The sequence below is a fragment of the Hordeum vulgare genome, chromosome 2H (genome assembly GCF_904849725.1).
Source record: "Hordeum vulgare subsp. vulgare chromosome 2H, MorexV3_pseudomolecules_assembly, whole genome shotgun sequence".
In the NCBI taxonomy this organism is placed as follows: Eukaryota; Viridiplantae; Streptophyta; class Magnoliopsida; order Poales; family Poaceae; genus Hordeum; species Hordeum vulgare.
This window is the reverse complement of record NC_058519.1, coordinates 481,052,954-481,125,042: the sequence shown is the minus strand read 5'-3', so window position 1 is coordinate 481,125,042 and position 72,089 is coordinate 481,052,954. Positions and strand designations below refer to the sequence as shown.

Below are 72,089 nucleotides of genomic sequence, written 5' to 3'. Positions count from 1 at the left end.
TCCCTAACGGCCCACTAGCCCCCTCTTTTGCTATATGAAGGGTTTCGTTCCAGAAAAAAGAATCAATCGGGAGCTTTTTCGTGGTTTCGCCGCCGCCACGAGGCGGAACTTGAGCAGATCCAATCTAGAGCTTCGACAGGATGATCCTGCCGGGGAAACTTCCCTCCCAGAGGGGGAAATCGTCGCCATCGTCATCACCAACACTCCTCTCGTAGGAGGGGAGGCATCTTCATCAACATCTTCATCAGTACCATCTCCTCTCCAATCCCTAGTTCATCTCTTGTAACCAAGCTCCGTCTCACGACTCCGATTGGTACTTGTAAGGTTGCTAGTAGTGTTGATTACTCTTTGTAGTTGATGCTAGTTGGACTACTTGGTGGAAGAGTTTATGTTCAGATCCTTGATGCTATTCATTACACCTCTGATCATGATTATGATTATGCTTTGTGAGTAGTTACTTTTGTTCCCGAGGACATGGGATAAGTCATGCTGATAATAGTCATGTGAATTTGATATTCGTTCGGTATTTTGATATGCTGTATGTTGTCTTTTCCTCTAGTGGTGTTATGTGAACGTCGACTACATAACACTTCACCATACTTGGGCCTAGAGGAAGGCATTGGGGAGTAGTAAGTAGATGATGCATGGGTTGCTGGAGTGATAGAAGCTTAAACCCCGGTCTATGCGTTGCTTCGTAAGGGGCTGATTTGGATCCACTAGTTTAATGCTATGGTTAGACGTTGTCTTAATTCTTCTTTCGTAGTTGCGGATGCTTGCGAGAGGGGTTAATCATAAGTGGGATGCTTGTCCAAGTAAGGGCAGTACCCAAGCGCCGGTCCACACACATATCAAACTATCAAAGTAACGAACGTGAATCACATGAACATGATGAAACTAGCATGACAGAAATTCCCGTGTGTCCTCGGGAGCGTTTTTCCTCCTATAAGACTTTGTTCAGGCTTGTCCCTTGCTACAAAAGGGATTGGGCCACTTGCTGCACCGTTTCTACTACTTGTTACTTGTTACTCTTTTCTTGCTACGTTTCACCTCGCTACACCATCACTTGTTACCGCTACTTTCAGTGCTTGCAGTTATTACCTTGCTGAAAACCGTTTATCAGAGCCTTCCGCTCCTCGTTGGGTTCGACACTCTTACTTATCAAAAGGACTACGATTGATCCCCTATACTTGTGGGTCATCAAGACTCTTTTCTGGCGCCGTTGCCGGGGAGTGAAGCGCCTCTGGTAAGTGGAAATTGGTAAGGAAACATTTTTATACTTTGCTGAAATTTATTGTCACTTGTCACTATGGAAATTGTTCCTTTGAGGAGTTTGTTCGGGGTATCTTCACCACGAACGGAAGCACGAGGAGTTGTTCCTCAACCTGAGGTACCTACTGAAAATATCTTTTATGAAATTCCTTCGGGTATGCTTGAGAAACTGCTGGCTAATCCTTTCACAGGAGATGGATCTTCACATCCAGACTTGCATCTGATCTATGTAGATGAAGTTTGTGGTTTATTTAAGCTTGCAGGTTTGCCCGAGGATGAGGTAAAGAAGAAAGTATCTTTGAAGGATAAGGCGTTGACATGGTATAGGCTATGTGATGATACTGGATCATGGGGCTACAATCGGTTGAAATTGGAATTTCATCAAAAGTTCTATCCTATGCATTTAGTACATCGTGATCGGAACTTTATTTATAAATTTTGGCCTCGTGACAGGGAAAGCATAGATCAAGCTTGGGGAGGCTTAAATCAATGCTATATTCATGCCCCAATCACAAGCTCTTGAGAGAAATCATCACTCCAAACTTTTATGCTCGGCTTTCTCATGAAGATCGTACCATGCTTGACACTTCTTGTCCCGGTTCTTGTATGAAGAAGGATATTGATCACAAGTGGGATTTATTGGAAAGAATCAAACGCAACTCTAAGGATTGGGAGCTGGAGGAAGGTAAGGAGTCAGGTATGAATTTCCAGTTTGATTGTGTTAAATCTTTTGTGAGACAAACACTTTTAGAGATTTTAGCGCTAAGTATGGACTTGACTCTGAGATAGTAGCTTCTCTATGTGAATCTTTTGCTGCTCATGTTGATCTTCCCAAAGAGAAGTGGTTTAAATATCATCCTCCTGTAGAAAGCAACATAGCCAAAACCAATCTAGTTGAGGATAAAGTCATTGCTTTTAGTGATCCTGTTGTTCCTTGTGCTTACATTGAGAAACCACCATACCGTGCTAGGATAAAGGATTATTCTAAAGCTCCAACTGTGATACGTAGGGGTTACATTATACCACTTGCACCCCCTGAGGATATTAGAGTTGAACCTAGTATTGCTATTGTCAAAGATCTCTTAGTCGAAGACGTAGACGGGCATGTTATCAAATTCTGTGAGGACTCCACTAGAATTGCTAAACCTCACGCGAAAGACAAATATGGACCTGTAGTTGGCCTGCCCATTGTTGAGATCATTGTTACCATGGTTTATGTGATATGGGAGCTAGTGTTAGTGCAATACCCCGTTCTCTATATTATGAAATCAAAGATGAGATTGCACCTGATGAGTTAGAACCCATTGATGTCACTATTACGTTAGCTAATAGAGACACTATCTGCCCTCTCGGAATTGTGAGAGACGTAGAAGTCCTGTGTGGTAAGACGAAGTATCCTACTGATTTCCTCGTCCTTGGTACTGCACAAGATAGCTTTTGTCCCATCATATTTGGTAGACCCTTTCTCAACACTGTCAATTCTCACATTGATTGCATTAAGCAGACTGTCACATTTAGTTTCGAGGGTGTGTCTCATGAATTTAACTTCTCCAAGTTTGGAAGACAACCCCATGAAAAAGAGTCGTCTGGTAGGGATGAAATTATTTCTCTTGCCTCTATTGTCGTACCTCCTACGGATCCTTTAGAGCAATATCTGCTTGAGCATGAAAATGATATGCATATGAAGGAAAGAGATGAGATAGATAAAATTGTCTTAGAACAATATCCTATTCTCAAGAATAATATGCGTGTTGAACTTCTTGGGGATCCTCCCCCACCAAAGGGTGATCCTGTGTTCGAGCTTAAACAGTTGCCTGATACTCTTAAGTATGCCTATCTTGATGAGAATGAGATACATCATGTTATTACTAGTGCTCTCCTCTCAGAGCTCGAAGAGAAGAAGTTACTAAGAACTCTGAGGAAGCACCGTGCTGCTATTGGATATACTCTTGATGATCTTAAGGGTATTAGTCCTACTCTATGTCAGCACAAGATTAAAACCGATCCTGACTTTAAACCAGTTGTTGATCATCAAAGGAGATTAAATCCTAAGATGAAAGAGGTCGTTAGAAAAGAAATATTAAAGCTTCTGGAAGCAGGAATCATTTATCCTGTTGCTCATAGTGATTGGGTAAGTCCAGTACATTGCGTACCTAAGAAGGGAGGTATCACCGTCGTTCCTAATGATAAGGATGAACTAATCCCACAAAGGATTATTACCGGCTATAGAATGGTGATAGACTTCCGGAAACTGAACAAGGCAACCAGGAAAGATCATTATCCTTTGCCGTTTATCGACCAAATGCTAGAAAGGCTATCAAAACACACACAATTCTGCTTTCTAGACGGTTATTCAGGTTTCTCGCAAATACCTGTTGCACAATATGATCAGGAGAAAACCACTTTCACCTGCCCCTTCGGTACCTTTGCTTATAGACATATGCCTTTTGGCTTATGCAATGCACCTACCACCTTTCAAAGATGTATGATGGCTATATTCTCTCACTTTTGTGAAAAGATTGTCGAGGTTTTCATGGATGACTTCTCCGTTTACGGGTCTTCCTTTGATGATTGCCTCAACAACCTTGATCGAGTCTTATAGAGATGCGAAGATACCAACCTCGTCTTGAATTGGGAGAAGTGCCACTTTATGGTTAATGAAGGCATCGTCTTAGGACACAAAATCTCTGAAAGAGGCATTGAAGTTGATAAGGCTAAGGTTGATGCAATTGAGAAAATGCCTTGCCCCACAGATATCAGAGGTATACGAAGTTTCCTAGGTCATGCTGGTTTCTATAGAAGGTTCATTAAAGACTTCTCTAAGATTTCTAGGCCTCTTACCAACCTCTTGCAGAAGGATGTTCCTTTTGTTTTTGATGAGGATTGTGAGGAAGCTTTCGAAATACTTAAGAAGGCTTTGATAACCGCACCTATTGTTCAACCACCTGACTGGAACTTGCCCTTTGAAATCATGTGCGATGCTAGTGATTATGCTGTTTGTGTTGTTCTAGGACAAAGAGTTGACAAGAAGTTGAATATTATTCACTACGCTAGTAAAACTCTAGACAGTGCCCAAAGAAACTATGCCACTACGGAGAAGGAATTTTTAGCAGTCGTACCATATTTATGCTTGGGGGAGTTGATACGTCCATTTTGCATCATGCTTTCATGTTGATATTTATTGCTTTATGGGCTGTTATATTACTTTGTGGTACCATATTTATGCCTTTTCTCTCTTATTTTGCAAGGTTTAATTGAAGAGGGAGAATTCAGGCAGCTGCAATTCTGGACTGGAAAAGGAGCAAATCTTAGTCCACTACTCTGCACATCTCCAAATGCCCTGAAAAGTTACGTGGAATTTTTTGGGATTATATAAAAAATACTGGGCGAAAGAAGTATCACACGGGGGCTGCCAGGGCGCCACAAGCCCTACCACCGCCACCCCCTAGTGGCGGAGGGCAAGCTTGTGGGCTCCCTGACGGCCCACTAGCCCCCCTCTTTTGCTATATGAAGGGTTTCGTTCCAGGAAAAATCAATCGGGAGCTTTTTCGTGGTTTCGCCGCCGCCACGAGGCGGAACTTGAGCAGATCCAATCTAGAGCTCCGGCAAGACTATCCTGCCGGGGAAACTTCCCTTCCGGAGGGGGAAATCTTCGCCATCATCATCACCAACACTCCTCTCGTCGGAGGGGTGGCATCTTCATCAACATCTTCATCAACACCATATCCTCTCCAATCCCTAGTTCATCTCTTGTAACCTATCTCCGTCTCACGACTCCGATTGGTACTTGTAAGGTTGCTAGTAGTGTTGATTACTCTTTGTAGTTGATGCTAGTTGGATTACTTGGTGGAAGAGTTTATGTTCAGATCCTTGATGCTATTCATTACACCTCTGATCATGATTATGATTATGCTTTGTGAGTAGTTACTTTTGTTCCTGAGGACATGGGATAAGTCATGCTGATAATAGTCATGTGAATTTGATATTCGTTCGGTATTTTGATATGATGTATGTTGTCTTTTCCTCTAGTGGTATTATGTGAGTGTAGACTACATAACACTTCACCATACTTGGGCCTAGAGGAAGGCATTAGGGAGTAGTAAGTAGATGATGGGTTGCTGGAGTGACAGAAGCTTAAACCCCAGTCTATGAGTTGCTTCGTAAGGGGCTGATTTGGATCCACTAGTTTAATGCTATGGTTAGACGTTGTCTTAATTCTTCTTTCGTAGTTGCGGATGCTTGCGAGAGGGGTTAATCATAAGTGGGATGCTTGTCCAAGTAAGGTCAGTACCCAAGCACCGGTCCACCCACATATCAAACTATCAAAGTAACGAACGCGAATCACAAGAACATGATGAAACTAGCATGACAGAAATTCCCGTGTGTCCTCGGGAGCGTTTTTCCTCCTATAAGACTTTGTTCAGGCTTGTCCCTTTCTACAAAAGGGATTGGGCCACTTGCTGCACCGTTTCTACTACTTGTTACTTGTTACTCTTTGCTTTATACATTTCACCTCGCTACACCATCACTTGTTACCGCTACTTTCAGTGCTTGCAGTTATTACCTTGCTGAAAACCGTTTATCAGAGCCTTCTGCTCCTCGTTGGGTTCGACACTCTTACTTATCGAAAGGACTACGATTGATCCCCTATACTTGTGGGTCATCAACGATCAACATCAACAACTTCGCTGTCGTCACCACCAACTTTCTCCCCCTCTATGCAGCATTGTAAATCCTCTTCCTCCCTGCTATAATCTCTACTTAAATATGGTGCTTAATGCTATATGTTATTACCTATGATGTTTGAGTAGATCTATTTTGTCCTATGGGTTAATTATGGTATGGTGTTATTGATATGAGTTGTATGTTGATATGGTGCCGTCCTAAGGTGCCTTTTGTGAGGCGCACAAGTGAAGGATTCATGCTGGAGGGTTTGCAATATATTCATGACTCGCTTATAGTGGGTGGCTAGGGTGACAAAAGCTTACACCCGAGTAAGGGAGTAAAAAGGACTTGATGTTTAATGCTATTGTTGGATTTACCTTAATGATTTCTAGTAGTTGCTGATACTTTCTAGAGGTCCAATCATAAGTTCATATGATCCAAGTACAAAAAGTGTGTTGGAGTATGCCTCTCCCTCATTGCATATGATAAGTATCTATCATGTTATATTCAATTGCCTATGGACAATCTTTCTCTTGCATTACACAAAAATATTTCTACTTAACAACTAACTGAATTAATATTTATTAAAATAGTACCTAAATTTTATTTCCACGTTCTTTATTACCTTGCAAACCTATCTAATACACCTACTAAGTACTTATAGTTTCCTTCTCGCAAAATAGTTCCATACTTGTTCTAGGCAAAGTAAGCGTCAGCGTGCGTAGAATTGTATAGGTGGTCGATAGAACTCGAGAGAATATTAATTCTACTTTTAGCTCCTCGTTGGGTTCGACACGCTTACTTGTCCAAAAAGGCTACAAACGACCCCCTACACATGTGGGTTATCAAGACCTTTTTGTGGTGTCGTTGCTGGGGATCAATAGCGTAGCGGTTGATATTCTCGTGTGTGCTTGTTTTCTTTATCACTAAGTAATTTTATTTTCTGTTCTAAGTTAATTTATATCTTTACTTATGGATATGGAACACGAAATACCCAAAAAAATAGTTGTATTTGCTACTCATGGAGATGGGGAACCTCCTCAAACCCTCGATGTTGGTTATGTGGAAAACATTAAATACTACTTTGATAATCTTGAGAAATCTCCATTGAACTTGATAATGGGACACACGTAGGATCAATGTGAGTACTTTAGGGATTATCGCTTGACTCAAAAAGGGAAACACTTATGGGATCAAATTAAAATATTGCGTTGGTATGCTTGGAATTTATGCTTGAGATGTGATTGTACTTTTGGCTCTAAGATGGAGACTTCACACCTTCCCTTTCAATGTGAATTTAATGGTAATGAAACCTCGACCTCTTATGCTAATGTTATATATGATTGCTATGATCTGGAACAAATAGAAGAATTTTTTGCTTTTAATGGTGCTTATGAAATTGCTTCTTTGATTGAAAAGCATGATGCTATTTATTATAAATCTGAAAAAATTTCCATACTTAAATATTGCTATGAGAACTATGAATACGATGCCTATATTAATGAATTAGTTCGAAGAATGTGTGGTGCCTTGGAAGAGATTAATATTTTGCAGGAATCTATGGAAGAAGAAATTGATGAATCTATGAACTCATTAGATGAAAAAGACGAGGAGGAGAGCGAAGAACAAAATGAGGAAGATCGGATTAGCTACCCGTGACCACCTTATAATGAGAGTAACTCTTCAACTCATACATTGTTTAATTTCCCTTCGTGCTTACCGAAGGATGAATGCTATGATCCCTTGGATTCGTTTGAAATATCCCTTTTTGATGAATTATATGCTTGCTATGCTTGTGGCAATGATTCCAATATGAAATATACTTATGGAGATGAACTTTCTATAGTTCCTTATGTTAAGCATAAAATTGTTGCTATTGCACCCACACATGATAGTCCTATTATATTTTTGAATTCTCCCAACTACACCATATCAAAGAAGTTTGCACTTATTAAGGATTATATTGATGGGTTGCGTTTTACCACTACACATGATGATTTTGATGGATATAATATGCATGTGCTTGCTACTACAAATTGCAATTATTACGAAAGAGGAACCAAATCTTCATATCTTTATGTTTCGAATACGATAAAATTGCAAGAAACTACTTATGCTATGAATTGTTATTTTATGACATGCCAATGCATAGGAGGAGATTTAGTTCATTGTTACATGATATATATATATCACTTTGTGCTCACTACTTAACTAAAAACCATTATTAATTAAAATTGGATTTGATATACCTTGGGATCCGGGTGGATCAATTACTTGAGCACTATATGCCTAGCTTAATGGCTTTAAAGAAAGTGCTGCGAGGGAGTCAACTCGGAAGTTTTAGAGAGTCATTTATTTATGTTTTGTGCTTTTTAAATAATTAAAAACAAAAAATATAAAGCGGGGAACCTAAAACTTTTTTCAAAAACAAAAGTGAAAATGAGAAGGACGAGCACCGTTGAAGTGGGGGCTAGCCTTGAACTTTGTTCATGCCCATAAAAACTTTTTAAAGATTGATTATAGAAACTTTTCAACAAAAATAATTATCCCATTGTATAAATCCATTGTATTATAAAAATAATGTGCCAATATTTACCTTTAGGATGTTTAAATTGCTTGTTCGATATGTGCTATGCAAAAACAGAAACTTTGGCTCTAGTGTTTGATTTTTCCAAAACATTTGGCATGTAAAAAAACTATGGAATTTTTACATAGTACTTGCATGCGAATTGTTTATCACGTCCTAATTTTTCAGAATTTTCTGAGTTACAGAAGTATACGTTACATGTGCATCTTTCCAGTCTGTCCTGTTTTTCACAAATTGGTGTTATAGTTGCTTTGTGTGCTTATGTTTGAATTCTTGTTGAGCCCCACTGATTTTGGAGCTATATAATTGTGATAGCATACAATAGGTAATTTTGGATTATAATTATACAATAATGTTAAGGCAGTACATGTTGAGATTTGATGTTATATGAACTAACCTCTCTAATGAAAGTTCTGTTAAGTTTTGTGTGGATGAAGTGTTTGAAGATCGAGGAGGTATTGATATGAGAAGAATAAGGAGAGGCGAGAGCTCAAGCTTGGGGATGACCAAGGCACCCCAAGTAAATATTCCAGTAGACTCAAGTGTCTAAGCTTGGGGATGCCTCGGAAGGCATCCCATCTTTCTTCTTCAACAACTATTGGTATGTCTTGGTTTTTGTTTTGTTCACATGATATGCGTAAATTCTTGGAGTGTCATGTGTCTTTTATTTTACTTTTATCTATGCACCATGCTGATATGGGAAATTCCATGATTGATTTGAAGAATGCTCTTTGTGTTGGAAATGTTCCCTAGAGGCGACAATAAACTAGTTATTATCATATTTCCTTGTTCATGATAATCGTTTGTTATCCATGCTACAATTGTATTGATTGGAAACTCACATATATGTGTGGATAAATAGTCAACACCGTGTCCCTAGTGATCCACTACTAGACTAGCTCGTTGATCAAAGATGGTTAAGGTTTACTAACCATAGACATGAGTTGTGATTTGATAACCTGATCACATCATTAGCAGAATGATGTGATGGACAAGACCCAACTCTAAGCATAGCATATGATCGTATCACAAAGTTTATTGCTATTGCTTTCTGCATATGAAGTATATGTTCCTTAGACCATGAGATCATGGAACTCTATTACACCAGAGGAATGCCTTGTTTGTATCATACGTGACAACGTAACTCAGTGATCATAAAGGTGCTCTATAGGTATCTTCGAGGGTATCTGTTGGGTTGGCATGGATAGAGACTGGGATTTATCACTCTGTATGAGAGAGAGGTATCTCTAGGCCCACTTGGTAATAAAACATCACAAGAAGCTTGCAAGCAATGTGACTAAGGAGTTGGTCACGATATCTTGTATTACGGATCGAGTAAAGAGACTTGCCGGTAACGAGATTGAACCAGGTATGGAGATACCAACGATCGAATCTCGGGCAAGTAACATACCGCTGAACAAAGGAACTGCACACATGATTGATTGAATCCTTGGCATCGTAGTTTGACTGATAATGATCTTCGTGGAATATGTAGGAACTAATATGGGCATCCAAGCCTCGCTATTGGTTATTGACTGTAGAGGTGCCTCTGTCATGTCTCCGTAGTTCTCGAACCCGCAGGGTCTACACTCTTAACGTTCGATGACGATATAGTATTGTTGACTTATATGTGTTGGTGACCGAAGGTTGCTTGGAGTCCCGAATGAGATCCCGCACATTACGAGGAGTTCCGGAATGGTTTAGAGGTAAATATTTATATATACGAAAGTGGTATTCGGGTTTCAGGAAAGTTTTGTGTTTTTCCAGTATAGTACCGGGAGTGCCGAAAGGATTACAGGGGTCCATCGAGGGGTACACCCACCCCGGGGCCCACATGGCTGAAGAGTGAGGCCCAACAACCCGTGTTGGGCTGGGTGCCCCACCCAAAGAGGCCCATGCGCCCAAGTGGTGGTGGGGAGGTGCTTTGAGGAGGAGGGAATCCTGCCCTAGGGCGCCCACCTTCCTTGTGGGAGGGGGACTCCTCCCCACTTGGCCGGACAGACCTCCCTTGGAGGAGGGTCCAAGGCTGATCCCCACCTACCCCTTCCTCCTATAAATAGAGAGGGGGAGGGAGGCAGCCAACACACCAAGCCTTGGCGGCGCCCTCCCTCTCTCTCTAGATAGTTTTCTCCTCCATCGCATCGCGGTAGCGCTTGGCAAAGCCCTGCTGTGGTTGCACCACCACCCCCGTCAGCACGCCGTCATGCTGCCGGAGAACTCATCTAGTACTCCTCCTACACTCCCAGGATCAAGGAGGCAGATGCGTCATCGAGCCGTACGTGTGCTGAACACGGAGGTGCCGCCTGTTCGGCGCTAGATCGGAACGGATCGTGATTGGATCGCGAAAAAGTACGACTACATCAACCATGTTTCTTAACACTTCCGGTTATCAATCTACAAGGGTATGTAGATGCACTCCCCCTCTCGTAGCTATACAACTTCATAGATAGATCTTGGGTGCACGTAGGAAATTTTTGTTTCCCATGCAACGTTCCCCAACATCGGCATCATGAACTAGGTCTATGCGTAGATGATATGCATGGGTATAACACAAAGTGTTTGTGGGTGTTGATGTTCGGATTGCTTACTTCCTTAGTCTTATTTTGATTTGGTGGTATTGTGGGATGAAGCGGCCCGGACCTGTTGGAAATATGCCCTAGAGGCAATAATAAATTAGTTATTATTATATTTCTTTGTTCATGATGATCGTTTATTATTCATGCTATAATTGTATTCATTGGAAACACAATAGTTGTGTGGATACATAGACAAAACGCTGTCCCTAGTAAGCCTCTAGTTGACTAGCTCGTTGATCAAATATGGTCAAGGTTTCCTCACCATAGGAAAGTGTTGTTACTTGATAACGGGATCACATCATTAGGAGAATCATGTGATGGACTAGACCCAAACTAATGAACGTAGCATGTTGATCGTGTCATTTTGTTGCTACTGTTTTTCTGCGTGTCAAGTATTTATTCCTATGAACACGAGATCATACAACTTACTGGCACCGGAGGAATACCTTGTGTATATCAAACGTCACAATGTAACTGGGTGACTATAAAGATGCTCTACAGGTATCTCCGAAGGTGTCCGTTGAGTTAGTATGGATCAAGACTCGGATTTGTCACTCCGTGTGACGGAGAGGTATCTCGGGGCCCACTCGGTAATACAACATCACACACAAGCCTTGCAAGCAATGTGACTTAGTGTATGTCACGGGATCTTGTATTACGGAACGAGTAAAGAGATTTGCCGGTAAACGAGATTGAAATAGGTATGCGGATACTGACGATCGAATCTTGGGCAAGTAACATACCGAAGGACAAAGGGAATGACATACGGGATTATATGAATCCTTGGCACTGAGGTTCAACTGATAAGATCTTGGGAGAATATTCAGGATCCAATATGGGCATCCAGGTCCCGCTATTGGATATTGCCCGAGGAGTCTCTCGGGTCATGTCTACATAGTTCTCAAACCCGCAGGGTCTGGACACTTAAGGTTCGACGATGTTGTATGCGTATTTGAGTTATATGGTTGGTTACCGAATGTTGTTCGAAGTCCTGGATGATATCACATACTTCACGAGGGTTTCCGGAATAGTCCGGAGACGAAGATTGATATATAGATTTGTCTCATTTGATTATCGGAAAGTTTTCGGGCATTACCGGGAATGTACCAGGAGTGACGAATGGGTTACGTATGTTCACCGAGGGGGCCAGCCCACCCGGGGGAAGCCCATAGGCCTTATGGGTGCCGCACCATCCCTTAGTGGGCTGGTGGGCAAGTCCAAGAGGGCCCTTGCGCATGATATAAAGAAATCAAAGAGAAAAAGAAAAAAAGGGGAAGTGGGAAAGTGGAGAAGGACTCCACCTTACAATCCTAGTTGGACTAGGATTGCAAGGGGAGGACTTCCCCCCTTGCTTCGGCCGACCCCTTGGGGCTCTCTTGAGCCTCAAGGCAAGGTCCCTCCCCTCCTTCCTATATATACTGAGGTATTAGGCCTGATTTGAGACAACTTTGCCACGGCAGCCCGACCACATACCTCCACGGTTTTTCCTCTAGATCGCGTTTCTACGGAGCTCGGGCGGAGCCTTGCTGAGATAAGATCACCACCAACCTCCGGAGCGCCGTCACACTGCCGGAGAACTCATCTACCTCTCCGTTTCTCTTGCTGGATCAAGAAGGCCAAGATCATCGTCTAGCTGTACGTGTGCTGAACGCGGAGGTGTCGTCCGTTCGGCACTAGATCAGAGCGGATCGTGGGACGGATCACGGGACAGTTCGCGGGGCGGATCGAGGGACGTGAGGACGTTCCACTACATCAACCGCGTTTCTTAACGCTTCCTGCTGTGCGATCTACAGGGGTACGTAGATCGGAAATCCCCTGTCGTAGATGGACATCACCATGATAGGTCTTCGTGCGCGTAGGAATTTTTTTGTTTCCCATGCGACGTTCCCCAACAGTGGCATCATGAGCTAGGTTCATGCGTATATGTTATGTCGAGTAGAACACAATAGTTTTTGTGGGCGGTGATGTGCGATTTTCTGCCCTCCTTAGTCTTTTCTTGATTCCGCGGTATTGTTGGATCGAAGCGGCTCGGACCGACATTACTCATACGCTTACGAGAGACTGGTTTCATCGCTACGAGCAACCTCGTTGCTCAAAGATGACTGACGAGTGTCGGTTTCTCCAACTTTAGTTGAATCGGATTTGACCGAGGAGGTCCTTGGAGAGAGGTTAAATAGAAATTCATACATCCCCGTTGTGGTGTTTGCGTAAGTAAGATGCGATCCTACTAGATACCCATGGCAACCACGTAAAACATGCAACAACAATTAGAGGACGTCTAACTTGTTTTTGCAGGGTATGCTTGTGATGTGATATGGCCAACGACGTGATGTGATATATTGGATGTATGAGATGATCATGTTGTAATAGTTAATATCGACTTGCACGTCGATGGTACGGCAACCGACAGGAGCCATAGGGTTGTCTTTAAACTAACGTTTGTGTTTGCAGATGCGTTTACTATATTGCTAGGAAGTAGCTTTAGTAGTAATAGCATAAGTAGCACAACAACCCCGATGGCGACACGTTGATGGAGATCATGATGATGGAGATCATGGTGTGGCCCCGGTGACAAGAAGATCGTGCCGGTGCTTTGGTGATGGAGATCAAGAAGCACATGACGATGGCCATATCATGTCACTTATGAATTGCATGTGATGTTAATCCTTTTATGCACCTTATTTTGCTTAGAACGAGGGTAGAATTATGAGGTGATCTCTCACTAAAATTTCAAGATGAAATTGTGTTCTCCCCAACTGTGCACCGTTGCGACAGTTCGTCGTTTCGAGACACCACGTGATGATCGGGTGTGATAGACTCAATGTTCACATACAACGGGTGCAAAACAGTTGCACACGCGGAACACTCGGGTCAAACTTGATGAGCCTAGCATGTGCATACATGGCCTCGGAACACAAGAGACTGAAAGGTCGAGCATGAATCGTATAGTTGATATGATTAGGATAGAGACGCTTACCACTCAAACTATTCTCGACTCACGTGATGATCGGACTTGAGATAGTGGATTTGGATCATGTACCACTCAAATGACTAGATAGATGTACTTTTTGAGTGGGAGTTCTTAAGTAATATGATTAATTTAACTAATTATCATGAACATAGTCTAATGATCTTTGCGAATTACGATGTAGCTTGCGCTATAGCTCTACTGTTTTTATATGTTCCTAGAGAAAATTTAGTTGAAAGTTGATAGTAGCAAACTTTGCGGACTGAGTTTGTAAAACTGAGGATTGTCCTCGTTGCTGCGCAGAAGGCTTATGTCCTTAATGCACCACTTGGTGTGCTGCACCTCGAACGTCGTCTGTGGATGTTGTGAACATCCGACATACACGTTTCTGATGACTACGCGATAGTTCAGTACAAAATACTTAATGGCTTAGAAGCAAGGCGCCGAAGACGTTTTGAAACGTCAAGGAACATAAGAGATGTTCTAAAGATATGAAAATGTGATTTCATACTTGTGCCTTTGTTAAGAGGTATGAGACCTCCGACAAGATTCTTTGTCCACGAAGTAAAGGAGAAAAGCTCAATATTTGAGCGTGTGCTCAGATTGTCTGAGTACGACAATCGCTTGAATCAAGTGGGAGTTAATCTTCCAGATGAGATAGTGATGGTTCTCCAAAGTCACTGCCACCAAGCTGTGAGAGCTTCTTGATGAATTATAACTTATCAAGGATAGAAACAATGATCCTTGAGCGATTCGCGATGTTTGACACTACGAAAGTAGAAATCAAGAAGGAGCATCAATAGTTGATGGTTAGTAAAACCACTAAGTTTCATGAAAGGCAAGGGTTAGAAGGGATACTTCGTGAAACGACAAAACAGTTGCTGCACTAATGAAGAGACCCAAGATTAAACCCAAACCCGAGACTAAGTGCTTCTGTTATGAGGGGAACGGCCACTGAGGCGGAGCTACCCTAGATGCTTGGTAGATAAGAAGGCTGGCAAAGTCGAAAGAAGTATATTTGATATACATGATGTTGATGTGTACTTTACTAGTACTCCTAGTAGCGCGAGGGTATTGGATACCGGTTCTGTTGCTAAGTGATTAGTAACACGAAATGAAAGCTACGGAATAAACGGAGACTAGCTAAAGGCGAGGTGACGATACGTGTTGGAAGTGTTTCCAAGGTTGATATGATCAAACATTGCACGCTCCCTCTACCATCTCGATTGGTGTTAAACCTAAATAATTGTTGTTTGGTGCTTGCGTTAAGCATGAACATGATTGCATCATGTTTATTGCAATACAATTATTCATTTAAAGATAATAATGGTTACTCTATTTGCTTGAATAATCACCTTCAATGGTTTATTGAATCTCGATCGTAGTGTTACACATGTTCATGATATTGGTGCCAAAAGATACAAGGTAATGATGATAGTACCACTCACTTATGGCACTGCCGCTTGAGTCATGTTGGTATAAATTGCATGAAGAGGCTCCATGCTGATGCATCTTTGTACTCACTTGATTTTGAATCACTTGTGACATGCAAATCATACAACATGAGCAAGGCCTTGTTTTCATTGAGATGAAACAAGATAGTAACTTGTTGGAGGTAATACATTTTTTATGTATGCAGTCCAATGGGTGCTGAGGCACACAGTGGATATCATTATGTTCTTACTTCAATGACGATTTGAGTAGATACAGGAGTATTTACTTCATGAATCACAAGTCTGAAATATTGAAAAAGTTCAATTCTGTTTCAGAGTGAAGTTCGTCGTAACAGGAGGATAAACTGTCTACGATATGATCATAGAGATGAATATCTGAGTTGCGAGTTTTGGTACACAGTTAAGACAATGTGGAAGTTCTTTCGCAATTCATGCCACCAAGAACACCATGGTGTGATGGTGTCATAGCCGCAACCTATTTGATATGGTGCATACTATGATGTCTCTTATCGAATTACCACTATCATTTATGGGTTATGCATTAGAGATAACCGCATTCACTTTAAATAGGGCACCGCGTAATTCCGTTGAGATGACACAGTATAGACTGAGGTTTAGAGAAATCTAAGCTGTCGTTTCTTGAAAGTTTGGGGCTGCGACATTTATGTGAAAAAGTTTCAGTCTCATAAGCTCGAACCCAAAGCGGATAACTGCATCTTCATAGGATATCCAAAATAGTTGGGTGCATCTCCTATCTCAGATCCAGAAGCAAAGTGTTTGTTTCTAGAAAATGGATCATTTCTCGAGGAAAGGTTTCTCTCGAAAGAATTTAGTGGGAGGGTCATAGAACTTGATGAGGTTATTGAACCATCACTTCAACTAGTGTGTAGCAGGGCGCATGAAGTTGTTCCTGTGGCGCCTACACCAATTGAAGTGGAAGCTCATGATAGTGATCATTGAGCATCAGATCAAGTTACTACAAACCACGTAGGTCGACAAGGTCGCGTACTACTATAGAGTGGTACGGTAACCCTGTCTTGGAGGTCATGTTGTTGAACAACAATGAACCTACGAGTTATGGAGAAGAAATGGTGGGCCCGGATTCCGACAAATGGCTGGAGGCCATGAAATCCGAGAGAGGATCCATGTATGAAAACAAAGTGTAGACTTTGGAAGAACTACTTGATGGTCATAGGACTATTGAGTAAATATGCATCTTTAAAAGGAAGACAGACGATGATGGTGATAAGTCACTATTAAGAAAAGCTCGACTTAACGCAAAGATGTTTCCGACAAGATCAAACAGTTGACTATGATGAGACTTTCTCACTCGTAGCGATGCTAAAAGTCTGTTAGAATTATGTTAGTAGTTGCTGCATTATTTATGAAATATTGCACATAGGATGTAAAAACATTGTTTCCTCGATGGTTTCCTTGAGAAAAGGTTGTATGTAATACAACCAGAAGGTTTTGTCGATCCTAAGGATGCTAACAAGTATGCAAGCTCCAGCAATCCTTCTAAAGGACTGGTGCAAGCATCTCGGAGTTGGAATATATGCTTTGATGAGTTGATCAAAGCTTTTGGGTTTATACAAGGTTTATGAGAAACTTGTATTTCCAAAGAAGTGAGTGGGAGCACTATAGAATTTTTGATAAGTATATGTGGTTGACATATTGTGGATTAGAAGTAATGTAGAATTTCTGTAAAGCATAAAAGGTTGTTTGAAAGGAGTTTTTCAAAGGAATACCTGGATTGCGCTACTTGAACGTTGAGCATCAAGATCTATGGAGATAGATCGAAACACTTAATAGAAGTTTCAACAAGATGCATGCCTTGATAAGTTTTTGAAGGAGTTCAAAATAGATCAGCAAAGAAGGAGTTCTTGGTTGTGTTGTAAGGTGTAAATTTGAGTAAGACTCAAAACTCGACCCCGGCAGAATAAAGAGAATAGGCGAAGGTCGTCTTCTATACCTTAGCCGTAGACTCTAAAGTATGCCATGCTGTGTACCGCACCTGATGTGTGCCTTGCTACAAGTCTGTTAAATAGGTACACAAAGTGATCCAGGATTGAATCACTGATCAGCGGTCAAAGTTATCCTTAGTAACTAATGGACTAAGGAATTTTTCTCGATTATGGAGGTAGTTAAAGAGTTCGTCGTAAAGGGTTACGTCGATACAAGGTTTGACACTAATCCAAATAACTATGAGTAGTGAAATGGATTCGTATGGTAGAGTAGATATTTGGAATATTTCCGAATAGCACATAGTAGCAGCATCTATAAGATGACATAAAGATTCGTAAAGCTCACTCGGATCTGAAAGGGTTCAGAACCGTCGACTAAAACCTCTCTCACAAGAAAGACGTGATCAAACCCTAGAACTGTAAGGGTGTTGGATTCATTAGAATCACATAGTGATGTGGACTAGATTATTGACTCTAGTGCAAGTTGGATACTGTTAGAAATATGCCCTAGAGGCAATAATAAATTAGTTATTATTATATTTCTTTGTTCATGATAATCGTTTATTATCCATTCTATAATTTTATTGATTGGAAACACAATACTTGTGTGGACACATAGACAAAACATTGTCCCTAGTAAGCCTCTAGTTGACTAGCTCGTTGATCAAAGATGGTCAAGGTTTCCTGACCATAGGAAAGTGTTGTTACTTGATAACGGGATCACATCATTAGGAGAATCATGACATGGACTAGACCCAAACTAATGAACGTAGCATGTTGATCGTGTCATTTTGTTGCTACTGTTTTTCTGTGTGTCAAGTATTTATTCCTATGACCATGAGATCATATAACTCACTGGCACCGGAGGAATACCTTGTGTGTATCAAACGTCACAACGTAACTCGGTGACTATACAGATGCTCTACAGGTATCTCCGAAGGTGTCCGTTGAGTTAGTATGGATCAATACTGGGATTTGTCACTCCGTGTGACGGAGAGGTATCTCGGGGCCCACTCGATAATACAACATCACACACAAGCCTTGCAAGCAATGTGACTTAGTGTATGTCATGGGATCTTGTATTACGGAACGAGTAAAGAGACTTGCCGGTAAATGAGATTGAAATAGGTATACGGATACTGACGATCGAATCTCGGGCAAGTAACATACTGAAGGACAAAGGGAATGACATACGGGATTATATGAATCCTTGGCACTGAGGTTCAACCGATAAGATCTTCGGAGAATATGTAGGATCCCATATGGGCATCTAGGTCCCGCTATTGGATATTACCCGAGGAGTCTCTCGGGTCATGTCTACATAGTTCTCGAACTCGCAGGGTCTGCACACTTAAGGTTCAATGATGTTTTATGCGTATTTGAGTTATATGGTTGGTTACTGAATGTTGTTCGGAGTCCCGGATGATATCACGGACGTCACGAGGGTTTCCAGAATGGTCCGGAGACGAAGATTGATATATAGGTTTGTCTCATTTGATTACCGGAAAGTTTTCGGGCATTACCGGGAATGTACCGGGAGTGACGAATGGGTTCCAGATGTTCATCGGGGGGGGGGGGGCAGCCCAGCCCGGGGAAGCCCATAGGCCTTAGGGGTGCCGCACCAGCCCTTAGTAGGCTGGTGGGTAAGCCCAAGAGGGCCCTTGCGCAGGAGATAAAAAATCAAAGAGAAAAAAGGGGAAGTGGGAAAGTGGAGAAGGACTCCACCTTCCAATCCTAGTTGGACTAGGATTGGAAGGGGAGGACTTCCCCCCTTGCTTCTACCGACCCCTTGTGGCTCTATTGAGCCTCAAGGCAAGGTCCATCCCCTCCCTCCTATATATACTGAGGTATTAGGCCTGATTTGAGACAACTTTGCCACGGCAGCCCGACCACATACCTCCACAGTTTTTCTTCTAGATCGCGTTTCTGCGGAGCTCGGGCGGAGCCGTGCTGAGATAAGATCACAACCATCCTCCGGAGCGTCGTCACGCTGCCGAAGAACTCATCTACCTCTCCATGTCTCTTGCTGGATCAAGAAGGCCGAGATCATCGTCGAGCTGTACGTGTGCTAAACGCGGAGGTGCCGTCTGTTCGACACTAGATCGGAGCGGATCGTGGGATGGATCGCGGGACGGTTCGCGTGGCGGATCGAGGGACGTGAGGACATTCCACTATATCAACCGCGTTTCTTAACGCTTCCTGCTGTGCGATCTACAAGGGTACGTAGATCGGAAATCCCCTCTCGTAGATGGACATCACCATGATAGGTCTTCGTGTGCATAGGAATTTTTTTGTTTCCCATGCGACGTTCCCCAATAGGACCACCCTTACTTGTACACGTACAAGAGACCAGTTCCTCCGAGTGACATGCAACGTGGTTGCATAAAGGTGGTTGGCGGGTGTCTCTCTCTCCCACTTCAGTTGAAGCAGATTTGACAAAGGCGGTCCTTGTAGAAGGTTAAATATAAACTTGAATATCACTGTTGTGGCTTTGCGTTGGTAAGAACGGTTCTTGCTAGTTGCCCATAGAAGCCACGTAAAACTTGCAACAACAAAGTAGAGGACGTCTAGCTTGTTTTTGCAGGGCATGTTGTGATGTGATATGGCCAAAGACGTGATTTGATATATGTGATGTATGATATGATCATGTTTTGTATAGATTATCATGACTTGCATGTCGATGAGTACGACAACCGACTAGAGCCATATGGTTGTCTTTAATTTATTTTTGACATTTGCTTTACTTTATCGCTATGAGTTAGCAATAGTTGTAGAAGCAATATTTGGCATGACAACCACATGCCGACACGATGATGGAGAACATGGTGTCATGCCGGTGATGATGGAGATCATGTCGGTGCTTTGGAGATGGAGATCAAAAGCACAAGATGATGATGGCCATATCACGTCACTTATATAATTTGCATGTGATGATTATCTTCTATGCATCTTATTTTTCTTAGGACGACGGTAGCATTATGTAATGTCCCGGACACACCCCTCGGTGGTCGCTACTCCTCGCGGGATCTAGTGTGTCCCCACAGATCAATACTAGTCTTTTCTGCACACTTCTCCTCACTCATGCGCACCCGGGGATAACTTCCAGGTCGGTCACCCATCCTAGAACTACTCCAAGCCAAGCACGCTTAACCTCGGAGTTCTTTTCAAATGGTCTCCCAAAAAAGAAGGAATTTCTTATTGATATGAGTAGTCTATCATCTCTAATATGCCAAACTATCACATACACCCCCACTCATAGGAATCGACGTCCTCGCCTGGTAGTAGGAACGTTCTCTCTTGGCATAAACATCTGTACATCGTGTCCAATACATGTGCCATGCCGTGTGCCACGACGGGTCACAAACGTCATGAACAACATGACCGCGCATGTGTCCGCAAACATCCGTGTAACCGCGAGGCTCGGCTCGGTACCAACTTGTAACACCCCGGACACATCCGCCAATGGTCGTTACTCCTAGCGGGATCTAGACTGGCCCCACAAATCAATACTAGTCTTTTCAGTGCACTTTGTCCTCAGTCATGCGCACCCGGGAACAACTTCTCGATCGGTCACCCATCCTAGAACTACTTAAAGACTGGCCCCACAGATCAATACTAGTCTTTTATACGCACTTTGTCCTTACTCATGCGCACCGGGGACCAACTTTTCGGTCGGTTACCCATCCGAGAACTACTCCAAGCCAAGCACACTTAACCTGGGAGTTCTGTTCAATGGGCTCCCAGAAAAGAAGGAATCCCTTATTGATATGAGTAGTCTATCATCCCTAATATGCGAGGCTATCACACATTATAAGATGACCCCTCACTAAAATTTTAAGATAAAATTGTGTTCTCCCTAAGTGTGCATTGTTGCGAAGGTTCGTCGTTTTGAAGCACCTCGTGATGATCTAGTGTGATAGACTCTATGTTCGCATAGGTGCAAGCCAGTTTTGCACATACAAAACACTTGGGTTAAACTTGACGAGCCTAGAATGTACAAACATGGCCTCAGAACACACAAGACCGAAAGGTCAAACATGAGTCAAGTAGTAGATATGATCAACATGGAGATGTTCACCATTGGAACCACCTCATCTCACGTGATGATCGGACTTGGGTTGGTGGATTTGGATCATGTCACACTCGGGAAACCTGAGGGATGTTGATTTGAGTGGGAGTTCTTTAGTAATATGATTAACTAAACTCATTATCATGAACGCAGTCAAAATGTCCTTGCAAATTATGTTGTAGATCAATAGCTCACGCTATAGCTCCCCTGTATTTTGATACGTTCCTAGAGAAACTAAGTTGAAAGATGATAGTAGCAATTATGCGGACTCGGTCCATAAACTGAGGTTTGTCCTCATTGCTGCACACAAGGCTTATGCCCTTGATGCACCGCTTAGTGTGCCACCCCGTAAAGTGTCGTCTGTGGGCGTTGAGAACATCAGACATGCACGTTTTGATGACTACTTGATAGTTCAGTGTGTCATACTTTACGGCTTAGAATTGAGGTTCCAAAGACGTTTTGAACGTCACAGAGCATATGAGATGTTTCAATATCTAAAATTAGATTTTTAGGCTCGTGACCGTATTGAGAGGTATGAGAACTCCGACAAGATTCTTTGCCTGCAAGATGAAGGACATTAGCTCAATCGGTGAGCATGTGCTCAGATTGTTTGGGTTCTACAATCGCTTGAATCAAGTGGGAGTTGATCTTCCAGATAAGATAGTGATTGGCATAGTTCTCCAAGTCACTTCCACCAAGCTACTAGAGCTTCGTGATGAACTATAACATGCCAGCGATGGAGAAGATGATCCGTGTGCTATTCACGATGTTTTACACCGTGAAGGTATTAATCAAGAAGGAGCATCAAGTGTTGATGGTTGGTAAAACAACAAGTTTCAAGAAGGGCAAGGGCAAGAAGGGAAACTTCCATAATGACAAGCCAGTTGTTGTTCCAGTGAAGAAACCCAAGGTTGGACCCAAACTCTAGACTTGGTGCTTCTGTTGTGAGGGGAACAGTCACTCAAAGCGGAAGTGCCCCAGATACTTAGTAGATGAGAAGGCTGGCCATGTCAACAAAAGTATATTTGATATACATGTTATTGACATATGCCTTACTAGTGCTCGTTGTAGCCCCTGGGTATTTGATACCGATTCATTTGCTAATGTTAGTAACTTGAAACACGAGTTGCACGATAAACGAAGACTAGCTAAGGGCACGAGATGATGTGTGTTGGAAGTGTTTCCAAGGTTCATGTGATCACCATCGCACGCTCCATCTACCTTGGGGATTAGTGTTAAACCTAAATAAATCTTATTTGGTGTGTGTGTTAAGCATGAACATTATATTGATTTTGTTTATTGCGAGAAAACTATTCATGTAAGTTAGAGAATAATGGGTTATTCTGTTCACATGAATAATATCTTTTATGATCATGCACCCAATATGAATGGTTTATTGAATCTCGATCGTAGTGATACACATATTCATAGTATTGATGCCAAAATATGTAAAGTTAGTAATGATAGTACCACTTACTTGTGGCACTGCTGCTTAGGTCATATTGGTGTAAAACGCATGAAGAAACTTCATGCTGATGGGTCTTTGGACTCACTCGATTTTGAATCGTTTGAGACATGTGAATGATGCCTCATGAGCAAGCTGACTAAGACCCCGTTTTCCTGTAAGATGGAGGGGGCAAGTGACTTATTGTAAATAATAAATTTTTATGTATGCACTCCAATGAGTGGTGAAGCACACAGTGGATATTGTTATTTTCTTACCTTCACACATGATTTCAGTAGATACAGGTATATTTACTTGATGAAACAGAAGTCTGAAATGTTGTAAAGTTCAAGCAATTTTAGATGAAGTTGAAGATCATCGCGACAAGGAGATAAAATTTCTACGATATGATCGTGGAGGTGAATATATGAGTTACGAGTTTGGTATACATTTAAGACAATGTGGAATTTGTTTCACAACTCACGCCACCTGGAACACCATAGTGTAATGGTATGTCCGTACGTCGTAGTCGTGCTCTATTGGATATGGTGCATACTATGATGTCCCTTACTGATTTACCAATATCATTTCGGGGTTATGCATTAGAGACAACCACATTCACTTTAAATAGAGCACCATATAAATCCGTCAGATCCGAAGGCAAAGTCTTTGTTGCCTCGAATGAATCCTTTCTAGAGAAAGGGTTCCTTTCAAAAGAATTGAGTGGGAGGACGGTAGAACTTGATGAGGTTATTGAACCATCACTTCAATTAGAGAGTAGCACGACACAAGAAGGTGTTTCTATGATGCCTACAACAATTAAAGAGGAAGCTAATGATGATGATCACAAAGATTCAAATCAAGTTACTCGCGAACCCCGTAGGTCGACAAGGATACGTACTGCTCCTGAGGGGTATGGTAATCCTGTCTTGGAGGTCATGTTGTCGGTCAACAATGAACCTAGGAGCTATGAAGAAACGATGGTGGGCCTAGATTCCAACAAATGGCTAGAGTCCATAAAATACGAGATATGATCCATGTACAAAAACAAAGTATGGACTTTGGAAGAATTACCTCATGGTCGTAAGGCTATTAAGTACAAATGAATCTTTAAGAGAAAGACAAACGTTGATGGTAAATGTCACCATTTATAAAGCTCAACTTGTCACAAAGAGGTTTTCGACAAGTTCAAGGAGTTGACTGCAATGAGACTTTCTCACCCGTAGCGATGCTAAAGTCTATTGGAATTATGTTAGCAGTTGTTGCATTTTTCAATTATGAAATATGTGAGATGGATGTCAAAACACCATTTCCTTAAAGGTTTCCTTGAGGAAAGGATTTATGTGATACAACGAGAAGGTTTTGTCGATCCTAAGGATGCTAAAAGGCATGCGAGCTCCAACGATCCATTTATGGACTCGTGCAAGCATCTTGAAATTGGAACAAGCGCTTTGATGAGGTGATCAAAGATTTTGGGTTTATACAAGCACCGGGTGGCCGGCGTCGCGCCCCTGGCCCAGATCTGGGCCCTGCGGGCCCCATCTGGGTCCTAGAGGGCCGCCCCCCGGCGTGGCTTCGTTGTCTGCCGCGCGGTGTGGAGGAGGAGCGGCTCGGATGTGGGGCGGCGGCGCCGACGGCGTGCCTGCAACAGCGCGAGGGCGGGAGCTTTGCGGGCCTATGAGGGCTCGGTCGGGCTTGTGGGCCCACGACCCTGGTGTGCTCCTGCTATTGCATCCGGACGGCTACTGTCGCTGACGGTGGAGGTTGAGCCCTCCCGTGTGCCGACGATGTTGTTGCCCTAGTCCCGGCCCAGAATCATCGTCGTGCTGTCCTCACTTCGCGGTGCCGCGGTGAGACGACGTGGGGGCCTCAAGACCGTGTTAGCACAGGGTGGTGGTTGGTTTGGTGGCGGGTGCTACTTCTCAAACAACAACGCCATAAATTGACACGTTGACGGAGACTTGCTTGCGTTGGTTTTTCTCTTGAAGAGGAAAGGGTGATGCAACACAGGAGGAGTAAGTATTTCCCTCAGTTTGAGAACCAAGGTATCAATCCAGTAGGAGAATCTCGTCAAGTCCAGAGTACCTACACAAACACAAAGAGCTTGCACCCAACGCTATAAAGGGGTTGACAATCCCTTCAAGATTGATTGCAAAGTGAGATCCGAAGGCGGAAAGTGAAACGAAGAAAAAGAGTAAGGCTGAAAATATGGTGCGGAGTAGACCCGGGGGCCATAGTGTTCACTAGAGGCTTCTCTCAAAATAGAAAGTATCAAGGTGGGTAAACAAATTACTGTCGAGCAATTGATAGAACCGCGCAAAGTCATGACGATATCTAAGGCAATGATCATACATATAGGCATCACGTCCGAGACAAGTAGACCTATATTTCTGCATCTACTACCATTACTCCACACATCAACCGCTATCCAGCATGCATCTAGTGTATTGAGTTCATGACGAACAGAGTAGCGCCTTAAGCAAGATGACATGATGTAGAGGAATAATCTCAAACCAATGATGAAAACCCCATATTTTTACCCTTGATGGCAACAACACGATGCGTGCCTCGCTACCCCTTCTGTCACTGGGTGAGGTCACCGCATGGTATGAACCCAAAACCAAGAACTTCTCCCATTGCAAGAATCATAGATCTAGTTGGCCAAACAAAACCCACAACTCGAAGAGAATTACAAGGATATGAAATCATTCATAAGAGAGATCAGAAGAAACTCAAATAAGATTCATAGATAATCTGATCATAAATCCACAATTCATCGGATCTCGACAAACACACCGCAAAAGAAGATTACATCGGATAGATCTCCATGAAGTTCATGGAGAACTTTGTATTGAAGATCCAAGAGAGAGAAGAAGCCATCTATCTACTAGCTATGGACCCATAGGTCTATGGTGAACTACTCACGCATCATCGGAGAGGTCATGGTGTTGATGAAGAGGCCCTCCGTATCCGAATCCCCCCTCCGACAGGGCACCATAACGTGCCCCAGATGGGATCTTGCGGAGACAGAAGCTTGCGTTGGCGGAAAAGTACTTTCGATGATCTCCTGATTTTTTCTAGGATTTTAGGGAATATATAGGCGGAAAACCTAGGGCAGGGGAGCCACGGGGAGCTCACAAGCCTGGTAGCCCCCCCCTAGGGCGGGCCTGGTGGGCTTGTGACCTCCTCGGAGGTCCCCTGCCTTGGTTCTCGAGTCTCCCGTGCGTCTTCTGTTATGGAAAAAATCATTTTGCAAATTTTATTTCGTTTGGACTCCGCTTAAAATTCTCCGGTGAAAAGGGTCAAAAACACGGAAAAAACAGGAACTAACACTTGGCACTGAGTTAATAAGGTAGTCCCAAAAAATATATAAAAGGCATACAAAACGTCCAAAGTTTTACAAGATAATAGCATGAAACCATCAAAAATTATAGATACGTTGGAGACGTATCAAGCATCCCCAAGCTTAACTCTTGCTCGTCCTTGAGTAGGGAAGTGATAAAGACTGAATTTTTGATGTGGAATGCTACCTAGCATAGTTGTCCTTTGCAACTTCTTTCATGTGACATTAATGTTCAGATCCGTAAGATTCAAAACAATAGTTTGCTATAGACATGAAAACAATAATACTTCAAGCAAACTAGCAAAGTAATCATGAACTTTCAAAATAACAAGGCCAAAGAAAGTTATCCCTACAAAATCATATAGTCTGGCCATGCTCCATCATCCTCACACAACTAATTTAAATCATGCACAACCCCGGTAATGGCCAAGTAATTGTTTTCGCACTCTTACTTTCTCAAACTTTTTATAACTATCACGCAATACATGAGCGTGAGCCATGGATATAACACTATAGGTGGAATAGAGTGTGGTGGTGGTTGTGAGACAAAAAGGAGAAGATGGTCACATTGACTCGGCGTATCAAAGGGCTATGGAGATGCCCATTAATAGATATCAATGTGAATGAGTAGGGATTGCCATACAAATGGTGCGCTAGAGCTATAAGTATGTGAAAGCTCAAAAGGATAACTAGTGGGTGTGCATCCAACTTGCTTGCTCACGAAGACCTAGGGCAATTTTGAGGAAGCCCATCATTGGAATATACAAGCCAAGTTATAAAATAAAGATTCCCACTAGCATATGGTGGTGACGAAACGAGAGGCTCTCAATCATGAAGAACATGGTGCTATTATGAAGCACAAGTGTGGAAAAAGATAGTAACATTGTCCCTTCTCTCTTTTTCTTTTTTTTTTATTTGGGCTCTTTTTTTTCCTCACATGGGACAATGCTCCAATAATGATGATCATCACACTTTTATTTACTCACAGCTCAAAGCTTAGAACGATGATGACTCTATAGGAAATGCCTCCGGCAGTGTACCGGGATGTGCAACAATCTAGCTTGGCGTATGTCGTTGAAACATCTCGCTAGCTATCTTATGATCATGCAATGGCAATATGAGAGTGACGGCACAAGTCATGAGACGGAACGGTGGGAGTTGCATGGCAATATATCTCGGAATGGCTATGAAAATGCCATAGTAGGTAGGTATGGTGGATGTTTTGAGGAAAGCATATGGTGGGTTTGTGTACCGGCGAGAATTGCGCGGTACTAGAGAGGATAGCAATGGTGGAAGGTGAAAGTGCATCTATACCATGGACTCACATTAGTCATGAAGAACTCACATACTTATTGCGAAAGTTTTTATTAGTAATCGAAACAAAGTGCTAAACGCATACTCCTAGGGGAAGGGTTGGTAGGTGTTAACCATCGCGCGATCCCGACCTCAACACAAAGGATGACAATCAATAGATCAATTATGCTCCGACTTCCTAACATAGCGGTTCACCATACGTGCATGCTACGGGAATCACTAACTTCAACACAAGTATTTCTAGATTCACAACACCCTACTAACATAACTCTTAATATTACCAAATCCATGTCTCAAAACTAATTGAGAGGAATCAAGACTTCTCTTTCTACTCAATGCACATGAAGATGGAGGTTTTTGTATCCTCTTTGGGTACCTATCACCTTTGGGACTACTTTCATAGCATAAACCAACTACCAAGTCACGCACCGCCATGCTCTAAAAGATCTAAGTGAAGCACACAGAGCAAAATTATCTAGCTCAAAAGATATAAGTGAAACACGGTGAGCATTCTAGCAAAATCACGATGAGTGCATGTGTCTCTCAAAAGGTGTGAAGCAAGGATGACTATGACACAACAAAAAGAAAAGACTCCTAAGATACAAGACGCTCCAAGCAAAACACATATCATGTGGTGAATAAAAATATAGCCCCAAGTAATGTTACCGATGGATTGAAGACGAAAGAGGGGATGCCTTCCCGAGGCATCCCCAAGCTTAGGATTTTTGGTGTCCATTAATTTGGCGTGGGATGCCTTGGTCATCCCCAAGCTTGAGATCTTTCCACTCCTTATCTCTTTGTCCATGAGAACATCACCCAAAACTTGCAAACTTCACAACACAAAACTTAAACAGAAACTCGTGATAACATTAGCACAAGAAAACAAACTGCCACCTCTTTAGGTACTGTAACAATCTTGATTTCTATTTATATTGGTGTTAGGCTACTGTATTCTCACTTTTACATGGCTGGTACCCCCGATACTATCCATAGTTTCATCAAAACAAGCAACCAACTCAACAGAAACAGAATCTGTCAAAAACAGACCAGTCTGTAGCAATATATATACTTCGTATACTTTTGGTACCTCAAATTTTTTGAAAACTTATGACTGCCTTGGAAAAAGGCATATCAACAAGCAGCAAAAAGAATCAATTCAAAAGCTCTTTCTGAATAAAAATGAAAAATCATCTCGTGAGCGAAAAGTTTCTGTCTTTTTCCAGCAGGATTAAACAACGATCACCAAGACTACTCATAAAGGTTTTGCTTGGATCGAACACAAAAGGGGTCACAAAAGACACAATCATAATAGAATTATGATGGTGTGGACGCAACAAAACAGAAGGACAAGATAAATTCATTGGGTTGCCTCCCAACAAACGCTATTGTTTAACGCCCTTAGCTAGGCATTGAAAATTCAATGATGCTCACACAAAAGACAAGAATTGAAGCACAATGAGAGCATCATAAAGCATGTGAAAATCACATCTAAGTCTAACATACTTCCTATGCATAGGCATTTTATAGGAAAACAAATTGGCAAGACAACCAATAGTTACCAAATGCAAGGAAGAAGAAAGAGACAAGAGCAATCTCAACAAAGCAAGAGGTGATTTAGTGATATGAAAATTTCTACCACAATATTTTCCTCTCTCATAATAATTACATGTGGGATCATATTCGAATTCAACGATATAGCTATCACATAGGATATTATTTTCATGATCCACATGCATGCAAAGTTGATGCTCTTCAAAAATAGTGGGATTATCATCAACTAAAGTCATGACGTCTCCAAACCCACTTTCGATAATATTGCAAACATCATATTCATCATGAGGCTTAAACAAATTTTCAAGATCATAAGAAAAATCATCACCCCAATCATGATCATTGCAACCAGTAGAGGACATAGCAAAACTAGGATCCCTAAGCTTAGAGTTTTACATATTTTTAGCATGATTGTCACTAATAGAATTTATAGTGAAACCATTGCAATCATGCTTTTCATCCAAGGAGCCCTCGTGAATCACTTCATGAATTTCCTCATCACAATTTCCAGATTCACGCATCTCAAGCAAAACTCCATAAAGATAATCTAGTGCACAAAACTCACTAGCAATTGGTTCAACATAGTTGGACCTCTTGAAAAGATTAGCAAGTGGATGAGGATGCATATCACTAGATTCTTAGCAAGCGAAGATGCAAGCATTTTGAAGGCACATAGCACACAAGCAAAGGAAAGGCAAACGAAAAGGGCAAATCGGTGAAGTGGGGGAGAGGAAAATGAGAGGCAAAGGCAAACAAAGTAAATGCAAGAGATGAGTTTGCGACACTTACTTGGATGAGTTCTTGACTTGATCCTCCCCGGCAACGGCGCCAGAAATCCTTCTGCTACTTCTCAAGCAACAATGCCAGAAATTGACACGTTGACGGAGACTTGCTTGCGTTGGTTTTTCCCTTGAAGAGGAAAGGGTGATGCAGCACAGGAACAGTAAGTATTTCACTAAGTTTAAGAACCAAGGTATCAATCCAGTAGGAGAATCTCGTCAAGTCCAGAGTACCTGCACAAACACAAAGAGCTTGCACCCAACGCTATAAAGGGGTTGTTAATCCCTTCAAGATTGTTTGCAAATTGAGATCTGAAGGCGGAAAGTGAAACGAAGAAAAAGAGTAAGGCTGAAAATATGGTGTGGAGTAGACCCGGGGGCCATAGTGTTCACTAGAGGCTTCTCTCAAAATAGCAAGTATCACGGCGGGTAAACAAATTACTGTCGAGCAATTGATAGAACCGCGCAAAGTCATGACGATATCTAAGGCAATGATCATACATATAGGCATCACGTCCGAGACAAGTAGACCGATAATTTCTGCATCTACTACTATTACTCCACACATCGACCGCTATCCAGCATGCATCTAGTGTATTGAGTTCATGACGAACAGAGTAACGCCTTAAGCAAGATGACATGATGTACAGGGATAATCTCAAACCAATGATGAAAACCCCATCTTTTTACCCTTGATGGCAACAACACGATGCGTGCCTCGCTACCCCTTCTGTCACTGGATGAGGTCACCGCACAGTATGAATCCAAAATCAAGCACTTCTCCCATTGCAAGAATCATAGATCTAGTTGGCCAAACAAAACCCACAACTCGAAGAGAATTACAAGGATATGAAATCATGCATAAGAGAGATCAGAAGAAACTCAAATAAGATTCATAGATAATCTGATCATAAATCCACAATTCATCGGATCTCGACAAACACACCGCAAAATAAGATTACATGAGATAGATCTCCATGAAGATCATGGAGAACTTTGTATTGAAGATCCAAGAGAGAGAAGAAGCCATCTAGCTACTAGCTATGGACCCGTAGGTCTATGATGAACTACTCACACATCATCGGAGAGGTCATGGTGTTGATGAAGAAGCCCTCCGTATCCGAATCCCCCCTCCGGCAGGGCACCAGAACGTGCCCCAGTTGGGATCTTGCGGAGACAGAAGCTTGCGGCGGCGGAAAAGTACTTTCGACGATCTCCTGATTTTTTCTGGGATTTTAGGAAATATATAGGCGGAAAACCTAGGGCAAGGGAGCCACGGGGAGCTCACAAGCCTGGTAGGCCCGCCCCCCTAGGCCGGGCCTGGTGGGCTTGTGACCTCCTCGGAGGTCCCCTGCCTTGGTTCTCAAGTCTCCCGTGCGTCTTCTGTTATGGAAAAAATCATTCCGCGGATTTTATTCCGTTTGGACTCCATTTAAAATTCTCCTCTCAAAAGGGTCAAAAATACGGAAAAAACATGAACTGGCACTTGGCACTGAGTTAATAAGTTAGTCCCAAAATATATATAAAAAACATACAAAATGTCCAAAGTTTGACAAGATAATAGCATGAAATCATAAAAAATTATAGATACGTTGGAGACGTATCAGCAGGCTCCGGAGCGCCCGAGGTGCGGGTTGGGATCGGAGGAAACCCTTGTTGGCATGGCCGACACCGGCGCGATGGCAGCTGTGGGTGCCACCTGACCTTCCGGGAGGACGTCGGGGGCTACCCTTCCTCTCGCCTCGTCGTGTACCAGGGAAAACCCTTGGCAGCAGCGTCGTCATGGTCGCGATCCTTCTTGAAGGTGTTGATTGGTGCCGGTGCTTTGGAGTCTTGGAGACTAGTGGAAGATCCCCATTGGGCGCAGCGGTCACGAGGCTTCTTCATTTTTGTTGATCCGTCATTGTCGGCATTTATTTCTTTTGCTCTTTCTCTGTCTTTTCTTTTGACGTGACTGTGCTGTTTTCGCTCGAGCACCTATCCCTGAATGATTCAGTTGGTTGCTTTGTAATACAAAGCGGGGAAACCCCTTTTTGAAACATTGCGTGGCAAAGGGTGGCATTGTTGCATGTCTAAGTCTAGTTTAATTGATGTTAAAATTTGTTTAAACTTGTTAAATTTTGTCCATTTAGTTGTAAATATATCAAAATCTAACAATTTTGTCCCTTGACACGAACATTTGATAGCTACAGTTGGATGGCCGGCCTCGTCCGCTATCCATCGACACGTGCAGGACCGGTTGTGGCAAGTGGCAACCAGCCAACCCCTCGCAACGGGAGAAAAACACGGCACAGCATTCCGCTTGCGCGCTGCCACCCGGCCCTCCCACCACCTGGCTCCTGCCAGCCCTTGTGCGAGGCAGAGATTTTGCGCGCGCGCCCCGGGGCAAGGCTAGTGCCATCACTGTTCTGTGCGGTGGTTTCGGTGAAAGAGACCGCCAGACAGAGCCTGGTGGACAGACAACAGAGAGGAGGAGGCGGAGGCGAGGTCTCCAACGGAGAGTGGATAGTGCAGGGGGGAGAGGGGATAGAGCGTTGCATTTTCTTGCCCACGGGCACGGAAGGTCAGCCTCTCGGCAGCACGGGGCGCCGCCATTGCTCCCGTCGGCGCCGCCTGTTCTTGGTATGCTAGCTGTGCATCTTCTTTCTCCTTGCATCTGGTTTCGTGGATTGGGGTAAATCGCTCGCCCGCTGCCTGCCTGTTCGGTGCCTTAGATGGATGGTGTGATTGATCTGTCTGCCCTGCAAACGGTGAAGTGCCTGCTGGAATGCTGGGCAGAGTTCTTGAATCTTGATGCATGTGGATTTAGGTTTTTCTTTTTTGCTCTTGTTGTATACTGTATCATTATTTTCCCCGTCGAAAAATGTCGCATACTGATATCCCCGCATTGTTTTTTTTTTTGTTCCTGCTACCATCCTCGCGTTGCGATGATGAACTGATATTCTGGTTCAGGTCCAGCTTTTCAGGGCTGTGCGACTCTGATGTGTGCTTTCAGTTCAGTACAATCACTACGGAGGCAAAATTTATGTTTAAAAACAGTCGTTTTTTGTACACTTGAAGGGCAAATGCTATCATTACTGTCTCCCGGACTTTATTTCAGTTCCTTTTTGTTGTTGTTAAACTATCCGTTTATGCTTACATAGGCTTCCTCCTTTTCTAAAAAAAAATGCTTACATAAGCTAGCTTAGGTGTTCATCCGTTTATGACTCTGTTTTTGCAAGTCATAGCTTACCTCTTGTGATGATTACTTAGAGACTTAAAAGCTGGGACTTTTCTAATGTTGCAACTTGCAAATATGTGTGCTCTAACTTTGTTTATGCCTTCATTCCAGTGTGTTTGCTTCAGTTCGCACCATTAAACAGGATGGATGCGATGGACTTCCTGGCCGGAATGGGTATGAACGAGGAGGATCTTATGACGATGGTGTTTGACAATAATGTTGCCGACCTGAGAGAAGACACATTTGATGGTTCGGAGGAGGAAAGGAAAATCTTCGAGGAGATTTTCGGTGGCGGACAGAACAATTCACAACCAAGCGCAAGCAAAACATCTAGCGCGCCCTCCGGCTCTGCCTCCAGTGGCAAGATGGTGTACTGCCGCATAGTGGAATCCTTCACCCACGGCAACCTATCGAGCTATCATGTCTTCGATCACAGTGCTAGTCAACAGATGCAGAACGCAATGCCTTGCACAGATCATGACAGGCCTTCTGAGCTCATGGTACAGTCGACGCCACCTTCCATTGATGGCGTGTACACTCGCAGGGCGGTGACTCACAATCACAGCAGCCAGAGAGCACAACTTTCCGGTGTCCTGGATTTGGAGAGGGTCGACATCACCAGCGTCATCACGCGGCGACCGGGCGGCTGCGGCTTTGCAATGCTCTGGAACCATCTCCGGCTGCACGCGCATCTTCTGATGATGGACGCCGGGTGGAGGATCGAGGGCAAGGAAAGGGGGAACAAGAGCAAGATCGAGGGCAAGGCCATGGGGAACAAGAGCAAGATCGACCTCATGTACGAGTCGCCCGACAAGCTGATGCGCCTGGCTTCTCTTGCCAGGGCTTGGAAGTGCTTTGGTGAGTGGCTGCTTCTCCGTTCGTCCAGAGTCGATGGAGGTGACTGTGGAAAGGAATGGTCCAACATGCATGACTTTCTGTGTGATTTGAAGAACACAATGTTGTGCTTGGAACACGAGGCCCGGCGCCCCGAGCAATCCCTGTCTTTCATGCACCAGTGGCGGCTGCTGGACCCTTTCATGGCGGTGGTCTGCATCGAGAAGAAGGTCGCAGCTCTGCGGAATGGAGTGGCACTGAAGGCTGTCAACAGCAGAGTTTACAGTCCTCAGTCGTAGCGAGACTAGCAAGTTGTTGGGTCGTAGAAATGCCAACGAGCCACTTGAGTTTACTGTGACGGACCAGAATGAGAAGCACAGTCAGTGAAGGGAGTGCCAGAGAGGACAAGTTTTCCTCTGTAGGAGAAGCTGCAGAAGCAGAGCAGGGGAGAAGCAAATCCGAATCAGCAAGTACAGTTGAAGCTGAAAGGGAACCGGAGGCGTTGGTGGCAGGGCATGAGCTGGGGCGGCCTATCCCTCAGGAAGAGGGCGTGGTAGTTAGTTTGAATACCAGATCGACTTAGTTGCGTGTTTGTCTTTTGGCCACTGGCTTGTAGTACTAGAACGGATCTCTAATCTCTCCTCTGACCTTCTAACTATCTCCGTTTCTCCTTACTCACCTTGCTGTTCTTCCTCTCGGACTCCAAATTCCTGCAATCCAGAGAGTAATCTGAGTTGGTACGTAGAGACACAATTGCAGCAAGCTGATTTCTTTTTCGTGAAGATGCAAAACTTGCGTCTCGATAATTTTTTATTTTGAGGACGCAACAAGTCGCAGGCAAAAGCAAAAAGGCATGCAGAATACTCAATACAACTAGTACTTCCTCCCCAACTATAAGTCATGCATCCAAAAAAACCTCCCCAACTATAAGTAATGCATCCAAAAAAGTACACCTAGCTACTTCCTCCCCAACTATAAATATTTAAGAATAGAGGAAGTATTTATTTCCTATGCTGTCAGTTTGCTCTTTCTCTCCGTCATCAAGATCCCTCTATGTTTGAAATTCATAATCTTTTATCTTTAAAGCTGTTAATTCGATCAATGATCTGTTTGCACAGTTGACTTTGTAGTGATAAGATCTTTAAAACTAGCTCGCGTGTCGATATGTTTTGACATTTTTTTCGGTTCGTATTTGTCACATTATTCCATGAACTTGTTATATTATTATTCACTTACTTGCCTGGTAAAAGATAACTTAACTGCCATATTTCTTTGGTATTGTTTTGTACAAATCTTGTTTGTGCTTATAATTTCAGTTGCCTCAGTGTTTTGATGGGCTTGCCATTTTTTACTTCAACCTAGTTGTCATGTTGTCTCGTAAAGCTTGTCAGTGCTTATCAAATCCTAGTTACCACAAAAAAATGGATGTGCTCGTCATTTTAACTCTACCTAGTTGCCATATTGTCTCATACTGATTGTCGTAAAAATTGGTTGTGCTTGTCATTTTAACTCTACCTAGTTGCCATATTGTCTCATACGGATTGTCGTAAAAATTGGTTGTACTTGTCATTTTACTCTACTAGTTTCCATATTGTCTCATACGGATTGTCGTAAAAATTAGTTGCCACAACATTTTGATGTACTTATCAGTTTAATTCTACACAATCGTTGTATTATGTCATAAAAAACATTCGGTTGTTCCAAACTTAGTTGATGTGGTGTTTTGTTGTGTTGACCAATTTAATTATACTCAGTTCTCTCGAATAAGCTTGTTAGTCGTTGTAAAACTAGTTGTCATGTTGTTTTTGCATCACTTTCCATTTAACCTCTCTGTCCCATAATATAAGAGCAGTCTCAAGAACGCAATTATATTATGAGACGAAGGTAATAGAATTCAAACTAGTGGCCAGAAATTTCATATGTATTCACTCACTACACTAATGTCGAAAAATGATAACTTCTATGTGAAACGTTGCTACCATTAGATAATTACTAGAGTAGTTTCATGTAGTTAAAGAAGTAGACCAAGTATGCATGCTACAACCTTGTGTCATGTAAAAAAATAGACCATGCATGCATGTTGCAGGGCTTGTGTCAGGTAGTAAAAAAGTAGATCATTCATGCATATGCTATATCCGGATAGGAGTGTAGACAACATAAAGAATTACAAGATGGCAAACAAGGCCGCAAAGCGAGCTGTGAGTGAATCAAGGGGCCGGACGTATGAGGACCTCTATCAACGATTAGACACGAAGAAAGACGAAAGGGACATCTATAAGATGGCCAAGATCCGAGAGAGGAAGACGAGGGATGTTGACCAAATCAAGTGCATCAAGGACATAGCAGAGAAACTCTTGGTGAAAAACGAGGAGATTATGTTGGGGAACGTTGCATGGGAAACAAAAAAAATTCTACACACACGAAGACCTATCATGGTGATGATCATCTACGAGAGGGAGATCGGATCCACATACCCTTGTAGATCGCTAAGCGGAAGCGTTAATAAACGTGGTTGATGCAGTGGTACGTCTTCATGATCCCGTCCCACAAACCGTCTCACGATCCGTCCCGATCAAGTGCCGAACGAACGGCACCTTCGCGTTTCGAACACGTACAACTCGATGACGATCTCCACCTTTTTGATCCAGCAAGAGAGACGAGGATGTAGATGAGCTCCCCGGCAGCGTGACGACGCTCCAATGGTGGTGGTGATCTATTTGTGCAGGGTTGTGCCCGAGCTCCGCAGAAATCCGATCTAGAGGAACAACTACGAACTAGAGGTTTAGGGTTGCACGTGGCAAAGTTGTGTCTCAAAAAGCCCTAACATCTAGTATATATAGGAGGGGGGAGGAGGCAGCCTTGCGCCACAAGGGAGGCTCCCTTAGGACTCCTTCCTAAATTGTCCACCCCTTTTGGATTTTCCACCTTTTTTCTCATGGGCTTTCCTTGGATGACTTGCCAGCCATTAAGCCTTATTGCACATCCAATAAAACCATGTGGGCCTCTTGGGGCGTGGTGGGCCCACCCAGTGGGTCCCCGAAACCCATTCGTCACTCCCGGTACACTGCCGGTAATGCCCGAAAACCTTCCAGAATCCAAATACCAACTTCCTATATATCAATCTTCGTTTCCGGACCATTTCAGAACTCCTCGTGACGTCCGGGATCTCATCCGGGACTCCAAACAAAACTTAGGTCACCAACACATATAACTCAACTATATCGAAACGTCAGTGAACCTTAAGTGTGCAGACCCTGCGGTTCGAGAACTATGCAGACATGACCTAAGACACTCTCTGGTCAATAACCAATAACGGGACCTAGATATCCATATTGACTCCCACATATTCTACGAAGATCTCTATCGGTTGAACCTCTATGTCAAGGATTCAGTTAATCCCGTATGATGTTCCCTTTGTCCTTCGATATGTTACCTGCCCGAGATTCGATCGTCGGTATCTCCATACCTAGTTCAATCTCGTTACAGGAAAGACTCTTTACTCGTTCCGTAATAGAAGATCTCGTAACTAACTCCTTAGTCAGATTGCTTGCAAGGCTTGTTGTGATGTTGTATTACCGAGTGGGCCCCGAGATACCTCTCCGTCACACGGAGTGACAAACCCCAGTCTTGATCTATGCCAACCCAACAGTCACCTTTGGAGATACCTGTAGAGCACCTTTATAGTCACCCAGTAGCGTTGCGACGTTTGATACACACAAGGTATTCCTCCGGTGCCCGGGAGTTGTATGATTTTATGGTCATAGGAACAGATACATTGACATGCAGAAAAACAGTAGCAATAAACTGACACGATCATATGCTACGTTTATAGTTTGGGTCTTGTCCATCACATCATTCTCCTAATGACGTGATCCCGTTATCAAGTGAAAACACTTACCTATGGCCAGGAAACCTTGATCATCTTTGATCAACGAGCTAGTCAACTAGAGGCTCATCAGGGACAATTGTCTATGTATCCACACATGTATTTGAGTTTCCAATCAATACAATTCTAGCATGGATAATAAACGATTATCGCGAACAAGGAAGTATAATAATAACCAATTTATTATTGCCTCTAGGGCATATTTCCAACAGATTAAGCATAGAATGCGGGAGTACTTCGATAAGTTGTTCAATGGGGAGTGTGAGAGCTCTACCATTGATCTGGGCGACTCTTTTGATGATACTAGCAGGTGTTTGGTGCGGCGAATCCAGTAGTCGGAGGTTAAGGATGCTTTAAATAGGATGAAAGGAGGCAAGGCGACGGGACCTCACTTTATCCCCATTGAGGTATGGAGAGGCCTCGAGGACATAGAGATAGTATGGCTAACCAAACTTTTCAACCTTATTTTTCGGGCAAACAAGATGCCAGAAGAATGAAGACGGAGTATATTAGTACCAATCTTCAAGAACAAAGGGGATGTTCAGAGTTTTACTAATTACCATGGAATTAAATTGATGAGCCATACATTGAAGCTATGGCAGAGGGTCATTGAGCACCGTTAAGAAGAATGCAAAGCATGACCAAAAATTAGTTTGGTCTAATGCCTCGGAGGTCGACCATGGAAGCCATTTTCTTAATACGACAACTTATTAGCATCAATGAATAGTGCACTATAGTTACCCAAACAAGTGTCCTTAGTTTAAACAGTGCTCCCAGAGGAAAAAAATGCCGTTATAAAAAGCTGGGATTTTTTTTACACATCATTTCTCTCCCCCTCCTTCCCCTTCGCGTCCTTATATAGAGGATTATGAATTTTTTTTATGCATTATTCCTCTCTACCGGCAACCGATGTAGAGCCGTTATGATCGTCTCCCGACCCTTTCCGATGATGATGCTGTCGAGACACAACAGTAAACCGGTACATTATATTTTCAAGAACAGTAACCCGTGGGAAGAAATTTCTTGATCGATTGATGTCCATCTTTACACCACGACATCAATGAATAGTGCATTGATAGTTACGAGAACAAAAATTAGATGAGTATCCGAATAAACCCAGAATTGCTAACCGCAACAATCGCCAAATAAACTAAAACAACAAACTTAAATAACCCGAACAATAAAACAAGTGCGACTAACCAACCCCTGAATAGACCGAAAATATTAACCTACCCGAACCATATACCGAAACAGTAACCGAATTGTATGTTGGGGAACGTCGCATGGGAAACAAAAATTTTCCTACGCGCACGAAGACCTATCATGGTGATGTCCATCTACGAGAGGGGATGAGTGATCTACGTACCCTTGTAGATCGTACAGCAGAAGCGTTAGAGAACGCGGTTGATGTAGTGGAACGTCCTCACGTCCCTCGATCCGCCCCGCGAACAATCCCGCGATCAGTCCCACGATCTAGTACCGAACGGACGGCACCTCCGCGTTCAGCACACGTACAGCTCGACGATGATCTCGGCCTTCTTGATCCAGCAAGAGAGACGGAGAGGTAGAAGAGTTCTCCGGCAGCGTGACGGCGCTCCGGAGGTTGGTGATGATCTTGTCTCAGCAGGGCTCCGCCCGAGCTCCGCAGAAACACGATCTAGAGGAAAAACTATGGAGGTATGTGGTCGGGCAGCCGTGAGAAAGTCGTCTCAAATCTGCCCTAAAAGCCCCATATATATAGGAGGAGGGAGGGGGACCTTGCCTTGGGGTCCAAGGGATCCCCAAGGGGTCGGCCGAGCCAGGGGGGAGGACTCTCCCCCCCCAAACCGAGTCCTACTTGGTTTGGTGGGAGGGAGTCCTTCCCCCTTCCCACTTCTTCCTTTTTTTTTCTTTCCTTTGATTTTTTCTCTCTTGGCGCATAGGGGATTGGTGGGCTGTCCCACCAGCCCACTAAGGGCTGGTGTGACCCCCCAAATGCCTATGGGCTTCCCCGGAGTGGGTTGCCCCCCTCCGGTGAACTCCCGGAACCCATTCGTCATTCCCGGTACATTCCCGGTAACTCCGAAAACCTTCCGGTAATCAAATGAGGTCATCCTATATATCAATCTTTGTTTTCGGACTATTCCGGAAACCCTCGTGACGTCCGTGATCTCATCCGGGACTCCGAACAACATTCGGTAACCAACCATATAACTCAAATACGCATAAAACAACGTCGAACCTTAAGTGTGCAGACCCTGCGGGTTCGAGAACTATGTAGACATGACCCGAGAGACTCCTCGGTCAATATCCAATAGCGGGACCTGGATGCCCATATTGGATCCTACATATTCTACGAATATCTTTATCGTTTGAACCTCAGTGCCAAGGATTCGTATAATCCCGTATGTCATTCCCTTTGTCCTTCGGTATGTTACTTGCCCGAGATTCGATCGTCAGTATCCGCATACCTATTTCAATCTCGTTTACCGGCAAGTCTCTTTACTCGTTCCGTAATACAAGATCCCGCAACTTACACTAAGTTACATTGCTTGCAAGGCTTGTATGTGATGTTTGTATTACCGAGTGGGCCCCGAGATACCTCTCCGTCACACGGAGTGACAAATCCTAGTCTTGATCCATACTAACTCAACTAACACCTTCGGAGATACCTGTAGAGCATCTTTATAGTCACCCAGTTACGTTGCGACGTTTGATACACACAAAGCATTCCTCCGGTGTCAGTGAGTTATATGATCTCATGGTCATAGGAATAAATACTTGACATGCAGAAAACAGTAGCAACAAAATGACACGATCAACATGCTACGTCTATTAGTTTGGGTCTAGTCCATCACGTGATTCTCCCAATGACGTGATCCAGTTATCAAGCAACAACACCTTGTTCATAATCAGAAGACACTGACTATCATCGATCAACTGGCTAGCCAACTAGAGGCATGCTAGGGACGGTGTTTTGTCTATGTATCCACACATGTAAATGAGTCTTCATTCAATACAATTATAGCATGGATAATAAACTATTATCTTGATACAGGAATTATAATAATAACTATACATGTATTATTGCCTCTAGGGCATAATTCCAACAGTCTCCCACTTGCACTAGAGTCAATAATCTAGCCCTCACATCACCATGTGAATTACATTGTAATAAATCTAACACCCATACAGTTCTGGTGTCGATCTTGTTTTGGCCGTGGAAGAGGCTTAGTCAGCGGGTCTGCTACATTCAGATCCGTGTGCACTTTGCATATATTTACGTCCTCCTCCTCGACGTAGTCGCGGATGAGGTTGAAGCGTCGTTTGATGTGTCTGGTCTTCTTGTGAAACCTTGGTTCCTTTGCTAAGGCAATGGCACCAGTGTTGTCACAGAACAAGGTTATTGGATCCAGTGCACTTGGCACCACTCCAAGATCCGTCATGAACTGCTTCATCCAGACACCCTCCTTAGCCGCCTCCGAGGCAGCCATGTACTCCGCTTCACATGTAGAATCTGCTACGACGCTTTGCTTGGAACTGCACCAGCTTACTGCACCCCCATTAAGAATAAATACGTATCCGGTCTGCGACTTAGAGTCGTCCGGATCTGTGTCAAAGCTTGCATCGACGTAACCTTTTACGGCGAGCTCTTCGTCACCTCCATACACGAGAAACATCTCCTTAGTCCTTTTCAGGTACTTCAGGATATTCTTGACCGCCGTCCAGTGATCCACTCCTGGATTACTCTGGAACCTACCTGCCATACTTATGGCCAGGCTAACATCCGGTCTAGTGCACAGCATTGCATACATGATAGAGCCTATGGCTGAAGCATAGGGGACGGAGCGCATATGCTCTCTATCTTCATCAGTTGCTGGGCACTGAGTCTTACTCAATCTCGTACCTTGTAACACTGGCAAGAACCCTTTCTTGGACTGTTCCATTTTGAACCTCTTCAAAACTTTATCAAGGTATGTGCTTTGTGAAAGTCCTATCAGGCGTTTTGATCTATCCCTGTAGATCTTAATGCCTAGAATGTAAGCAGCTTCTCCTAGGTCCTTCATAGAGAAACTTTTATTCAAGTAACCTTTTATGCTCTCCAAAAGCTCTACGTTGTTTCCAATCAGTAATATGTCATCCACATATATTTTTAGAAACGCCACAGAGTTCCCACTCACTTTCTTGTAAATACAAGATTCTCCAACCACTTGTATAAACCCAAATGCTTTGATCACCTCATCAAAGTGTTTGTTCCAACTCCGAGATGCTTGCACCAGTCCATAAATGGATCGCTGGAGCTTGCACACCTTGTCAGCATTTTTAGGATCGACAAAACCTTCGGGTTGCATCATATACAACTTTTCCTTCAGGAAACCGTTAAGGAACGCCGTTTTGACATCCATCTGCCAGATTTCATAATCGAAAAATGCAGCTATTGCTAACATGATTCTGACGGACTTAAGCATTGCTACGGGAGAGAAAGTCTCATCGTAGTCAATTCCTGGAACTTGTGAAAAACCCTTTGCCACAAGTCGAGCTTTATAAACGGTCACATTACTGTCAGCGTCCGTCTTCTTCTTAAAGATCCATTTGTTGGAAATATGCCCTAGAGGCAATAATAAATTAGTTATTATTATATTTCTTAGTTCATGATAATCGTTTATTATCCATGCTATAATTGTATTGATTGGAAACACAATACTTGTGTGGATACATAGACAAAACACTGTCCCTAGTAAGCCTCTAGTTGACTAGCTCGTTGTTCAAAGATGGTCAAGGTTTCCTGGCCATGGGCAAGTGTTGTCACTTGATAACAGGATCACATCATTAGGAGAATCATGTGATGGACTAGACCCAAACTAATAGACGTAGCATGTTGATCGTGTCATTTTGTTGCTACTGTTTTCTGCGTGTCAAGTATTTGTTCCTATGACCATGAGATCATATAACTCACGAACACCGAAGGAATGCTTTGTGTGTATCAAACGTCGCAACGTAACTGGGTGACTATAAAGATGCTCTACAGGTATCTCCGAAGGTGTTCGTTGAGTTAGTATGGATCAAGACTGGGATTTGTCACTCCGTATGACGGGGAGGTATCTCGGGGCCCACTCGGTAATACAACATCACACACAAGCCTTGCAAGCAATGTAACTTAGTGTAAGTTGCGGGATCTTGTATTATGGAACGAGTAAAGAGACTTGCCGGTGAACGAGATTGAAATAGGTATGCGGATACTGACGATCGAATCTCGGGCAAGTAACATACCGAAGGACAAAGGGAATGACATATGGGATTACACGAATCCTTGACACTGAGGTTCAAACGATAAGATCTTCGTAGAATGTGTAGGATCCAATATGGGCATCCAGGTCCCGCTATTGGATATTGACCGAGGAGTCTCTCGGGTCATGTCTACATAGTTCTCGAACCCGCAGGGTCTGCACACTTAAGGTTCGACGTTGTTTTATGCGTATTTGAGTTATATGGTTGGTTACCGAATGTTGTTCGGAGTCCCGGATGAGATCACGGACGTCACGAGGGTTTCCGGAATGGTCCGGAAACGAAAATTGATATATAGGATGACCTCATTTGGTTACCGGAAGGTTTTCGTGCATTACCGGAAAAGTTTCGGGCTCATCGGTAGTGTACCGGGAGTGCCGGGAGGGGTGCCGGGGACCATCGGGAGGGGTGTCACGCCCCAAGGGGTCTCATGGGCTATGGGAAGAGATAAACCAGCCCCTAGTGGGCTGGAATAAGTTCCCACTAAGGCCCATAAGGTTTGAGAAGGAAAAAACACAAGGTGGAAAGAGTTTCCAAGTGGGAAGGTGGAATCCTACTCCAAGTAGGATTGGAGTAGGACTCCTCCACCTCCAATTTCGGCCAAACCTTTAGGTTTTGAGGCTGCCTCCTCCCCTCCCTCCCACCTATATATACGGAGGTTTTAGGGCTGATTTGAGACGACTTTTCTCACGGCTGCCCGACCACATACCTCCATAGTTTTTCCTCTAGATCGCGTTTCTGCGGAGTTCGGGCGGAGCCCTGCTGAGACAAGATCATCACCAACCTCCGGAGCGCCGTCACGCTGCCGGAGAACTCTTCTACCTCTCCGTCTCTCTTGCTGGATCAAGAAGGCCGAGATCATCGTCGAGCTGTACGTGTGCTGAACGCGGAGGTGCCGTCCGTTCGGTACTAGATCGTGGGACTGATCGCGGGATTGTTCGCGGGGCGGGTCGAGGGACGTGAGGACGTTCCACTACATCAACCGCGTTCTCTAACGCTTCTGCTGTACGATCTACAAGGGTACGTAGATCACTCATCCCCTCTCGTAGATGGACATCACCATGATAGGTCTTCGTGCGCGTAGGAAAATTTTTGTTTCCCATGCGACGTTCCCCAACAGTGGCATCATGAGCTAGGTTCATGCGTAGATGTCTTCTCGAGTAGAACACAAAAGGTTTTGTGGGCGGTGATGTGCGTTTTGCTGCCCTCCTTAGTCTTTTCTTGATTCCGCGGTATTGTTGGATTGAAGCGGCTTGGACCGACATTACTCGTACGCTTACGAGAGACTGGTTTCATCGTTACGAGTAACCCCCTTTGCTCAAAGATGACTGGCAAGTGTCGGTTTCTCCAACTTTAGTTGAATCGGATTTGACCGAGGAGGTCCTTGGATGAGGTTAAATAGCAACTCATATATCTCCGTTGTGGTGTTTGCGTATGTAAGATGCGATCCTACTAGATACCCTTGGTCACCACGTAAAACATGCAACAACAAAATTAGAGGACGTCTAACTTGTTTTTGCAGGGTATGATTGTGATATGATGTGGCCAACGATGTGATGTGATATATTGGATGTATGAGATGATCATGTTGTAATAGAAATATCGACTTGCACGTCGATGGTACGGCAACCGGCAGGAGCCATAGGGTTGTCTTTATACTAACATATGTGCTTGCAGATGCGTTTACTATTTTGCTAGGCTGTAGCTTTAGTAGTGATAGCATAAGTAGCACGACAACCACAATGGCAACACGTTGATGGATGATCATGGTGTGGCGCCGGTGACAAGAAGATCGTGCCGGTGCTTTGGTGATGGAGATCAAGAAGCACGTGATGATGGCCATATCATGTCACTTATGAATTGCATGTGATGTTAATCCTTTTATGCACCTTATTTTGCTTAGAACGACGGTAGCATTATGAGGTGATCTCTCACTAAAATTTCAAGACGAAATTGTGTTCTCCCCGACTGTGCACCGTTGCGACAGTTCTTCGTTTTGAGACACCACGTGATGATCGGGTGTGATAGACTCAACGTTCACATACAACGGGTGCAAAACAGTTGCACACGCGGAACACTCGGGTTAAGCTTGACGAGCCTAGCATGTGCAGACATGGCCTCGGAACACATGAGACCGAAAGGTCGAGCATGAATCGTATAGTTGATATGATTAGCATAGGGATGCTTACCACTGAAACTATTCTCGACTCACGTGATGATCGGACTTGAGATAGCGGATTTGGATCATGTACCACTCAAATGACTAGAGAGATGTACTTTTTGAGTGGGAGTTCTTAAGTAATATGATTAATTGAACTAATTGTCATGAACATAGTCTAATGGTCTTTGCGAATTACGATGTAACTTGCGCTATAGCTCTACTGTTTTTATATGTTCCTAGAGAAAATTTAGTTGAAAATTGATAGTAGCAACCTTTGCAGACTGAGTCTGTAAAACCGAGGATTGTCCTCGTTGCTACGCAGAAGGCTTATGTCCTTAATGCACCACTCGGTGTGCTGCACCTCGAGCGTCGGCTGTGGATGCTATGAACATCCTACATACACATTACTGATGACTACACGATAGTTCAGTGCAAGATACTTGATGGCTTAGAAGCAAGGCGCCGAAAACGTTGTAAAACGTCACGGAACATAAGTGATGTTCCGAAGAGATGCAATTGTGATTTCATACTTGTGCCCTTGTTAAGAGGTACTAGACCTCCAACAAGATTCTTTGACCACAAAGTAAAGGAGAAAAGCTCAATCGTTGAGCATGTGCTCAGATTGTCTGAGTACGACAATCACTTGAATCAAGTGGGAGCTAATCTTCCAGATGAGATAGTGATGGTTCTCCAAAAGTCACTGCCACCAAGCTTTGAGAGCTTCGTGATGAACTATGACATATCAAGGATAGATACAATGATCCTTGAGCGATTCGCGACGTTTGACACTGCGAAAGTAGAAATCAAGAAGGAGCATCAATAGTTGATGGTTTGGAAAACCACTAAGTTTCAAGAAAGGCGAGGGCTAGAAGGGATACTTCGTGAAACGGCAAAATAGTTGCTGCGCTAATGAAGAGACCCAAGATTAAACCCAAACCCGAGACTAAGTGCTTCTGTAATAAGGGGAACAGTCACTGAGGCAGAGCAACTCTAGATACTTGGTAGATAAGAAGGCTGGCAAAAGTCGAAAGAAGTATATTTGATATACATAATGTTGATGTGTACTTTACTAGTACTCCTAGTAGCATGAGGGTATTGGATACCGGTTCGGTTGCTAAGTGATTAGTAACGCGAAATGAAAGCTACGACATAAACGGAGACTAGCTAAAGGCGAGGTGACGATACGTGTTGGAAGTGTTTCCAAGGTTGATATGATCAAACGTCGCACGCTCCCTCTACCATCGGGATTGGTGTTGAACCTAAATAATTGTTATTTGGTGCTTGCGTTAGGCATGAACATGATTGGATCGTGTTTATTGCAATACGATTATTCATTCAAAGAGAATAATGGTTACTCTATTTGCTTGAATAATCACCTTCAATGGTTTATTGAATCTCGATTGTAGTGTTACACATTGGTGCCAAAAGATACGAGTTAAATGATGATAGTACCACTTACTTGTGGCACTGCCGCTTGAGTCATGTTAGTATGAATTGCATGAAGAGGCTCCATGCTGATGGATCTTTACTCACCTGATTTCGAATCACTAGTGACATGCAAATCATACCACATGAGCAAGGCCTTGTTTTCATTGAGATGAAACAAGATAGTAACTTGTTGGAAGTGATACATTTTGATGTATGCAGTCCAGTGAGTGCTGAGGCACGCAGTGGATATCATTATGTTCTTACTTCACTGACGACTTGAGTAGATACAGGAGTATTTACTTAATGAATCACAAGTCTAAAATATTGAAAAGTTCAATTCTGTTTCAGAGTGAAGTTCGTCGTAACAAGAGGATGAACTGTCTACGATATGATCATAGAAATGAATATCTGAGTTACGAGTTTTTGGTACACAGTTAAGACAATGTGGAAATTGTTTCACAGTTCATGCCACCTGGAACATCATGGTGTGATGATGTGTCTGAACGTCATACCACGCACTATTTAGTATGGTGCATGATGTGATGTATCTTATCGAATTACCACTATCGTTTATGGGTTATGCATTAGAGACAACCACATTCACTTTAAATAGGGCACCGCGTATTTCCGTTGAGATGACACATTATAGACTAAGGTTTAGAGAAATCTAAACTGTCGTTTCTTGAAAGTTTGGGGCTTCGAAACTTATGTGAAAAAGGTTTTAGTCTGATAAGCTCGAACCCAAAGCGGATAAATGCATCTTCATAGGATATCCAAAACAGTTGGGTACATCTCCTATCTCAGATCCGAAAGCAAAGTGTTTGTTTCTAGAAAAGGATCCTTTCTCGAGAAAAGGTTTATCTCGAAAGAATTGAGTGGGAGGGTAGTAGAACTTGATGAGGTTATTGAACCATCACTTCAACCAGTGTGTAGCAGGGCGTAGGAAGTTGTTCCTGTGGCGCCTACACCAATTGAAGTGGAAGCTGATGATGGTGATCATTGAGCTTCGAATCAAGTTACTACAAACCTCATAGGTCGACAAGGTCGCGTACTGCTGCAGAGTAGTACGGTAACCCTGTCTTGGAGGTCATGTTGTTGAGCAACAGTGAACCTACGAGTTATGGAGAAAGCGATGGTGGGCCCAGATTCCAACAAATGGCTGGAAGCCATGAAATCCGAGAGAGGATCCATGTGTGAAACCAAAGTGTAGACTTTGGTAGAACTACTTGATGGTCATGGGACTATTGGGTAAAATGGATCTTTAAAAGAAGACAGACGATGATGGTGATAAGTCACTATTAAGAAAAGCTCGACTTGTCGCAAAGATGTTTTCGACAAGATCAAACAGTTGACTATGATGAGACTTTCTCACTCGTAGCGATGCTAAAGGTCTGTTAGAATTATGTTAGTTGTTGATGCATTATTTATGAAATATTGCACGTAGGATGTCAAAACATTGTTTTCTCGACGGTTTCCTTGAGCAAACATTGTATGTGATACAACGAGAAGGTTTTGTCGATCCTAAAGATACTAGCAAGTATGCAAGCTCCAGTGATCCTTCAATGGACTGGTGCAAGCATCTCGGAGTTGGAATATACACTTTGATGAGATGATCAAAGATTTTGGGTGTGTATAAGGTTTATGAGAAACTTGTATTTCCAAAGAAGTGAGTAGGAGCACTATAGAATTTCTGATAGGTATATGTGGTTGACATATTGTGGATCAGAAGTAACGTAGAATTTCTGTAAAGCATACAAGATTGTTTGAAAGAAGTTTTCAAAGGAGTACCTGGATTACGCTACTTGAACATTGAGCATCAAAGATCTATGGAGATAGATCGAAAACGCTTAATAGAAGTTTCAACAAGATGCATGCCTTGACAAGTTTTTGAAAGAGTTCAAAATAGATCAGCAAAGAAGGAGTTCTTGGTTGCGTTGTGAGGTGTGAATTTGAGTAAGACTCAAAACCCGACCACGGCAGAATAAAGAGAATAGACGAAGGTCGTCTTCTATGCCTTAGCCGTAGAATCTAAAGTATGCCATGCTGTGTACCGCACCTAATGTGTGCCTTGACTCAAAGTCTGTTGAGGGTACAGAGAGTGATCCATGATTGAATCACTAGCAGCGGTCAAAATTTATCCTTAGTAACTAATGGACTAAGGAATTTTTCTTGATTATGGAGGTGGTTGAAGAGTTCGTCGTAAAGGGTTACGTCGATGTAAGCTTTGACACTAATCCGAATAACTATGAGTAGTGAAACGGATTCGTATAGTAGAGTAGATATTTGGAGCATTTCCGAATAGCATGTAGTAGCAGCATCTATAAGATGACATAGAGATTTGTAAAGAACGCACGGATCTGAAAGTTTCAGAACCGTTGACTAAAACCTCTCTCACGAGCAAGACGTGATCAGACCCCATAACTATATGGGTGTTGGATTCGTTGGAATCACATGGTGATGTGAACTAGATTATTGACTCTAGTGCAAGTGGGAGACTGTTGGAAATATGCCCTAGAGGCAATAATAAATTAGTTATTATTATATTTCTTAGTTCATGATAATCGTTTATTATCCATGCTATAATTGTATTGATTGGAAACACAATACTTGTGTGGATACATAGACAAAACACTGTCCCTAGTAAGCCTCTAGTTGACTAGCTCGTTGTTCAAAGATGGTCAACGTTTCCTGGCCATAGGCAAGTGTTGTCACTTGATAACAGGATCACATTATTAGGAGAATCATGTGATGGACTAGACCCAAACTAATAGACGTAGCATGTTGATCGTGTCATTTTGTTGCTACTGTTTTCTGCGTGTCAAGTATTTGTTCCTATGACCATGAGATCATATAACTCACGAACACCGAAGGAATGCTTTGTGTGTATCAAACGTCGCAACGTAACTGGGTGACTATAAAGATGCTCTACAGGTATCTCCGAAGGTGTTCGTTGAGTTAGTATGGATCAAGGCTGGGATTTGTCACTCCGTATGACGGGGAGGTATCTCGGGGCCCACTCGGTAATACAACATCACACACAAGCCTTGCAAGCAATGTAACTTAGTGTAAGTTGCGGGATCTTGTATTACGGAACGAGTAAAGAGACTTGCCGGTGAACGAGATTGAAATAGGTATGCGGATACTGACGATCGAATCTCGGGCAAGTAACATACCGAAGGACAAAGGGAATGACATACGGGATTACACGAATCCTTGACACTGAGGTTCAAACGATAAGATCTTCGTAGAATGTGTAGGATCCAATATGGGCATCCAGGTCCCGCTATTGGATATTGATCGAGGAGTCTCTCGGGTCATGTCTACATAGTTCTCGAACCCGCAGGGTCTGCACACTTAAGGTTCGACGTTGTTTTATGCATATTTGAGTTATATGGTTGGTTACCGAATGTTGTTCGGAGTCCCGGATGAGATCACGGACGTCACGAGGGTTTCCGGAATGGTCCGGAAACGAAGATTGATATATAGGATGACCTCATTGTTGGGGAACGACGCATGGGAAACAAAAATTTTCCTACGCGCACGAAGACCTATCATGGTGATGTCCATCTACGAGAGGGGATGAGTGATCTACGTACCCTTGTAGATCGTACAGCAGAAGCGTTAGAGAACGCGGTTGATGTAGTGGAACGTCCTCACGTCCCTCGATCCGCCCCGCGAACAATCCCGCGATCAGTCCCACGATCTAGTACCGAACGGACGGCACCTCCGCGTTCAGCACACGTACAACTCGACGATGATCTCGGCCTTCTTGATCCAGCAAGAGAGACGGAGCGGTAGAAGAGTTCTCCGGCAGCGTGACGGCGCTCCGGAGGTTGGTGATGATCTTGTCTCAGCAGGGCTCCGCCCGAGCTCCGCAGAAACGCGATCTAGAGGAAAAACTATGGAGGTATGTGGTCGGGCAGCCGTGAGAAAAGTCGTCTCAAATCAGCCCTAAAACCTCCGTATATATAGGTGGGAGGGAGGGGAGGAGGCAGCCTCAAAACCTAAAGGTTTGGCCGAAATTGGAGGTGGAGGAGTCCTACTCCAATCCTACTTGGAGTAGGATTCCACCTTCCCACTTGGAAACTCTTTCCACCTTGTGTTTTTTTCCTTCTCAAACCTTATGGGCCTTAGTGGGAACTTATTCCAGCCCACTAGGGGCTGGTTTATCTCTTCCCATAGCCCATGAGACCCCTTGGGGCGTGACACCCCTCCCGATGGTCCCCGGCACCCCTCCCGGCACTCCCGGTACACTACCGATGAGCCCGAAACTTTTCCGGTAATGCACGAAAACCTTCCGGTAACCAAATGAGGTCATCCTATATATCAATCTTCGTTTCCGGACCATTCCGGAAACCCTCGTGACGTCCGTGATCTCATCTGGGACTCCGAACAACATTCGGTAACCAACCATATAACTCAAATACGCATAAAACAACGTCGAACCTTAAGTGTGCAGACCCTGCGGGTTCGAGAACTATGTAGACATGACCCGAGTGACTCCTCGGTCAATATCCAATAGCGGGACCTGGATGCCCATATTGGATCCTACATATTCTACGAAGATCTTATCGTTTGAACCTCAGTGCCAAGGATTCGTATAATCCCGTATGTCATTCCCTTTGTCCTTCGGTATGTTACTTGCCCGAGATTCGATCGTCAGTATCCGCATACCTATTTCAATCTCGTTTACCGGCAAGTCTCTTTACTCGTTCCGTAATACAAGATCCCGCAACTTACACTAAGTTACATTGCTTGCAAGGCTTGTGTGTGATGTTGTATTACCGAGTGGGCCCCGAGATACCTCTCCGTCACACGGAGTGACAAATCCCAGTCTTGATCCATACTAACTCAACTAACACCTTCGGAGATACCTGTAGAGCATCTTTATAGTCACCCAGTTACGTTGCGACGTTTGATACACACAAAGCATTCCTCCGGTGTCAGTGAGTTATATGATCTCATGGTCATAGGAATAAATACTTGACACGCAGAAAACAGTAGCAACAAAATGACACGATCAACATGCTACGTCTTATTAGTTTGGGTCTAGTCCATCACATGATTCTCCTAATGATGTGATCCCGTTATCAAGTGACAACACTTGCCTATGGCCAGGAAACCTTGACCATCTTTGATCAACGAGCTAGTCAACTAGAGGCTTACTAGGGACAGTGTTTTGTCTATGTATCCACACAAGTATTGTGTTTCCAATCAATACAATTATAGCATGGATAATAAACGATTATCATGAACTAAGAAATATAATAATAACTAATTTATTATTGCCTCTAGGGCATATTTCCAACAGTCTCCCACTTGCACTAGAGTCAATAATCTAGTTCACATCACCATGTGATTCCAACGAGTCCAACACCCATATAGTTGTGGGGTCTGATCACGTCTTGCTCGTGAGAGAGGTTTTAGTCAACGGTTCTGAAACTTTCAGATTCGTGCGTTCTTTACAAATGTTTATGTCATCTTATAGATGCTGCTACTACGTGCTATTCGGAAATGCTCCAAATATCTACTCTACTATACGAATCCGTTTCACTACTCATAGTTATCCGGATTAGTGTCAAAGCTTGCATTGACGTAACCCTTTACGACAAACTCTTTAACCACCTCCATAATCGAGAAAAATTCCTTAGTCCATTAGTTACTAAGGATAAATTTCGACCGCTGCTAGTGATTAAATCATGGATCACTCTCTGTACCTCTCAACATACTTTGAGTCAAGGCACACTTCAGGTGCGGTACACAGCATGGCATACTTTAGATTCTACGGCTAAGGCATAGAAGACGACCTTCGTCTATTCTATTTATTCTGCCGTGGTCGGGTTTTGAGTCTTACTCAAATTCACACCTCACAACGCAACCAAGAACTCCCTCTTTGTTGGTCTATTTTGAACTCTTTCAAAAACTTCTCAAGGCATGCATCTTGTTGAAACTTCTATTAAGCTCTTTCGATCTATCTCCATAGATCTTTGATGCTCAACTTTCAAGTAGCGCAATCCAGGTACTCCTTTGAAAAACTCCTTTCAAACAACCTTTTATGCTTCACAGAAATTCTACATTACTTCTAATCAACAATATGTCAACCACATATACTTATCAGAAATTCTATAGTGCTCCCACTCACTTCTTTGGAAATACAAGTTTCTCGTAAACCTTGTACAAACCCAAAATCTTTGATCATCTCATCAAAGTGTATATTCCAACTCCGAGATGCTTGCACCAGTCCATTGAAGGATCACTGGAGCTTGCATACTTGCTAGTATCTTTAGGATCGACAAAACCTTCTGGTTGTATCACATACAATGTTTGCTCAAAGAAACCGTTGAGAAAACAATGTTTTGACATCCTATGTGCAATATTTCATAAATAATGCATCAACAACTAACATAATTCTAACAGACCTTTAGCATCGCTATGAGTGAGAAAGTCTCATCATAGTCAACTGTTTGATCTTGTCGAAAACATCTTTGCGACAAGTTGAGCTTTTCTTAATAGTGACTTGTCACCATCATTGTCTGTCTTCCTTTCAAAGATCCATCTTTACTCAATAGTCTTATGACCATCAAGTAGTTCTTCCAAAGTCTACACTTTGTTTTCATACATGGATCCTCTCTCGGATTTCATGGCTTCCAGCCATTTGTCGGAATCTGGGCCCACCATCGCTTTCTCCATAACTCGTAGGTTCACTGTTGCTCAACAACATGACCTCCAAGACAGGGTTACCGTACTACTCTGCAGCAGTACGCGACCTTGTCGACCTACGAGGTTTGTAGTAACTTGATTCGAAGCTTAATGATCATCATCATCAACTTCCACTTCAATTGGTGTAGGCGCCACATGAACAACTTCATGTGCCCTGCTACACACTGGTTGAAGTGATGGTTCAATAACCACATCAAGTTCTACTACCCTCCCACTCAATTCTTTCGAGAGAAACCTTTCCTCGAGAAAGGATCCGTTTCTAGAAACAAACACTTTGCTTTCGGATCTGAGATAGGAGATGTACCCAACTGTTTTGGATATCCTATGAAGATGCATTTATCCGCTTTGGGTTCGAGCTTATCAGACTGAAACTTTTTCACATAAGTGTCGAAGCCCCAAACTTTCAAGAAACGACAGTTTAGATTTCTCTAAACCTCAGTCTATACTGTGTCATCTCAACGGAAATACGCGGTGCCCTATTTAAAGTGAGTGCGGTTGTCTCTAATGCATAACCCATAAACGATAGTGGTAATTCGATAAGAGACATCATAGTATGCACCATACCAAATAGTGCGTGGCTATGACGTTCAGACACATCATCACACTATGATGTTCCAGGTGGCATGAACTGCGAAACAATTTCCACATTGTCTTAACTGCGTACCAAACTCGTAACTCAGATATTCATTTCTATGATCATATCGCAGACAGTTTATCCTTTTGTTACGACGAACTTCACTCTGAAACAGAATTGAACTTTTCAATATTTCAGACTTGTGATTCATTAAGTAAATACTCTTGCATCTACTTAAATCGTCATTGAAGTAAGAACATAATTATATCCACTGCATGCCTCAGCACCCATTGGACTGCATACATCAAAATGTATTACTTCCAACAAGTTACTATCTTGTTTCATCTCAATGAAAACTAGGCCTTGCTCATGTGGTATGATTTTCATGTCACTAGTGATTCAAAATCAGGTGAGTACAAAGATCCATCAGCATGGAGCCTCTTCATGCAATTTATACTAACATGACTCAAGCGGCAGTGCCACAAGTAAGTGGTACTATCATCATCAACTCGTATCTTTTGGCTCCAATATGATGAACATGTGTAACACTACGATCGAGATTCAATAAACCATTGAAGGTGATTATTCAAGAAAATAGAGTAACCATTATTCTCTTTAAATGAATAATCGTATTGCAATAAACACGATCCAATCATGTTCATGCTTAACACAAGCACCAAATAACAATTATTTAGGTTTAACACCAATCCCGATGGTAGAGGGAGCGTGCGACGTTTGATCATATCAACCTTGGAAACACTTCCAACACGTATCGTCACCTCGCCTTTAGCTAGTCTCCGTTTATGTCGTAGCTTTCATTTCGTGTTACTAATCACTTAGCAACCGAACCGGTATCCAATACCCTCATGCTACTAGGAGTACTAGTAAAGTACACATCAACATCATGTATATAAAATACACTTCTTTCGACTTTTGCCAGCCTTCTTATCTACCAAGTATTTAGAGTTGCTCCGCCTCAGTGACTGTTCCCCTCATTACGGAAGCACTTAGTCTCGGGTTTGGGTTTAATCTTGGGTCTCTTCATTAGTGCAGCAACTGTTTTGCCGTTTTCACGAAGTATCCCTTCTAGCCCTTGCCTTTCTTGAAACTTAGTGGTTTTACAAACCATCAACCATTGACGCTCCTTCTTGATTTCTACTTTCGCAGTGTCAAACATCGCGAATCGCTCAAGGATCATTGTATGTATCCTTGATATGTTATAGTTCATCACGAAGCTCTCAAAGCTTGGTGGCAGTGACTTTTGGAGAACCATCACCATCTCATCTGGAAGATTAACTCCCACTTGATTCAAGTGATTGTCGTACTCAGACAATCTGAGCACACGCTCAACGATTGAGCTTTTCTCCTTTACTTTGTGGACAAAGAATCTTGTTGGAGGTCTCGTACCTCTTAACAAGGGAACAAGCATGAAATCACAATTTCATCTCTTTAGAACATCACTTATGTTCCGTGACGTTTTACAACATTTTCGGCGCCTTGCTTCTAAGCCATTAAGTATTTTGCACTGAACTATCGTGTAGTCATCAGAAACGTGTATGTCGGATGTTCATAGCATCCACAGACGACGCTCGAGGTGCAGCACACCGAGTGGTGCATTAAGGACATAAGCCTTCTGCGCAGCAACGAGGACAATCCTCGGTTTTACAGACTCAGTCTGCAAAGTTTGCTACTATCAATTTTCAACTAAATTTTCTCTAGGAACACATAAAAACAGTAGAGCTATAGCGCAAGCTACATCGTAATTCGCAAAGACCATTAGACTATGTTCATGAAAATTAGTTCAATTAATCATATTACTTAAGAACTCCCACTCAAAAAGTACATCTCTCTAGTCATTTGAGTGGTACATGATCCAAATCCACTATCTCAAGTCCGATCATCACGTGAGTCGAGAATAGTTTCAGTGGTAAGCATCTCTATGCTAATCATATCAACTATACGATTCATGCTTGACCTTTCGGTCTCATGTGTTCCGAGGCCATGTCTGCACATGCTAGGCTCGTCAAGCTTAACCCGAGTGTTCCGCGTGTGCAACTGTTTTGCACCCGTTGTATGTGAACGTTGAGTCTATCACACCCGATCATCACGTGGTGTCTCGAAACGAAGAACTGTCGCAACGGTGCACAGTCGGGGAGAACACAATTTCGTCTTGAAATTTTAGTGAGAGATCACCTCATAATGCTACCGTCGTTCTAAGCAAGATAAGGTGCATAAAAGGATTAACATCACATGCAATTCATAAGTGACATGATATGGCCATCATCATGTGCTTCTTGATCTCCATCACCAAAGCACTGGCACGATCTTCTTGTCACCGGCGTCACACCATGATCTCCATCATCATGATCTCCATCAACGTGTCGCCATCGGGGTTGTCGTGCTACTCATGCTATTACTACTAAAGCTACATCCTAGCAAAATAGTAAACACATCTGCAAGCACAAACGTTAGTTATAAAGACAACCCTATGGCTCCTGCCGGTTGTCGTACCATCGACGTGCAAGTCGATATTATCTATTACAACATGATCATCTCATACATCCAATATATCACATCACATCGTTGGCCATATCACATCACAAGCATACCCTGCAAAAACAAGTTAGACGTCCTCTAATTTTGTTGTTGCATGTTTTACGTGGTGACCATGGGTATCTAGTAGGATCGCATCTTACTTACGCAAACACCACAACGGAGATATATGAGTTGCTATTTAACCTCATCCAAGGACCTCCTCGGTCAAATCCGATTCAACTAAAGTTGGAGAAACCGACACTTGCCAGTCATCTTTGAGCAAAGGGGGTTACTCGTAACGATGAAACCAGTCTCTCGTAAGCGTACGAGTAATGTCGGTCCAAGCCGCTTCAATCCAACAATACCGCGGAATCAAGAAAAGACTAAGGAGGGCAGCAAAACGCACATCACCGCCCACAAAACCTTTTGTGTTCTACTCGAGAAGACATCTACGCATGAACCTAGCTCATGATGCCACTGTTGGGGAACGTCGCATGGGAAACAAAAATTTTCCTGGCCATAGGCAAGTTTTGTCACTTGATAACAGGATCACATTATTAGGAGAATCATGTGATGGACTAGACCCAAACTAATAGACGTAGCATGTTGATCGTGTCATTTTGTTGCTACTGTTTTCTGCGTGTCAAGTATTTGTTCCTATGACCATGAGATCATATAACTCACGAACACCGAAGGAATGCTTTGTGTGTATCAAACGTCGCAACGTAACTGGGTGACTATAAAGATGCTCTACAGGTATCTCCGAAGGTGTTCGTTGAGTTAGTATGGATCAAGACTGGGATTTGTCACTCCGTATGACGGGGAGGTATCTCGGGGCCCACTCGGTAATACAACATCACACACAAGCCTTGCAAGCAATGTAACTTAGTGTAAGTTGCGGGATCTTGTATTACGGAACGAGTAAAGAGACTTGCCGGTGAACGAGATTGAAATAGGTATGCGGATACTGACGATCGAATCTCGGGCAAGTAACATACCGAAGGACAAAGGGAATGACATACGGGATTACACGAATCCTTGACACTGAGGTTCAAACGATAAGATCTTCGTAGAATGTGTAGGATCCAATATGGGCATCCAGGTCCCGCTATTGGATATTGATCGAGGAGTCTCTCGGGTCATGTCTACATAGTTCTCGAACCCGCAGGGTCTGCACACTTAAGGTTCGACGTTGTTTTATGCATATTTGAGTTATATGGTTGGTTACCGAATGTTGTTTGGAGTCCCGGATGAGATCACGGACGTCACGAGGGTTTCCGGAATGGTCCGGAAACGAAGATTGATATATAGGATGACCTCATTGTTGGGGAACGACGCATGGGAAACAAAAATTTTCCTACGCGCACGAAGACCTATCATGGTGATGTCCATCTACGAGAGGGGATGAGTGATCTACGTACCCTTGTAGATCGTACAGCAGAAGCGTTAGAGAACGCGGTTGATGTAGTGGAACGTCCTCACGTCCCTCGATCCGCCCCGCGAACAATCCCGCGATCAGTCCCACGATCTAGTACCGAACGGACGGCACCTCCGCGTTCAGCACACGTACAGCTCGACGATGATCTCGGCCTTCTTGATCCAGCAAGAGAGACGGAGAGGTAGAAGAGTTCTCCGGCAGCGTGACGGCGCTCCGGAGGTTGGTGATGATCTCGTCTCAGCAGGGCTCCGCCCGAGCTCCGCAGAAACGCGATTTAGAGGAAAAACTATGGAGGTATGTGGTCGGGCAGCCGTGAGAAAAGTCGTCTCAAATCAGCCCTAAAACCTCCGTATATATAGGTGGGAGGGAGGGGGGGAGGCAGCCTCAAAACCTAAAGGTTTGGCCGAAATTGGAGGTGGAGGAGTCCTACTCCAATCCTACTTGGAGTAGGATTCCACCTTCCCACTTGGAAACTCTTTCCACCTTGTGTTTTTTTCCTTCTCAAACCTTATGGGCCTTAGTGGGAACTTATTCCAGCCCACTAGGGGCTGGTTTATCTCTTCCCATAGCCCATGAGACCCCTTGGGGCGTGACACCCCTCCCGATGGTCCCCGGCACCCCTCCCGGCACTCCCGGTACACTACCGATGAGCCCGAAACTTTTCCGGTAATGCACGAAAACCTTCCGGTAACCAAATGAGGTCATCCTATATATCAATCTTCGTTTCCGGACCATTCCGGAAACCCTCGTGACGTCCGTGATCTCATCTGGGACTCCGAACAACATTCGGTAACCAACCATATAACTCAAATACGCATAAAACAACGTCGAACCTTAAGTGTGCAGACCCTGCGGGTTCGAGAACTATGTAGACATGACCCGAGTGACTCCTCGGTCAATATCCAATAGCGGGACCTGGATGCCCATATTGGATCCTACATATTCTACGAAGATCTTATCGTTTGAACCTCACTGCCAAGGATTCGTATAATCCCGTATGTCATTCCCTTTGTCCTTCGGTATGTTACTTGCCCGAGATTCGATCGTCAGTATCCGCATACCTATTTCAATCTCGTTTACCGGCAAGTCTCTTTACTCGTTCCGTAATACAAGATCCCGCAACTTACACTAAGTTACATTGCTTGCAAGGCTTGTGTGTGATGTTGTATTACCGAGTGGGCCCCGAGATACCTCTCCGTCACACGGAGTGACAAATCCCAGTCTTGATCCATACTAACTCAACTAACACCTTCGGAGATACCTGTAGAGCATCTTTATAGTCACCCAGTTACGTTGCGACGTTTGATACACACAAAGCATTCCTCCGGTGTCAGTGAGTTATATGATCTCATGGTCATAGGAATAAATACTTGACACGCAGAAAACAGTAGCAACAAAATGACACGATCAACATGCTACGTCTTATTAGTTTGGGTCTAGTCCATCACATGATTCTCCTAATGATGTGATCCCGTTATCAAGTGACAACACTTGCCTATGGCCAGGAAACCTTGACCATCTTTGATCAACGAGCTAGTCAACTAGAGGCTTACTAGGGACAGTGTTTTGTCTATGTATCCACACAAGTATTGTGTTTCCAATCAATACAATTATAGCATGGATAATAAACGATTATCATGAACTAAGAAATATAATAATAACTAATTTATTATTGCCTCTAGGGCATATTTCCAACAGTCTCCCACTTGCACTAGAGTCAATAATCTAGTTCACATCACCATGTGATTCCAACGAGTCCAACACCCATATAGTTGTGGGGTCTGATCACGTCTTGCTCGTGAGAGAGGTTTTAGTCAACGGTTCTGAAACTTTCAGATTCGTGCGTTCTTTACAAATGTTTATGTCATCTTATAGATGCTGCTACTACGTGCTATTCGGAAATGCTCCAAATATCTACTCTACTATACGAATCCGTTTCACTACTCATAGTTATCCGGATTAGTGTCAAAGCTTGCATTGACGTAACCCTTTACGACAAACTCTTTAACCACCTCCATAATCGAGAAAAATTCCTTAGTCCATTAGTTACTAAGGATAAATTTCGACCGCTGCTAGTGATTAAATCATGGATCACTCTCTGTACCTCTCAACATACTTTGAGTCAAGGCACACTTCAGGTGCGGTACACAGCATGGCATACTTTAGATTCTACGGCTAAGGCATAGAAGACGACCTTCGTCTATTCTATTTATTCTGCCGTGGTCGGGTTTTGAGTCTTACTCAAATTCACACCTCACAACGCAACCAAGAACTCCCTCTTTGTTGGTCTATTTTGAACTCTTTCAAAAACTTCTCAAGGCATGCATCTTGTTGAAACTTCTATTAAGCTCTTTCGATCTATCTCCATAGATCTTTGATGCTCAACTTTCAAGTAGCGCAATCCAGGTACTCCTTTGAAAAACTCCTTTCAAACAACCTTTTATGCTTCACAGAAATTCTACATTACTTCTAATCAACAATATGTCAACCACATATACTTATCAGAAATTCTATAGTGCTCCCACTCACTTCTTTGGAAATACAAGTTTCTCGTAAACCTTGTACAAACCCAAAATCTTTGATCATCTCATCAAAGTGTATATTCCAACTCCGAGATGCTTGCACCAGTCCATTGAAGGATCACTGGAGCTTGCATACTTGCTAGTATCTTTAGGATCGACAAAACCTTCTGGTTGTATCACATACAATGTTTGCTCAAAGAAACCGTTGAGAAAACAATGTTTTGACATCCTATGTGCAATATTTCATAAATAATGCATCAACAACTAACATAATTCTAACAGACCTTTAGCATCGCTATGAGTGAGAAAGTCTCATCATAGTCAACTGTTTGATCTTGTCGAAAACATCTTTGCGACAAGTTGAGCTTTTCTTAATAGTGACTTGTCACCATCATTGTCTGTCTTCCTTTCAAAGATCCATCTTTACTCAATAGTCTTATGACCATCAAGTAGTTCTTCCAAAGTCTACACTTTGTTTTCATACATGGATCCTCTCTCGGATTTCATGGCTTCCAGCCATTTGTCGGAATCTGGGCCCACCATCGCTTTCTCCATAACTCGTAGGTTCACTGTTGCTCAACAACATGACCTCCAAGACAGGGTTACCGTACTACTCTGCAGCAGTACGCGACCTTGTCGACCTACGAGGTTTGTAGTAACTTGATTCGAAGCTTAATGATCATCATCATCAACTTCCACTTCAATTGGTGTAGGCGCCACATGAACAACTTCATGTGCCCTGCTACACACTGGTTGAAGTGATGGTTCAATAACCACATCAAGTTCTACTACCCTCCCACTCAATTCTTTCGAGAGAAACCTTTCCTCGAGAAAGGATCCGTTTCTAGAAACAAACACTTTGCTTTCGGATCTGAGATAGGAGATGTACCCAACTGTTTTGGATATCCTATGAAGATGCATTTATCCGCTTTGGGTTCGAGCTTATCAGACTGAAACTTTTTCACATAAGTGTCGAAGCCCCAAACTTTCAAGAAACGACAGTTTAGATTTCTCTAAACCTCAGCCTATACTGTGTCATCTCAACGGAAATACGCGGTGCCCTATTTAAAGTGAGTGCGGTTGTCTCTAATGCATAACCCATAAACGATAGTGGTAATTCGATAAGAGACATCATAGTATGCACCATACCAAATAGTGCGTGGCTATGACGTTCAGACACATCATCACACTATGATGTTCCAGGTGGCATGAACTGCGAAACAATTTCCACATTGTCTTAACTGCGTACCAAACTCGTAACTCAGATATTCATTTCTATGATCATATCGCAGACAGTTTATCCTTTTGTTACGACGAACTTCACTCTGAAACAGAATTGAACTTTTCAATATTTCAGACTTGTGATTCATTAAGTAAATACTCTTGCATCTACTTAAATCGTCATTGAAGTAAGAACATAATTATATCCACTGCATGCCTCAGCACCCATTGGACTGCATACATCAAAATGTATTACTTCCAACAAGTTACTATCTTGTTTCATCTCAATGAAAACTAGGCCTTGCTCATGTGGTATGATTTTCATGTCACTAGTGATTCAAAATCAGGTGAGTACAAAGATCCATCAGCATGGAGCCTCTTCATGCAATTTATACTAACATGACTCAAGCGGCAGTGCCACAAGTAAGTGGTACTATCATCATCAACTCGTATCTTTTGGCTCCAATATGATGAACATGTGTAACACTACGATCGAGATTCAATAAACCATTGAAGGTGATTATTCAAGAAAATAGAGTAACCATTATTCTCTTTAAATGAATAATCGTATTGCAATAAACACGATCCAATCATGTTCATGCTTAACGCAAGCACCAAATAACAATTATTTAGGTTTAACACCAATCCCGATGGTAGAGGGAGCGTGCGACGTTTGATCATATCAACCTTGGAAACACTTCCAACACGTATCGTCACCTCGCCTTTAGCTAGTCTCCGTTTATGTCGTAGCTTTCATTTCGTGTTACTAATCACTTAGCAACCGAACCGGTATCCAATACCCTCATGCTACTAGGAGTACTAGTAAAGTACACATCAACATCATGTATATAAAATACACTTCTTTCGACTTTTGCCAGCCTTCTTATCTACCAAGTATTTAGAGTTGCTCCGCCTCAGTGACTGTTCCCCTCATTACGGAAGCACTTAGTCTCGGGTTTGGGTTTAATCTTGGGTCTCTTCATTAGTGCAGCAACTGTTTTGCCGTTTTCACGAAGTATCCCTTCTAGCCCTTGCCTTTCTTGAAACTTAGTGGTTTTACAAACCATCAACCATTGACGCTCCTTCTTGATTTCTACTTTCGCAGTGTCAAACATCGCGAATCGCTCAAGGATCATTGTATGTATCCTTGATATGTTATAGTTCATCACGAAGCTCTCAAAGCTTGGTGGCAGTGACTTTTGGAGAACCATCACCATCTCATCTGGAAGATTAACTCCCACTTGATTCAAGTGATTGTCGTACTCAGACAATCTGAGCACACGCTCAACGATTGAGCTTTTCTCCTTTACTTTGTGGACAAAGAATCTTGTTGGAGGTCTCGTACCTCTTAACAAGGGAACAAGCATGAAATCACAATTTCATCTCTTTAGAACATCACTTATGTTCAGTGACGTTTTACAACATTTTCGGCGCCTTGCTTCTAAGCCATTAAGTATTTTGCACTGAACTATCGTGTAGTCATCAGAAACGTGTATGTCGGATGTTCATAGCATCCACAGACGACGCTCGAGGTGCAGCACACCGAGTGGTGCATTAAGGACATAAGCCTTCTGCGCAGCAACGAGGACAATCCTCGGTTTTACAGACTCAGTCTGCAAAGTTTGCTACTATCAATTTTCAACTAAATTTTCTCTAGGAACACATAAAAACAGTAGAGCTATAGCGCAAGCTACATCGTAATTCGCAAAGACCATTAGACTATGTTCATGAAAATTAGTTCAATTAATCATATTACTTAAGAACTCCCACTCAAAAAGTACATCTCTCTAGTCATTTGAGTGGTACATGATCCAAATCCACTATCTCAAGTCCGATCATCACGTGAGTCGAGAATAGTTTCAGTGGTAAGCATCTCTATGCTAATCATATCAACTATATGATTCATGCTCGACCTTTCGGTCTCATGTGTTCCGAGGCCATGTCTGCACATGCTAGGCTCGTCAAGCTTAACCCGAGTGTTCCGCGTGTGCAACTGTTTTGCACCCGTTGTATGTGAACGTTGAGTCTATCACACCCGATCATCACGTGGTGTCTCGAAACGAAGAACTGTCGCAACGGTGCACAGTCGGGGAGAACACAATTTCGTCTTGAAATTTTAGTGAGAGATCACCTCATAATGCTACCGTCGTTCTAAGCAAGATAAGGTGCATAAAAGGATTAACATCACATGCAATTCATAAGTGACATGATATGGCCATCATCATGTGCTTCTTGATCTCCATCACCAAAGCACTGGCACGATCTTCTTGTCACCGGCGTCACACCATGATCTCCATCATCATGATCTCCATCAACGTGTCGCCATCGGGGTTGTCGTGCTACTCATGCTATTACTACTAAAGCTACATCCTAGCAAAATAGTAAACACATCTGCAAGCACAAACGTTAGTTATAAAGACAACCCTATGGCTCCTGCCGGTTGTCGTACCATCGACGTGCAAGTCGATATTATCTATTACAACATGATCATCTCATACATCCAATATATCACATCACATCGTTGGCCATATCACATCACAAGCATACCCTGCAAAAACAAGTTAGACGTCCTCTAATTTTGTTGTTGCATGTTTTACGTGGTGACCATGGGTATCTAGTAGGATCGCATCTTACTTACGCAAACACCACAACGGAGATATATGAGTTGCTATTTAACCTCATCCAAGGACCTCCTCGGTCAAATCCGATTCAACTAAAGTTGGAGAAACCGACACTTGCCAGTCATCTTTGAGCAAAGGGGGTTACTCGTAACGATGAAACCAGTCTCTCGTAAGCGTACGAGTAATGTCGGTCCAAGCCGCTTCAATCCAACAATACCGCGGAATCAAGAAAAGACTAAGGAGGGCAGCAAAACGCACATCACCGCCCACAAAACCTTTTGTGTTCTACTCGAGAAGACATCTACGCATGAACCTAGCTCATGATGCCACTGTTGGGGAACGTCGCATGGGAAACAAAAATTTTCCTGGCCATAGGCAAGTTTTGTCACTTGATAACAGGATCACATTATTAGGAGAATCATGTGATGGACTAGACCCAAACTAATAGACGTAGCATGTTGATCGTGTCATTTTGTTGCTACTGTTTTCTGCGTGTCAAGTATTTGTTCCTATGACCATGAGATCATATAACTCACGAACACCGAAGGAATGCTTTGTGTGTATCAAACGTCGCAACGTAACTGGGTGACTATAAAGATGCTCTACAGGTATCTCCGAAGGTGTTCGTTGAGTTAGTATGGATCAAGACTGGGATTTGTCACTCCGTATGACGGGGAGGTATCTCGGGGCCCACTCGGTAATACAACATCACACACAAGCCTTGCAAGCAATGTAACTTAGTGTAAGTTGCGGGATCTTGTATTACGGAACGAGTAAAGAGACTTGCCGGTGAACGAGATTGAAATAGGTATGCGGATACTGACGATCGAATCTCGGGCAAGTAACATACCGAAGGACAAAGGGAATGACATACGGGATTACACGAATCCTTGACACTGAGGTTCAAACGATAAGATCTTCGTAGAATGTGTAGGATCCAATATGGGCATCCAGGTCCCGCTATTGGATATTGATCGAGGAGTCTCTCGGGTCATGTCTACATAGTTCTCGAACCCGCAGGGTCTGCACACTTAAGGTTCGACGTTGTTTTATGCATATTTGAGTTATATGGTTGGTTACCGAATGTTGTTCGGAGTCCCGGATGAGATCACGGACGTCACGAGGGTTTCCGGAATGGTCCGGAAACGAAGATTGATATATAGGATGACCTCATTGTTGGGGAACGACGCATGGGAAACAAAAAATTTCCTACGCGCACGAAGACCTATCATGGTGATGTCCATCTACGAGAGGGGATGAGTGATCTACGTACCCTTGTAGATCGTACAGCAGAAGCGTTAGAGAACGCGGTTGATGTAGTGGAACGTCCTCACGTCCCTCGATCCGCCCCGCGAACAATCCCGCGATCAGTCCCACGATCTAGTACCGAACGGACGGCACCTCCGCGTTCAGCACACGTACAGCTCGACGATGATCTCGGCCTTCTTGATCCAGCAAGAGAGACGGAGAGGTAGAAGAGTTCTCCGGCAGCGTGACGGCGCTCCGGAGGTTGGTGATGATCTCGTCTCAGCAGGGCTCCGCCCGAGCTCCGCAGAAACGCGATTTAGAGGAAAAACTATGGAGGTATGTGGTCGGGCAGCCGTGAGAAAAGTCGTCTCAAATCAGCCCTAAAACCTCCGTATATATAGGTGGGAGGGAGGGGGGAGGCAGCCTCAAAAACTAAAGGTTTGGCCGAAATTGGAGGTGGAGGAGTCCTACTCCAATCCTACTTGGAGTAGGATTCCACCTTCCCACTTGGAAACTCTTTCCACCTTGTGTTTTTTTCCTTCTCAAACCTTATGGGCCTTAGTGGGAACTTATTCCAGCCCACTAGGGGCTGGTTTATCTCTTCCCATAGCCCATGAGACCCCTTGGGGCGTGACACCCCTCCCGATGGTCCCCGGCACCCCTCCCGGCACTCCCGGTACACTACCGATGAGCCCGAAACTTTTCCGGTAATGCACGAAAACCTTCCGGTAACCAAATGAGGTCATCCTATATATCAATCTTCGTTTCCGGACCATTCCGGAAACCCTCGTGACGTCCGTGATCTCATCTGGGATTCCGAACAACATTCGGTAACCAACCATATAACTCAAATACGCATAAAACAACGTCGAACCTTAAGTGTGCAGACCCTGCGGGTTCGAGAACTATGTAGACATGACCCGAGTGACTCCTCGGTCAATATCCAATAGCGGGACCTGGATGCCCATATTGGATCCTACATATTCTACGAAGATCTTATCGTTTGAACCTCACTGCCAAGGATTCGTATAATCCCGTATGTCATTCCCTTTGTCCTTCGGTATGTTACTTGCCCGAGATTCGATCGTCAGTATCCGCATACCTATTTCAATCTCGTTTACCGGCAAGTCTCTTTACTCGTTCCGTAATACAAGATCCCGCAACTTACACTAAGTTACATTGCTTGCAAGGCTTGTGTGTGATGTTGTATTACCGAGTGGGCCCCGAGATACCTCTCCGTCACACGGAGTGACAAATCCCAGTCTTGATCCATACTAACTCAACTAACACCTTCGGAGATACCTGTAGAGCATCTTTATAGTCACCCAGTTACGTTGCGACGTTTGATACACACAAAGCATTCCTCCGGTGTCAGTGAGTTATATGATCTCATGGTCATAGGAATAAATACTTGACACGCAGAAAACAGTAGCAACAAAATGACACGATCAACATGCTACGTCTTATTAGTTTGGGTCTAGTCCATCACATGATTCTCCTAATGATGTGATCCCGTTATCAAGTGACAACACTTGCCTATGGCCAGGAAACCTTGACCATCTTTGATCAACGAGCTAGTCAACTAGAGGCTTACTAGGGACAGTGTTTTGTCTATGTATCCACACAAGTATTGTGTTTCCAATCAATACAATTATAGCATGGATAATAAACGATTATCATGAACTAAGAAATATAATAATAACTAATTTATTATTGCCTCTAGGGCATATTTCCAACACTCATTTGGTTACCGGAAGGTTTTCGTGCATTACCGGAAAAGTTTCGGGCTCATCGGTAGTGTACCGGGAGTGCCGGGAGGGGTGCCGGGGACCATCGGGAGGGGTGTCACGCCCCAAGGGGTCTCATGGGCTATGGGAAGAGATAAACCAGCCCCTAGTGGGCTGGAATAAGTTCCCACTAAGGCCCATAAGGTTTGAGAAGGAAAAAACACAAGGTGGAAAGAGTTTCCAAGTGGGAAGGTGGAATCCTACTCCAAGTAGGATTGGAGTAGGACTCCTCCACCTCCAATTTCGGCCAAACCTTTAGGTTTTGAGGCTGCCTCCTCCCCTCCCTCCCACCTATATATACGGAGGTTTTAGGGCTGATTTGAGACGACTTTTCTCACGGCTGCCCGACCACATACCTCCATAGTTTTTCCTCTAGATCGCGTTTCTGCGGAGCTCGGGCGGAGCCCTGCTGAGACAAGATCATCACCAACCTCCGGAGCGCCGTCACGCTGCCGGAGAACTCTTCTACCTCTCCGTCTCTCTTGCTGGATCAAGAAGGCCGAGATCATCGTCGAGCTGTACGTGTGCTGAACGCGGAGGTGCCGTCCGTTCGGTACTAGATCGTGGGACTGATCGCGGGATTGTTCGCGGGGCGGATCGAGGGACGTGAGGACGTTCCACTACATCAACCGCGTTCTCTAACGCTTCTGCTGTACGATCTACAAGGGTACGTAGATCACTCATCCCCTCTCGTAGATGGACATCACCATGATAGGTCTTCGTGCGCGTAGGAAAATTTTTGTTTCCCATGCGACGTTCCCCAACACCATTTGTTCTGAATGGCCTTGCGGCCCTCAGGCAGCATCTCCAAAGTCCACACTTTGTTCTCATACATGGATCCTATCTCGGATTTCATGGCTTCTAGCCATTTGTTGGAATCTGGGCCCACCACTGCTTCTTCATAATTTGCAGGTTCATTGTTGTCTAACAACATGATTGATAAGACGGGATTACCGTACCACTCTGGAGCAGCGCGTGATCTCGTCGACCTGCGTGGTTCAACAGAAACTTGAACTGGAGTTTCATGATCATCATCATTAACTTCCTCCTCAACCGGCGTCGCAATGACAGAGGTTTCCCCTTGCCCTGCGCCACCATCCAGAGGGATGAGAGGTTCGACAACCTCGTCAAGTTCTATCTTCCTCCCACTCAATTCTCTCGAGAGAAACTCCTTCTCGAGAAAAGTTCCGTTCTTAGCAACAAACACTTTGCCCTCGGATTTGAGATAGAAGGTGTACCCAACTGTCTCTTTTGGGTAACCTATGAAGACGCACTTTTCCGCTTTGGGTTCCAGCTTTTCAGGCTGAAGCTTTTTGACATAAGCATCACATCCCCAAACTTTAAGAAATGACAACTTTGGCCTTTTGCCATACCACAGTTCGTATGGTGTCGTCTCAACGGATTTCGATGGTGCCCTATTTAAAGTGAATGCAGCTGTTTCTAATGCATAACCCCAAAACGATAACGGCAAATCAGTAAGAGACATCATAGATCGCACCATTTCTAACAAAGTACGATTACGACGTTCGGACACACCATTACGCTGTGGTGTTCCAGGCGGTGTTAACTGCGAAACAATTCCACATTGTCTTAAGTGAGTACCAAACTCGAAACTCAGATATTCACCCCCACGATCAGACCGTAGGAACTTGATCTTCTTGTTACGATGATTTTCCACTTCACTCTGAAATTGCTTGAACTTTTCAAATGTTTCAGACTTGTGCTTCATCAAGTAGACATAACCATATCTACTTAAATCGTCAATGAAGGTGAGAAAATAACGATATCTGCCGCGTGCCTCCACGCTCATTGGACCACACACATCGGTATGTATGATTTCCAACAAGTCACTTGCACGCTCCATTGTTCCGGAGAACGGAGTCTTAGTCATCTTGCCCATGAGGCATGGTTCGCACGTGTCAAGTGAATCAAAGTCAAGTGACTCCAAAAGTCCATCAGCATGGAGTTTCTTCATGCGCTTTACACCAATATGACCCAAGCGGCAGTGCCACAAAAATATGGTGCTATCATTGTTTACTCTAACTCTTTTGGTCTCAATGTTATGTATATGCGTATCTCTATCAAGATTCAATATGAACAATCCTCTCACATTCGGTGCATGACCATAAAAGATGTTACTCATAGAAATAGAACAACCATTATTCTCAGACTTAAAAGAGTAACCGTCTCGCAATAAACAAGATCCAAATATAATGTTCATGCTCAACGCAGGCACTAAATAACAATGATTTAAGTTCATCACTAATCCCGATGGTAGTTGAAGTGACACTGTGCCGACGGCGATTGCATCAACCTTGGAACCATTTCCTACGCATATCGTCACTTCGTCTTTCGCCAGCCTTCGTCTATTCCGCAGTTCCTGCTTCGAGTTGCAAATGTGAGCAACAGAACCGGTATCGAATACCCAGGCACTACTACGAGAGCCGGTTAAGTACACATCAATAACATGTATATCAAATATACCTGATTTTTCTTTGCCCGCCTTCTTATCTGCCAGATACTTGGGGCAATTGCGCTTCCAGTGACCCATACCCTTGCAATAGAAGCACTCTGTTTCAGGCTTAGGTCTAGCCTTGGGTTTCTTCGGCGGATTGGCAACGGGCTTGCCGCTCTTCTTCGAATTGCCCTTCTTGCCTTTGCCGTTTCTCTTGAAACTAGTGGTCTTGCTCACCATCAACACTTGATGCTCTTTACGGAGTTCAGACTCTGCGACTTTCAGCATCGCAAACAACTCGCCGGGAGACTTGTTCATCCCTTGCATGTTGTAGTTCAACACAAAGCCTTTATAGCTTGGCGGCAGGGATTGAAGGATTCTGTCAGTGATAGCTTCTTGCGGGAGTTCAATCCCCAGTTCAGCTAGACGGTTTGAGTACCCAGACATTTTGAGCACATGTTCACTGACAGACGAGTTTTCCTCCATCTTGCAAGCATAGAATTTATCGGAGGTCTCATACCTCTCGATCCGGGCGTTCTTCTGAAAGATAAACTTCAACTACTGGAACATCTCAAATGCTCCATAACGCTCAAAGCGACGTTGAAGTCCCGGTTCTAAGCCATACAAGACTGCACATTGAACTATTGAGTAGTCCTCCTTACGTGCTAACCAAGCGTTCTTAACATCCTGATCAGCCGTAGCGGGTGGTTCATCTCCTAGCGCAGCATTAAGGACATAATCCTTCTATCCAGCTTGTAAGATTAGCTTAAGATTACGAGCCCAGTCTACAAAGTTGCTTCCATCATCTTTCAACTTAGCTTTCTCTAGGAACGTATTAAAATTCAGGATGACACTTGCGTGAGCCATGATCTACAACACAAATACATTCAAAGTGGACTTAGACTATGTTCAAGATAATTAGAGTTCAACTTAATCAAATTATATGCTAAACTCCCACTCAAAAAGTACATCTCTCTAGTCATTTGAGTGGTTCATGATCCACTTACACTATCCCAAGTCCGATCATCACGTGAGTCGAGAGTAGTTTCAGTGGTAAGCATCCCTATGCTAATCATATCAGCTATATGATTCATGATCGACCTTTCGGTCTCATGTGTTCCGAGGCCATGTCTGCACATGCTAGGCTCGTCAAGCTTAACCCGAGTGTTCCGCGTGCGCAACTGTTTTGCACCCGTTGTATGTGAACGTTGAGTCTATCACACCCGATCATCACGTGGTGTCTCGAAACGACGAACTGTAGCAACGGTGCACAGTCGGGGAGAACACAATTTCGTCTTGAAATTTTAGTGAGAGATCACCTTATAATGCTACCGTCGTTCTAAGCAAAATAAGGTGCATAAAAGGATTAACATCACATGCAATTCATAAGTGACATGATATGGCCATCATCACGTGCTTCTTGATCTCCATCACCAAAGCACCGGCACGATCTTCTTGTCACCGGCGCCACACCATGATCATCCATCAACGTGTTGCCATCGGGGTTGTCGTGCTACTTATGCTATTACTACTAAAGCTACATCCTAGCAAAACAGTAAACGCATCTGCAAGCACATGTGTTAGTATAAAGGCAACCCTATGGCTCCTGCCGGTTGCCGTACCATCGACGTGCAAGTCGATATTTCTATTACAACATGATCATCTCATACATCCAATATATCACATCACATCATTGGCCATATCACATCACAATCATACCCTGCAAAAACAAGTTAGACGTCCTCTAATTTTGTTGTTGCATGTTTTACGTGGTGACCAAGGGTATCTAGTAGGATCGCATCTTACTTACGCAAACACCACAACGGAGATATATGAGTTGCTATTTAACCTCATCCAAGGACCTCCTCGGTCAAATCCGATTCAACTAAAGTTGGAGAAACCGTCACTTGCGAGTCATCTTTGAGCAAAGGGGGTTACTCGTAACGATGAAACCAGTCTCTCGTAAGCGTACGAGTAATGTCGGTCCAAGCCGCTTCAATCCAACAATACCGCGGAATCAAGAAAAGACTAAGGAGGGCAGCAAAACGCACATCACCGCCCACAAAACCTTTTGTGTTCTACTCGAGAAGACATCTACGCATGAACCTAGCTCATGATGCCACTGTTGGGGAACGTCGCATGGGAAACAAAAAAATTCCTACGCGCACGAAGACCTATCATGGTGATGTCC

General features: G+C 43.4%; 1 protein-coding gene across 1 annotated transcript; it reads left to right on the top strand.

Annotated features, from left to right (window-relative positions):
• Window positions 1-32,307: 32,307 nt before the first annotated feature.
• Window positions 32,308-34,781, top strand: LOC123430294. The gene is made up of 2 exons (XM_045114166.1): window positions 32,308-32,605; window positions 33,315-34,781. Exon 2 carries the CDS (start codon window positions 33,347-33,349, stop codon window positions 34,334-34,336), a length of 990 nt encoding a protein of 329 aa, XP_044970101.1. The 5' UTR covers window positions 32,308-32,605; window positions 33,315-33,346; the 3' UTR covers window positions 34,337-34,781.
• The last annotated feature ends 37,308 nt before the right edge of the window (window positions 34,782-72,089 follow it).

Excerpts from the sequence above, each read along its gene's own strand:
- LOC123430294 (XM_045114166.1), top strand. The coding sequence starts at position 33,347 with ATGGATGCGATGGACTTCCTGGCCGGAATGGGTATGAACGAGGAGGAT.